Here is a 71,909-nt window from a genome sequence, read left to right on the forward strand (position 1 = left end):
AGAGAGCGAACAGCCTCTAAATTTGATATGGCTGTGGCCCTGATTAGCAGGGCCACAGCCATATCAAAGTCGAAAAACCAGTGAAGAACAGCAAAAGTGGGGGTAACCATAGGAAGCAGAACCTACACTCCTACACCCCCCCCCCCCCCAAACACAGGGACATTAGACTAACCTTGACCAGTTGAGTCTTCATGTTCTAAGTCGAAATATCTGGAGAGTCCATCTGGATTGACATGGTTACTCCCAGGTCTATGTTCCACTGTATAGTCCATCCCCTGTAGGGAAATGGACCACCGGAGTAGTTTGGAATTTTCACCCTTCATCTGTTTTAGCCATAAGAGGGGCTTATGGTCTGTCTGTACTGTGAAGTGAATACCAAACAAGTATGGCCTCAGCTTCTTCAGAGCCCAAATCATAGCAAAGGCCTCCCTCTCAATAGCTGATCAACGTTTCTCTCTAGGGGTCAGCATTCTGCTAATAAAAGCAACTGGCTGGTCCTGACTTTCTTCATTCAATTGTGATAGCACAGCCCCTACCCACAACTCAGAAGCATCTGTTTGAACAATTAATTCTTTGGAGTAGTTAGGACATTGCAGAATTGGTGTAGTACACATGGCCTGCTTCAGGTCATCAAATGCCTTTTGACAGCTGGCTGTCCACTGAACTTTCTTAGGCATTGTTTTTTAAGTTAAGTCATTCAGGGGTGTCACAATGGAACCAAACCCGGTGACAAATCTCCTATAGTACCCAGTCAGACCCCAGAAAGCTCTAACCTGAGTCTGGATGGTTGCAGAAACCCAGTCCATTATGGTCTGGATTTTGCTCTGCAATGGTTGAACCTGGCCTCCACCTACAAGGTGGCCCAGGTACACAATCTGCCTCTGCCCTATCTGGCACTTGGTAACCTTGATAGTTAGGCCTGCTTTCTGCAGGGCCTCCAAAACATTTTTCTGGTGGATCAGGTAATCTTCCCAGGTGGAACTAAAGATAGCAATATCGTCAAGATAAGCTGCACAGTAGTCTTCCAGGCCTGTGAGGACTTTATTCACAGACATTTGAAATGTGGCATGGGCATTTTTCAGACCAAAGGGCATCACCGCAAAACTGACAATGCCCACTTGGGGTTGAAAATGCTGTTTTTGGCTTTGCATCATCAGCCAGTAGCCAGCTGTTAGATCAAGTGTGCTCAGAAATTTGGCAGATGCCAACTTATCTATGACCTCATCTGCTCTGGGTATTGGATGGGCATCTGTCTTAGTGACAGCATTGAGACCTCTGCAGTATACACAAAACCTCATCTCTCTCTTACTACCCTGGGTGGGTGGTACTGGACTAGCCCAAGGGCTATCTGAAGTTTCAATTAGTCCCAAATCCAACATTTTCTGGACTTCAGTCCTGATACAGTCCCTGACAAGTCAGGTTGCCTGTAAATCTTATTTTTAACAGGCAGACTGTCCCCAGCGTCCACATCATGAGTGCACCAGGTAGTCTGATTTGGAGTCAGTGAAAACATATGTCTGTATTCTTGCAGAACTTGTCTGCAGTCAGTTTGCTGCTGGTCAGTAAGGCTGCCTGCCAAGGCTACACCATCCACGGACCCCTCATCAGGGTTCTGAGAGAGCAGGTATGAAAGAGGGTCACTCTCTTCCTACTGTCCTTCATCAGTAGCCAGGAGCAAGCCCATGTCGGCCCTGTCAACATATGGTTTCAGTCTATTGGCATGAAGCACCCTATGCGGCTCCTGGGATCCTGGGCGTTCTAAGATATACCAAATAGGTAACCTCTCCCTTCTGTTCAACAATAGTATGGGGTCCACTCCACTTGTCTTGGAGAGCTGCTGGGGCCACAGTCTCCAACACCCACACTTTCTGTCCTGGCTGGTCATGCCAGGCCTTCTGTAATTCCTGGCTTACCTCAAGGTGTTTGGTTGCCTTTTTCATGTACTCTGCCATCCTGGAGCGGAGACCAAGTACATAGTCCACAATGCCATGTTTAGGGGGTTTGAGAGGTACCTCCCATTCTTCCTTCACTAGACAAAGTGGGCCTCTGTCAGGGTGCCCAAACAGTAGTTCAAATGGGCTGTAGCCAACACCCTTCTGAGGAACCTCCCTGTATGAAAACAAAAGGCAGGGTAGCAGGATATCCCATCTCTGCCTGAGCTTTTCTGGGAGACCCTTAATCATACCCTTTAGGTCTTGTTAAATCTTTCAACTAGACCATTGTACTGTGGGTGATAGGGTGTGGTGAACTTGTAGTTCACTCCACACTCCTTCCACATTGCAGCTAAGTAACTAGACATAAAGTTTGCACCTCTGTCTGATACCACCTCCTTAGGGAAACCCACCCTTGAGAAAACTCCCAAGAGGGATCTTGCCACAACAGGTGCTGTAGTGGTCCTAAGAGGTATAGCTTCTGGGTATCTGGTGGCATGATCCACTACTACCAGGATAAACCCGTTCCCAGGGGCTGTCTGAGAATCCATTGGTCCAACAATATCAATCCCCACTCTTTCAAAGGGAACCCCCGCCACAGGTAGTGGTATAAGGGGGGCCTTTGTAGTGCCACCTGCTTTGTCACTGGCTTGGCAGGTTTCACAGGAGCAACAAAACTCCTTTGTGTCTTCTGACATGTGGGGCCAGTGAAAATGAGGGACAAGTCTGTCCCAAGTCTTGTTCTGGCCAAGATGTCATGCAAGAGGAATATCATGGGCTGGTGTCAAAAGAAAGCCCCTGAATGACAAAAGGTATGACCAACTGCCTGGAAGCACCAGGCTTAGGGTCTCTACTCTCTCATCCCACTCTGCCCTTCATCCCAATAAACTTTACGGGTGCCACTAGCATTCCCTGCAGCCTCAGCAGCAGCTTGCTGTCTGAGGGGTTCAACAGAAGGGCAGTCCAACTGTGCCTGCCTCAGATCTGCCCTGGAAGGGCTCCCTATCCCAAGAAACTCAACCTGATCAGGTTCAAGTTCTTCTAGGACAGTCCCTTCATCAGGCTCACAATCAGCTTCCTCAGAAGGCTGATCCTCACTCTGAGGCGGGGGGAAGGAACTGCCTTAACCCTACTGCTCCTTTTTTGGGATGCAACGGGTCCATTATTCCAGAATCCAGTGCCTGTTCAGTGTTAGGCTTTTTGACTTGTGACCTAGTCACTGCAAGGACATGTGCTGAGATTCCCAACATTTCTGCATGAGTCCTAAACTCCACTTCAGACCAAGCTGAAGTCTGTAGGTCATTGCCAAACAAACATTCTACAGGGAGGTCTGAACTAACAACAACCTTCTTAAGGCCAGTTACCCCTCTCCAGGAGAACTTAACAACTGCCATACTATATGTGGTAGTGACATTGCTAGCATTGGTTACCTGGTAGGTTTCACCAAGTATGCACTGTCCAGGGTCCATAAATTCAGTTATCACCATTGTGACACTGGCACCTGTGCCCCTGTGCTCCTGTAGGCCTGAGCCTTTTTCTCATTGACTAAAGGAGTGTGTCTGTACTTGCCCAAGTTACTGGGACTCACAGAGGAGGACATATACATGCCTCCATCACAGATCAAAACAGCTTGAGTTGGTATTCTGACTCGGCCAGAATCTATCTCAGTTCCCAGGTTTAACCCTACTACACCCTTCTGTTGAGAACCACCACTTGGAGCTGAACTAGGGGGAATAGTTGCCTTAGGGGCAATGGTGGCTGGATCTGTCTCCTTTTTGGTGCACTCACTGGTCCAGTGAGTATTATTTTCTACAAACTTTGCACCATGGTTTTCTAGGACCTTCTTTCTTTTTGGATTAGGGACCCCCACCAGTAGAAGCTTTTTGGGGACCTTGTGAAGACTTCTGGTGTTTAGCTTTCTCCCCACCGTTTTGGTCTTGCTTCTTCTGGTCTCCACCTTGATTCTGTACCGTCTGCTTCACCCTGGTTCTGATCCATTTGCCTGCCTTCCTATCCAATTATTGGGGAGAGGTCAGATCAGAGTCAACCAAGTGATGATGCAACAACTGGTTCTGACAATTATTAAGAATTTGTTCTCTCATGAGTAGATTATACAATCCTGTATAGTCACACACTTTACTGCCTAGTAACCAGCCCTCCAGAGCCTTCTACAAAGTCAGTCCAGTCCTGAGTCTGTGTCTTCTGGGTATCTCTGAACTGTAACCTATACTGTTCAGTGGTTAGGCCAAACCCATCTATTAGAGCACCCTTGGGGACTTTGTAATCATCAGCATCCTCCTCTCAGACAGTGTAGAGCTTATCTCTACCTTTGTCTTCATGCAGAGCCACAAGGTTGCTGCCCACTGCTCCTGGGGTACCTTCTGTACTTTGCAGGCCCTTTCCAGTGCAGTGATCCATTTGTGGATGTCATCCCCAGTCTGATAGGGAGGGACAATCTTGTTTAGGTTTCTATGGTCATAAGAACTATCCCTACCACTAGGGATATTGCTGCCACCAGGGGATTCTATCCCCATCTTCTTTTTCTCTCCTTCAAGAGCTAAGGTCTCTTTCTCCAAGGCAATCTCTTGCCTTTTGATCCTGAGATTGACTTCTCTAATTCTAGCTTCATGCTCCCTCTTCTCAGAAGAGGTTCTTCTCCTATGAGATGAGTCAAAGGACCCTATTGATGACCCAGAATGGTTAGATTCCACTGAAGATGATCTTGGCCTTCTAGGTGCACCATTAGGCCTACGTGGGGGGATGGAGGGAGGCCCATTTTGGCCCACTTCATCTCCAGGTAGCCCTGTTTCTCCCAGGTTGGGTCCATTGACACCCTCCTGGTCTGCATCCTCATCTTCCTCAGAGTCCTGGTGGGGTATTCCACTGGGACCCTCTTCAGTTGATTCATTTTTTTATTTTGTGTTTTATAGAGTACAAACTTGACCCGTTAGGGTATCAGAGCGCTTTACATAGTCACCTGCACAACAACAATCCTCTGAGACATTTTCTTCTATCTATGTGTGCTGCAGAATGCAGCACACATGGAAAGAGGAAAAAATAAGAGAAATAAAGATAGGGGCATATTTATAATTGAGTTGCTTCGCCCTTGTGCCACACAAGGGATACGCAACTACTAAGTCGGATTTATCAATACACTCAAGGCCACCTGGTGTGGCCCTGAGTGGCGTTATAAATCTTGAGTAATGCAATGCCTCGCAAAACACTGTGTTGCGTTACTCTGCCCCAGGGAGGCGTTTCATGGGTGGAACATTGGTGTTCCCAAACATCCACCAGGTGCAGCTGGTTCAGGTCAGAGCGATGGGGCAGTGAGGAATGGTCGGAGCCGACAGACACCGAAATGGGGAAAATAAAAAATAAATAAAACCATTTTTTAATTTTATTTTCCCCATTCTGTAGTCTGTTGATTCCCCCGCCTCTCCCCACTGGCCCACCGCTCTTACCTGAAGCAGCCACACCTGACATTCACCCATGGATTCTGGCGCATTCCCAGATTTACCTTTTCTGGTAGACCTGGGAATGCGTTAAAATGCTATGCCTCCACAGGTGAGGCATCAGAAGGAAAAATATTTTAATTTCTCCTAGTTTTTTCCTCTTTATATGTGTGCTGTATTCTATAGCACACGTAGAAATAGGAAAATGCCTCAGAGGATTGTTTTTGTTCCGATAGGTGTCCCTTCCTGCACAACAATTCTGCATAAAATGCAGGCACTCTTGCACCATGGTACAAGGGTGCCTGCATTGGCTCTAGCCAGACCAGTGTGTGCCACCACAAGGAAAGGACAGTAATGTGCGGTATAGTGTTAAATATGGTGCATTCCTGCTCTTTTTCTTTCACGCAGTGCAATGCTGCAAGGTGAATAATCTCTTTATGAAAAAGTGTCAGGAAAAGTTTGGGAGTGATTTAGAATCTGAAATTAAAACTGATGGCCCGATTACGATATTGGTGGATGGCATACGCCATCACAAAAGTGACGGATATCCCGTCCACCTTATTACAAGTTCTATAGGATACAGTGGAATTGTAATAGATCAGTTAGGGTATTGGTCTTGTTTGGGACAGAGTAACCCTGTCCGGCAAGATTGCAATCAGGCCCAAAGTAACTAAGGACCATCTTAAAAAACTCTGAGTTAGGACAAAAAAAACGAAGCTGAAATAGAAAGAAGATTTTTTTTTGTTCGAATCTTTGTTGGAAAGATTAGATAGAACACACATGCTATACAACGGCACCAGAATTCCAGCATCAATGAATGATAAAGGGTTTAGCATTACAATATTCTTGCCATTCCCATCATTATTCTCCTCCATGTCTCAGCAATGCAAAGGGGGTTAAGGACACAGGTCATGCTAAACATTGCAGTCATATGCCAGGTCTCTGGAAAGCACACATGAACGAAAAGCAATAGAGAAACAAAAAGAGATCCAAGCCACAAATAGTCAGCGAAACAACATTTCCTACATAGTACAGAAGCGTTTAGGTGACATAGCATATCTGTGAGGTTCTGCCACATGTTGTGAGGTGGCACAGCCCAAGATCATGATGTGGGGGTGGTGTCACATTGTGTCAAGGTCACCCAATATCCACAGGAGCCGATGATGGTCCCAACGCCACTCCACCTCAAACGCCACCCGAAATAAGAAATTAAGGGGTGCGTCTCAAGCAGAGGGGAAAGGGGAATTAGAAGTAAAGAGAGACACAGCCTTATTCTTCTGGTGTGATGTAAATCTTAGTTTTTGGTTAAGCGGTTCCTTCACTGGAATTAAACCTGCATCGGGAATAAGATTAACAGGCATGCAATTCACCACTTTTACATTTATAAATCACCACTATTGCATGTACCACAATTAGTCTTACCCAGTTGACCCTAGGCTGTCACTTCTCTCTTGTTGTGTGGTTTTGATAGAATATTAACTTCTCTGCATAGGAATAAGCATATTCATTAATACTGTTCTAATACTTCTGCTACACAGCAGTACTAGCTTATGTAGTTTATTTACCTAGTCGTTTTTTCTTATACTGCGTTTTAATATTTTGCCGGTAAATGAATTCTGAATGCTGTAAGCAAGTCCATAAATTACAAAAGTCTCTTGTCTGTGTATAGCTAATTCCTCAGATGATTCTAGTTTAATTCAAGCAGTTAAACTAAATGTTGGTTGGTAGACATACCCCCATAACTGCTCTAGAATATATCGAAAATAGAATACTAATGCTCAGCAAATATTCTCTAAGATTTCTATTCAAACCTCGGTGGAGTTTCCTGTGAGGCTTCTTCCGAAAACGGCAAATTTGACTTTTTCTTCTGCTCTCTGACAGGTCCCTCGTTGTGCATGCGTTGATGAAGCCGCTAGGAACAAATTGCGATGACTGACTGATAATTGTTTGACTAAAACCCATGCGCGAACGGAAGACACTTCTTCCTCGCGTTAGGCTACATTTGAATTGCGCACTTCGTAATTGGTGCCGGTGTTCTGAGAATCATTGGGTCCCCGTGAGTGGCTGCCTCCCCTACGTCACAGGGTACAATGATTCTCAGAACCAAGCTATTATCCGTCGCTCCCCCATGGCGGTTTGCCCCCCCTACGTCACGGGGGCGGAGCCGTCTGTGGAAGGCTCGGTGCACGAGGCTTCATGGCGGAGCCAGACAAGTCCAGGCGTGAGTCCTCATATTTCACTCACGCTTCAATAGCTCAGTTGGGAGAGCGTTTGACTGCAGAGTTGGAGGACCCGGGTTCAATCCCGGGTTCGGCATAGTTACAATTTCGGCTTTTATTTTTATTTTATTTATGTATGTATTTATTTATTTATGCGATTTTATATAGCGCGGACTTTACCCGAAGGTGTCAGAGCGCTTCACTTTAGGACCAGTAATGATACAAGAGGAAACAATTGCAAATTAACAAATTACAAAAGCAAACGTTAAGTTACATGATAAAAAATGACAATAGTGAGCAACCAAAATACATGAGGTAGCAATCGGTACATTACAGGAGAAACAAGCACTGGCGTTGCCAATAGGTTTCGCCTTTGGAAAGTTGGAGCTATTGGTTTTGTAAATGACATTTTATATTTATATATTGTTATTGACCATGCCAATAACGATATATAAATATAAAATGTCATTTACAAAACCAATAGTTCCAAATGCGAAACCTATTGGCAACGCCAGCGCTTGTTTTAAATGACGCGGCATGGCACAGCTAAATTGGCCGCAACACCCCGCTGCGCCATTTCCTTGTAATTATAGCCCCCTGTTCCTTCCTTCCCTCCCAGGTGATGGTCGTCCCCTGCTGATCCTGGCGAGTGCGCGGGGTCAAAGGTTGCGTTTCACTCAGTGAAAGGCAGTAAATAAACTGAAACAGCCTCTAAATCAGCTCCCACCAAGAGGTGAGTGACGGGGGGAGGGGCTCAGAAGGAGGGGGCCAGCCCCGGCAGGGGGCCCACGGAGCGCTGCAGGACAGGCCTTCCGGATGGAGGCCGGAGCCAGGTGAGCAGGGCGAAGATCGTGGTGTCAAGGTGCATTATGGTATATTTAGTGGATTGCATTGTTTGGTTCATATTTTGTAAACGGCCCGTGAGATCCCCGGGGCCAGTGTGGCGGGAGGAAGCCAGGCAGGACTTGCAGTTAAAGTTCACCATCAGGCATCCGATCTCTAAACAGAAACAGCAGGAAAGCCCGTCGGCATAGCTCAGTGGGTTAATGCGCCTGAAAGTGAGATGTATCTGCAACCTGCAGCTTACACGCTGGAGGAGCCACTTGGGCCTTTCATCCTTCTGAGGCTAATAAAATGCTGCGCTCCAAGTTTGTATTATAAGATGACTCGCTCTTTGCAGCATTTCAAAGATAAAACTTGTAGCTGCGAGCACTACATACAAAACCTTCCATGCTGCACCCAATTACCCCACAGAGGCCAATGTACAAGCAACAGGCTACGAATCCTGCACCACGAAAAGCGCCCAGGGGGTCAGTGAAAACGGTAGCGCTTCCGTGACCAGGACAGGGCCAGGAAGCGCTAGACATACACAGAGTAGCCACTTAAGAAGTGAGGAAGCGCTTCAGGCCACAAGGGGGTACGGGTAGCGCTATGTAAATAATATTAAAAATGCATCTGATGCTCTGACGAACGGGGCAGACTTGGGGGGCAGGTGGGGGATGACTCCGCCTCCTTAACGTGGCACTGGGGGCAGTCGGTAGGTAGGCGCCAAGGGATGTGCTGAGAGCCTCCCGGGCACTGTGGCCCTCACGTGGGCACCGGCTGCTGCATGGTGTTCGGGCACAACAGAACGGAAGCCATGCCAGTGCAGAGTCGACTCTAGTCTATTGTAGGCAGAAGGGGAGACTGGCCCTGCAGAGGGGGAGTGGGGGTACAGACAGGAGGATGCTCATGTACCAGCATGATGGGGGCGGGGTAAGAAGAGGGGTGACGGGCACGAGAGATGCAGGATAATCAAAATCAAAAGGAGCACCGCCAGCTGAACACAGGAGGAGAGGGTGACAACACCCGCAGACAGACAGCGGGACAGCCAGAGATAGGTGGGGTGAGAAGGGCACAGAGTAAAGCAGAGGGGTGAGAGGCACGGGCGCCCTCAGGGACCCAATCACTCACCACGTAGGAGGACCCGCCCTCCCCGCTGTGGGTCTCGGTCTCTGGGATGGAGAAGTGCATGTCCCCCGGTCTCGCGCACCATGCTCCTCTCTCCAGGCACGGCATGCGCCGTCTCGCGCCTGCCCCTCCCACACACCTTCCCCTCTCCTCACAGCATCACAGACAGTGGGTGGGAGGGCGGGAGGTGGCACGGAGAGTGGGTGGGCGGGGGGTGGCACGGACAGCGGGCGGGAGGGAGAAGGCAGGACAACGGGAGGGAGGGGGATTTTATTTATGAAGGCATCGGAAACGGACAGTGGGCGGGCGGGAGGGAGGAGGCACGGACAGTGGGCGGGCGGGAGGGAGAAGGCAGGACAACGGGAGGGAGGGGGATTTTATTTATTTCTTTTATTTATGAAGGCATCGAACACGGACAGTGGGCGGGCGGGAGGGAGGAGGCACGGACAGTGGGCGGGCGGGAGAGAGACGGCTAAAAAAACAAGGCCAAGGGAGAGAGGAAAATCCCTGAACATCGTGAAAGAAACAGGAGCCAGTAGTTGATGTATCTAGGATGTTTCTGTTTTGCATGTACTACACTAAGGGGATACTCTCATCCATCACTCTGCCAGGTTTGTAGGAGGATATTGGGTGGTGGTGTATAAAACAACTGAGAGGGATAGGGAAGGTTCAAGGTTCTATAGATGAGTTATAGGGCCGAAGGGAATGGGATAATATGACTGGGAAACTACACAAAAAGTGCCTTTGAAAAATCATGTGCTGACTGGCTCAAAGTAGCGGGCAGAGCGGAGCAACAACGTGAGTGTGTACAGGAAACAATTCTCCAAAACGTAGTGTGCTGGCCGGCTCAGCTTGAGTACGTGAGCGGAGCAGCAAAACATACGATAAAAAGAAATGATGGGAACTCTGAGGAGTGACACCTATGACACGGCGTGCTGACCGGCTCAGGAATTAGGAGCGTAGCAGCAATGCGCGTGCAGGCAGAGCTCACGAGCAAAGAAATATGAGGCTGGGGGGGGGTCGCGTGCTGGCCGGCTCCAAGTTCACAGGAGCGGAGCAGCAACTCGAATAGGGAGATGCCAAAATTAAAGGTGTGGTGCACTGACCGGCTTAGAAGCGGGCGGAGCGGAACAGCGACGTGCACGCCAACAGGAATGTACCTCTCTTGAAAGGGGGCCAAGGAGGTCCGCAGGAGTCCGGGGCCAAGGCTGGATAAACCCATAATTAAAGACGGGACGGAGAGCTGGACAATACACCAAACGCGCAGCAACCAGGAACCAAAATGAAACAAGGGGGGCGTGGTCACGTGTCAAGAACAGTAAGCCAAGCAATGGCTTACGTAGGAGATGGCCTGTTACGAGCCTCAGGGACCATCTCAAAAGTACTCGCATCAGTGGATTTCACAATCCCTGGCCATGCATTAATGTTCTACCAGTTTGTAGTCCTCTGGAGGCATGGCGCTAAACCTAGTTCCTAACACACTAGAGATGTGTCATAAGTGTAAGGTGGTCCTGCTTTGGTGAGGGGGCGAGATAATAAAACAAGTCAGGTCCCGGGCCGTGCTGTGATTGGCTGACGTCACGGGGGTGTCCCGGACCGGCAGCCAATCACAGCGCGGCCCGTGAAATGACGTCACGGGGGTGTACCGGGCCGGCAGCCAATCACAGCGCGGCCCGGGACAAGGGGCGGGACTTAAAAAAAGCCCGAGAAACGCCCCCGAATCGCGTTTTCCCGAGAAAGCGTGATTGACAGCCTCTGTCTCCCAATGGCTAGCCTCCATTTATGGAGCTAGCCAATGGGAAACAGAGGCGGTCCGAACATCCCTACTGTACTGTACTGTAGACAAAAGTTTTCGATCTGGGAGGGGCACTGTGTGCCCCTCGCCAGGTCGAAACCTAAAAAGTGATATGTGTGCAGGCTACAAAAGCATACAAAGTACAAGTAGAGATATAATACTGCAATAAATGGCAGACACTCCAGCACAAGAACAAACGTTACGTAGGCAATGGTGGCACTTGTGCAAGTATCTAAAGCAAACAAAATGTGAGAGGTAGCAAACAGTGTGTTACAAGAGAAAAGTGACATGTGCAAGTTACAAAAGGGTACCATACACCGGTACAAGGATAATACTGGAAAAAATGGTAAACATTCAAACTACCAGAACACACTCGGAAGGAACTTCCATAGTCCAGGACAATAGACTTTTCGATAATGGGAGGTCTTCCTTCAGAAGATAGCGAGGGTGTGAATTAGATTTGGAGGTGTCTTTGGAGGAGCAGTCAGTCTTAAGTCAAAATCAAAATCAAATTAAGATCAAAATACGGCGGTCTATCCTCAACGCGGGTGGCCTTATTAGACTTAGTTTTTATACCCGTTTTACACCCCTTTTACAATAAAGGCCTGACGGATCTCTGTTATATGTGTTCATATGTATTTCCACCTGTAATAGAAGGGACCTTGCAGCTTTTCTGTGTTATTTACTGTCCCTTGGTTTCTCACGCTTACTAAGTGTTCCCGACAGGAATTGTTTTCGCCCACGGGCGGGATACTTGAAATGTTCCTTGACCGGTGGAGTTTTACCAATGTGCGCTTCTAGTTGCAATGCCTGTGCAATTTGCATTATAAGCTTCATGCCTCAACTGCCTAGACGATGTCTTTGTGTCATAACACGAAATGGTTAACACTTCCAGTCACGCAGCCTTAAGACGCTCACGTTGGTGTGGAGATGGCGTGCTCTCATGTTATAGATTGACTCTACATACGATGGCCCAACTGGACGCTAAATCCAGATGGGGCTGGGAGAGCTTGGCCCCGCTCTGGGGTTCCAGCGTTACTACTACACCACTGTCGGGTGATGGTAAGGTATCTTACTAATGCCAAGGGTTACGTATTCAGTGCAGGTAGGTACTATATATTGTCCCAAACTAGTACCTTCACAATGTACTTCCATGAGTACATCGGGGACTACTTCCTATCATGGCGCAGTTTCTCGCGTATCCGCGACAGGCCTTCCCAAGTGGCTGAGTGCGGATTAGAGACGATTACGAGCCGGGGGGCGTAACCCAATCAGGTTCCACTTATACCAGTTTGGATTACGCCCTTCGCTCGTGTTCCCAAATTGCTCCTAGGCTCCTAATGCTTCAAGTTCAGACGGAGCAATTTTTTGACTTACGCCTTACCGGCTGTAACAACAGGAGGGCCCTCGGAGTGCGCACACGCTCCTTATAACTAGACATGGCTCTTACGCCCTTGTGGGCTGCAATGATTTCGACTACAGCTCTGCTGAGGAGCCGGTTATATTATTAATTTCACTTCTGGTGTGCAAAGGGTTGGCTCCCCCTCTTACTCCTCCGTGATCGGTGCCTTGCACTACAATATTACATTCTGACACCCTTACACGGGCGTGATTGGTGCTTGGCACTACAATATTACATTCGGACACCCTTACAAGGCTGGGTGAGTTACAAGGAGGATGAAACGTACATTAAAGGAGCATTCGCCCCAGAATGCACTTGGTGCCAATCGGGATTTTTCCATCCCAGTGTCGGTCACCAGGGCCCCAGGTATACAGTCCTCAACACGGTGTGGTAAGCCCTATGACCGCCCATCATTATTATTTACGCATATCCTTTGGGCGTTGTTGTTTTGTCTTGTTTCTTATCCTTTTTCTTTTTTCCTATTTCATTTCTCCTACCGCCAAGGTCGGTCTTCTTCCTACCATTGACATCCACTCCCGCCTGATTCTAGATCTTAAATACGATGGATTTATCCAGCACTGTCGTACTAGATAGTTCGGTCTCTCTGGGGACTCCGCGGGTTGCAGGGTCCACGATACGGTTTTGGGTACGTTTTTCACCCCTTCTCCTCCAAGAGATGTAAATCCCTTTTCTGGGAAATGGATGATTTATCCATGCCACATGGGGGGTCGTTCACCATTAACTTTGTGGCAAGGTATCTGGAGTTTTTGGGGCAAGTTTAGCCTTCCCCTAGACCCCCGGGGATACGTCATAATAACGGTCCTTTACGTTTGCACCTTCTTATCGCCATTTTCGCCTATAACCCCTTATGCTTCAGGGTTTCTGCTTCCGGTCCCTTTTCGGGAATACACAATATCAGGGCCGGTTCCAGCTGCACTTCCGTTCCCCTATGCCTCAGGGGGTTCATCCATTATCTCGTTCTCTGGCATTGTCTGAGGGTGCAATTTTTCACATACTTCCCCTTGAAGCTCACTCTGGAGCTCTCCGTGCAAGGGTTCCTTCAGGCGCTTTGGTGTGCTGGTATTATTACCTTCGTTCCCATTAGCCTCTTTGGCTCTTTCCAATATATTGTAAACGGAGCTACCGCCAACTTAGGAGGTTCCTGTTCCTCCTACTAAAGGAGGGGTTGACTCCTTTTCCCTTAGACACCCTTCTAAGGCCTTATATTGGAAAGGGGTGTGGCGTTAAGGCGACTGACGCTGGAATCTGGGGATCACGGTTCGATCCTCGGCGCCAGATTAGCCTGGCACCATGTGACTCTGGCAATAGCTTGCTTAATCTTCCTGACGACCCCTACAGTGGAGGGGTGGAGTGGAGAAGCGTGGCTCAGTGGTTAGAGGCGGCAGACCCAGAAGCTGAGATCAGCCGTGGACCAGGGTTCGATTCCCCGCCTCGGCGGGTCTCGGGCTCAAAAAAAAAAATTCCACGGGGTCGACAATTCTCGCTCTGGTGCCTACTCGACTCACGGGGTCACACTCTGCGACTCTGGGCAATAGCTTGCTTAATCTCCACTACGGCCCCTCGCGGCGGGATGCCTGGCTTTCACCTTGTGGATACCCGGCTGGGGTATCTCACAGGGGAATACCAGGACGGGTTCCCTAAGCAAGCGCCTTGAGGCCCCTGGGTTAAAGTGCGCTATATAAATCGAAACACATTTACATTTACAGCTCGAGACCCTTACGGGTGATCGTTTGTGCTTTGCCAATGTGAATTATTATTACACCTTCACTGTCAGCAGAAACAGATCCTATAATTTCTGATGTATGAAGACCTCCATGCCGACTTCAACACCCATGGCCAAGGGTTGTGTCCTGATTACCAAGGTTTCTTGCATGTCCGCCGTCAAGTAAGCAATCACCTTTTTTGGGTTCAGGGTTTCCGATAAAAACTGAAAATTGTCAGGCGCTCAACTGCGTGCTGGCGCTCCCCTATAACTCCAGGTTCTTCAGTCCCTTGCGATTCATTCAACGTGGGAGTGCCAGGTTAGCTGGTGGATATATGACACGGGACTCTGCTGTGGGGTTAATTTTCCCCACATGGCGGGCGCTCTTATACCAAATGTGTGCATATTGATTTTTCGCTCGGTTTTTCCAATGGACCGGGTTTTAGACTATTATTTTCCAACAGAGGGTGAATGTATAGGCTTGAGCCAATATTTCTCGTTAGGTATTCCGTTCACTCCCTCCCAAATCAGAATATTCCTCAGGGGAAGGGTTTTTCTCTACTTTCCCTTATTGATAATGGCCTTTTCATACATACTATCCAGTGATGATAGGCCTAATCTACTTTGCCAGTGTGCGTTGTGTACGGTTTGGCTGGTGTGGATGGGGAGCAGGTAGTATTTCTGCTCCCCGTGGTTTTGTGTACCCCCTAACTCAAAAGGGAGCTTATACAGGCCTAATCTACTTTGCCAGTGTGTGTTGTCTAGGGTTTGGCTGGCGTAGTATTTCTGCTCACTGTTGTTTCCTGTACCCCCTAACTCAAAAGGGAGCTTATACAGGCCTGTTCTAGTTTGCCAGTGTGCGTTGACTAGGGTTTTGCTGGCGTTGATGGGTAGCAGGTAGTATTTCTGCTCCCCGTTGTTTTGTGTACTCCCTAAGTCAAAAGGGAACTTATACAGGCCTAATCTTGGTTGACAGTGTGTTTTGACTAGGGTGATGGTGTCTGTATACCCTCTTTGCAGCTCCTTAATCATTCTAACATATAATTTCTGCACTATCTTTTCAGTTTTGGACAAAAGAGTGTTACCCCAGTGTCTTCTCATCAGGTACGATATCTTTTTCACCTTTTTAGGGCTTGCAAGCGAAGCGAGCGAAAAGCACTTTTACTAGGGTTTCAAAAATGGACCTTGAAATTCCACATAGGTCGTGCATGTGCATTTCAAGGTCCATTGTGATTGGGCTTTGCATGCGTGCTGTTATATAACAAAACACGCAATAGGCCATAGGCGGTCGCTTAACTCCGCCTACGGCCTATTGGTGTTTGTTATGCGCACCAAAGCCCATGTGTCTTCAATTATGGCAGCCAGACACGGCGCCACTCAGGAGCTTATTTTTTTTGTTTGGGATCCATTTCACTGTCGAAGCAACTAAACGCTGGATGGTGCCTGGTTGCCCAGGGTGGTCACTCCTTGGCCACAAGGGAGATTCTTCAGTCTTCAGCTCAGGTGAATGTCGAAGGGCAAGGGACTGTGGGAAGTAGTGCTGTCAGAACCATTCGGGAACATGAAATGCCCGTGTAGATAATCCAACCCTCTACAGTGCGTGGGCACAAGATAACATTTTACCTGGTAGTACTCATGCCCACGCTCTGATACCCACAGATCAGCCTGATCCGTTTTCAATATCTTCTGCCTCACATAATCAGGAACTAACACAATCACAAGGCTCCTCTGTTGCGCAAGTGGTCACTCATCACGCTAAAATTAGGTCATTGGCCTCCAAATCTAAAACTCTACTCGTAATTTTGAAGGTTCTGTCCTGGAACGTTGCGGGCATTGCCAACAAAATATATACTGATGACTGGGATGTCCTAGTAGCTAATAGTGATGTTTGTCTCTTTCAAGAGACTTGGGCTAGGGAACCCCTGTACAGAATGGGATATGCTACCTTTGAAATCAAGGCCAGTTGGAGTGGCAAGGGGAGACCCTCGGGCGTCTTGGCGGTGTGGGTAGCCAGCCACATTGGATGCACTGTGGAGAATGCAGTTACGTCCTCCCAGGACATACAGTGTGTCTTGCTCGAATGGCCCAATGCCCCTAAGTTAGCAATCATAAATGTGTACTTTCGTCCAGTTGGTCCCACCATGGAGTCACCTACACTTGATGATCTCTCGTCCTTTCTGGGCCAACTACCCAAAGACTGTAAGATACTGATGGGTGGAGACTTCAATAGTCACTTCGAACCACTGGAAGGGTTGAGGGAAGGCGCACTCACAGCAGAAGATGACTTTTGGGGTGTTCCGGTGTGTCAATCTCCACATCCCAAATCTTGGTCTCCTCTTGCAGTGTAAATTATGTCTTTGACACTTAATTTTGCTCTAAGGGCTTGCAATGGGCGAGCAATCTCAGACACCCCTTCAATATGTACTTTTAACAGGAAGGATCAGGAATCGCGGCTGGACTACATTTTCGTAGATATTAGCCTGTGGTCCAAGGTTAAAGATTTTAAAGTAGTTGCACGAACGGACAGTGACCACAATTCACTTTTATTAGACATGGTGTATCCTGTAGCTGCAGTGGGACCGCAGCCCGCTGAGACCAGGGAGGACCTAAGTAACCTGGTTCTCACCTTCAACAGGCGTAGGGTAAAATGGGAGAAACTGGTAAATTTGCAAGAAAGCATTAGGAAATTGTATGAGCTAGCACTCCCTAAGTTAGAGGACTTGGATAATTTAATTAACCAACCCAGACTTCAAAACTTTAATAATAAATTAGCTTTAATCCACGAAGAGTTAGTGGGCGTTCTGGGTGAGGTTCTTTTCCCGGAAGTAGTGCAGCGCAAGCAAAAGACTCGAACCTCTACCTGGTATAACTCAGACTGTAAAAAGTCCAAGTCTGAGTTAATAACAGCAATAAAAGCTGGAACAGACAGGGGCAAGGTCGCTGAGCTTAGGCGGGAATATAAGGACATGATGGCGCAGGCAAGGTCAGAGTGGGACTGGGACAGATGGCAGGATCTCTCTCTCGCCCTAGAGACGAGGGATTCTAGGAGATTCTGGTCTTTGGTAAACATTGGTACCGGCGAACCAAAAACTGCAGTGGAGCCCAACATTGCAGCCTCTGTGTGGGAAGACCACTTTGGTAAGCTCTACGAAGATATCTTCGAAGGTTCCAATGATGTGGCTTCTGCCGTCCTATCCCAATCTGGCGACGGATTGGAATTTAGCCTTGGGGAGGTGGTCAGCGCAATAGAGAGACTGGCACTGGGTAAAGCACTGGGGCTGGATAGATTGCCTGGTGACCTCTTTAGGTCCCATCCTGAGATCTGGGCCCCGTATCTTTGGAGGGGTGTTTGTGGTGCTACAGCCCCCTAATAAATGCTTTTTCTGGTAAATAGTTGGGTACAGATGCTTTAAGTCGGGTATGGTGAGGTGTCGGTCGGATTTCACCAGGAATGTTTGCATACATGCAGACAAAAAATACACTGTCTCCTCTCTGTTTTAAAAGTCTTCATAAATGTTGGTTATTTTACAAAATATTGTGTTTTCTCTCACTTAGTACCGCTACCCATCCTCATTTGTCTCCCTTTCCACTGCCACTTTAGCCCCTCTCATGCACCCTGCTTGTTGTATAATGTATTATAACATTAAATGCCAGCGCAATTGTTGGGAAATCTGAAGCTCACACCCCCAATCTTACTGACCAAACGACACCTCTGTGACTGCAAACCCGTATCCCCTGTGCTTCAGCAGCATGCTGTCTCACAGCTTCAAGGAACTATAAACAGCCAGGTTTGAAGGCTTTCACAATTTGAGGTGGATGTCAATTCTTCTTGCAAGAATTGAGTTTCAGAGGTGCCGCCCTGGACTGAGGAGCTTGCAGCAGTGCAGGACATCCTGAAGGAAGTCATCCTGTGTGAAGTTTATACATTTGTGGGTGGGGGGGCGCGAACTAGACCTGAAGGCATCAGAGCGCTTTACATGAGCACCAGTTGTGTTAGAGACGAACACATTAATTGTTAGGTCTCGCTAAACCAATGCGTAAGCATTGTTCGGCGAGATTATAGTAAGGCTTCCGAAAAGTCTCCCCAAACTGCGGATTCAATTCAGTTCATGTGAGCCAGGCGCGTGCACATCGCCAGCCACATCCCACACCATGCCTCGGCATCAGACTTGAAAGGAAGCCGCTCCCCCGCCCCACTCCGCGCAATGCCAGAGCTAGTTTTTCTCGCTTTTTTTTGGTGCTTCATTCCACCTACCACTTTACACTGACTTGTTCACTTTCCTCCCATTTCTATCTCCTTCTCTCAGTCTCCTCCTTCATGTATTTCTCTGTCAATCTCCCTGTCTCCCATTCTTCATCTTCGATGCATCTTTTATTTTCTTACATGCTTTGGTGTACTTTCTCCTTTCTTCCCCTTCCTCCATATTTTCTACAACTTCATCACCTGTATTCTCATATCTTCTTTGTTACTGCCTTCCTTATTTGATTTCCTCTTCTTCATTCCACCTTCCTTGTTCTCGCTCCGGTTTTCTCTTTCTTACCTCATTCCTCGTTCTTTCCAACATTGCCGCATCCTCTTCAGTCTCTTTCTCTGTCCGTCTGCCTTTCTCCGTCTCTACTTCTGCTCATTATTTCTTCTGTCCCCAATGTGCAGCTTCCAGTCTTTATTCCTTCCATTCTCTTCTTTCTATCCTGTTGATCTTTCCCCTCTACTCCTTCCACCCTGCATGCCCGCCTCTACTGCTTCCTTCCTTTTCGCGCTTTACTTCCGTAGTCTTTATTCTGTAATCCACTTCTGTTCTCCTCCCTCATAACCAATGTTCCCTCTAATTTTTTTCCTCTGTGTGCGGCAGTGGAGGGTCTCTGTGCGCTGCAACCATGGCTATGTGCGCCAGGAACCGAACCTCGCTTGTCTGCGGCGCCAAATGCCACTTATTTTTGGTGCTCTCCTGCCCTCTGTCCCACTCTTTTTTGGTGCCCTCCTGCCCTCTGCCCCACTCGTTTTTGGTGCCCTTCTGCCCTCTGTCCCACTCGTTTTTTGTGGCCTAATGCCCTCTGTCCCACTCGTTTTTTGTGCCCTTCTGCCCTCTGTCCCATCGTTTTTGGTGCCCTTCTGCCCTCTGCCCCACTCGTTTTTAGTGCCCTTCTGACCTCTGTCCCACTCGTTTTTGGTGCCCTTCTGCCCTCTGTCCCACTCGTTGTTGTGCCTTTATGACCTCTTGCCCTCTGTCCTATCGTTTTTGGTTCCCTTCTGCCCTCTGCCCCTCGTTTTTGGTGCCTTTCTGCTCCCTGCTCCCTGGTGTCCGTCCCTCCTCCCTAGTGTCCGTCCCTGCTCCACTGTGTCTGTCCCTGCTCCATGGTGTCTGTCCCTGCTCCCTGGTGTCTGTCCCTGCTCCCTGGTGTCTGTCCCTGCTCCCTGGTGTCTGTCCCTGCTCGCTGGTGTCTGTCCCTGCTCCCTGGTGTCTGTCCCTGCTCCCTGGTGTCTGTCCCTGCTCGCTGGTGTCTGTCCCTGCTCGCTGGTGTCTGTCCCTGCTCGCTGGTGTCTGTCCCTGCTCCCCGTTGTCTGTCCCTGCTCCCCGGTGTCTGTCCCTGCTCCCCGGTGTCTGTCCCTGCTCCCCGGTGTCTGTCCCTGCTCCCCGGTGTCTGTCCCTGCTCCCCGGTGTCTGTCCCTGCTCCCCGGTGTCTGTCCCTGCTCCCCGGTGTCTGTCCCTGCTTCCTGGTGTCTGTCCCTGTTCCCTGATATCTGTTCCTGCTCCCTGATGTCTGTTCCCGCCCTGGTGTCTCTCCCTGCTCCCTGGTGTCCGTCCCTGGTGTCTGTCCCTACTCCCCGGTGTCTGTCCCTGCTCCCTGGTGTCCGTCCCTGGTGTCTGTCCCTACTCCCTGGTGTCTGTCCCTGCTCCCTGGTGTCTGTCCCTGCTCCCTGGTGTCTGTCCCTGTCCCTGGTGTCTGTCCCTGCTCCCTGGTGTCTGTCCCTGCTCCCTGGTGTCTGTTCCTGTGTCTGGTGTCTGGTGTCTGTCCCTGATCCCTGGTGTCTGTCCCTGCTCCACTGTGTCTGTCCCTGCTCCCTGGTGTCCGTCCCTCCTCCCTGGTGTCCGTCCCTGCTCCACTGTGTCTGTCCCTGCTCCATGGTGTCTGTCCCTGCTCCAGGGTGTCCGTCCCTGCTCCCCGGTGTCTTTCCCTGCTCCCTGATGTCTGTCCCTGCTCGCTGGTGTCTGTCCCTGCTCCCTGGTGTCTGTTCCTGTGTCTGGTGTCTGTCCCTGCTCCCTGGTGTCTGTTCCTGTGTCTGGTGTCTGTCCCTGATCCCTGGTGTCTGTCCCTGCTGCACTGTGTCTGTCCCTGCTCCCTGGTGTCCGTCCCTCCTCCCTGGTGTCCGTCCCTGCTCCACTGTGTCCGTCCCTGCTCCATGGTGTCTGTCCCTGCTCCCTGATGTCTGTTCCTGCTCCCCGGTGTCTGTCCCTGCTCCCTGGTGTCTGTCCCTGTCCCTGGTGTCTGTCCCTGCTCCACAGTGTCTGTTCCTGCTCCCTGATGTCTGTTCCTGCCCTGGTGTCTGTCCCTGCTCCCTGGTGTCCGTCCCTGGTGTCTGACCCTACTCCCCGGTGTCTGTCCCTGCTTCCCGGTGTCCGTCCCTGGTGTCTGTCCCTACTCCCTGGTGTCTGTCCCTGCTCCCCGGTGTCTGTCCCTGCTCCCTGGTGTCTGTCCCTGTCCCTGGTGTCTGTCCCTGCTCCACAGTGTCTGTTCCTGCTCCCTGATGTCTGTTCCTGCCCTGGTGTCTGTCCCTGCTCCCTGGTGTCCGTCCCTGGTGTCTGTCCCTACTCCCCGGTGTCTGTCCCTGCTTCCCGGTGTCCGTCCCTGGTGTCTGTCCCTACTCCCTGGTGTCTGTCCCTGCTCCCCGGTGTCTGTCCCTGCTCCCTGGTGTCTGTCCCTGTCCCTGGTGTCTGTCCCTGCTCCACAGTGTCTGTTCCTGCTCCCTGATGTCTGTTCCTGCCCTGGTGTCTGTCCCTGCTCCCTGGTGTCCGTCCCTGGTGTCTGTCCCTACTCCCCGGTGTCTGTCCCTGCTTCCCGGTGTCCGTCCCTGGTGTCTGTCCCTACTCCCTGGTGTCTGTCCCTGCTCCCCGGTGTCTGTCCCTGCTCCCCGGTGTCTGTCCCTGCTTCCCGGTGTCTGTCCCTGCTTCCCGGTGTCTGTCCCTGCTTCCCGGTGTCTGTCCCTGCTCCCTGGTGTCTGTCCCTGCTCCCTGATGTCTGTTCCTGCTCCCTGATTTCTGTCCCTGCTCCCTGGTGTCCGTCCCTGGTGTCCGTCCCTGCCCACTGGTGTCCGTCCCTGCCCACTGGTGTCTGTCCCTGCTCCCCGATGTCTGTTCCTGCTCCCCGGTGTCTGTCCCTGCTCCCTGGTGTCCGTCCCTGGTGTCTGTCCCTACTCCCCGGTGTCTGTCCCTGCTCCCCGGTGTCTGTCCCTGCTTCCCGGTGTCTGTCCCTGCTTCCCGGTGTCTGTCCCTGCTCCCTGGTGTCTGTCCCTGCTCCCTGGTGTCTGTCCCTGCTCCCTGATGTCTGTTCCTGCTCCCTGATTTCTGTCCCTGCTCCCTGGTGTCCGTCCCTGGTGTCCGTCCCTGCTCACTGGTGTCTGTCCCTGCTCCCTGATGTCTGTTCCTGCTCCCCGGTGTCTGTCCCTGCTCCCTGGTGTCTGTCCCTGTCCCTGGTGTCTGTCCCTGTCCCTGGTGTCTGTCCCTGCTCCACAGTGTCTGTTCCTGCTCCCTGATGTCTGTTCCTGCCCTGGTGTCTGTCCCTGCTTCCCGGTGTCTGTCCCTGCTCCCTGGTGTCTGTCCCTGCTCCCTGATGTCTGTTCCTGCTCCCTGATTTCTGTCCCTGCTCCCTGGTGTCCGTCCCTGGTGTCCGTCCCTGCTCACTGGTGTCTGTCCCTGCTCCCTGATGTCTGTTCCTGCTCCCCGGTGTCTGTCCCTGCTCCCTGGTGTCCGTCCCTGCTCCACTGTGTCTGTCCCTGCTCCATGGTGTCTGTCCCTGCTCCAGGGTGTCCGTCCCTGCTCCCCGGTGTCTTTCCCTGCTCCCTGATGTCTGTCCCTGCTCCCTGATGTCTGTCCCTGCTCCCTGATGTCTGTTCCTGCTCCCCGGTGTCTGTCCCTGCTCCCTGGTGTCTGTCCCTGCTCCCTGGTGTCTGTCCCTGTCCCTGGTGTCTGTCCCTGCTCCCTGGTGTCTGTTCCTGTGTCTGGTGTCTGTCCCTGCTCCCTGGTGTCTGTTCCTGTGTCTGGTGTCTGTCCCTGCTCCCTGGTGTCTGTCCCTGGTTTTAGTTCGGTTGTTAACCGAGGCCTTTCCATTTTTACTAAAACGATATATATATATATATATATATATATATATATATACTATTTTTATAAGGACTTTCAACCTGCTCTCTTCACAATGGCCTGTTATGTTTGTCATTCGCATTTTATTACGCACACTATCCTGTAAAACATGGATCAATGTGGGTCAGCACGTTTTACCATTTCAAAAATATTTTTGAAGGCCCAGGTGTTTCTCCAGCAATAACTTTTTCAAAAATCTTGTTAATTTTTACTGTCCGTGTGAGTTACATTCAGTCGTCTGTGTTTTCGTCTATACTAATGGTCTTGATGATCGTTCCTCTCCCTTACAGGACAGGAGAGCTGGAGGAAGGCAACGCAACAAAAAGGATCACAAACAGCCCCTCAGTAGTGCACAATGACGATTCTTACAAGGCACAGCTGCGGGGCTGATTGTAGGTCCTTTGCATTTGTATTTGTGTTAATTGCAGCGCACGGGGGGGGGGGCCTACAATTAACATTAATACAAAAGGTTCACAATCAGCACGCAGCTGTGCAGTGTTAGAAAAGGAATGCAGAGGAATGGTGAGTGTCAAACACAGCGTGTGCTAAAGCACACGCTGTGTTTGAGACTGCTTTTTTTTTTTTCAAACTCCCGCAACGAGGAAATGGCACTTTTTCGCGCCGCTCGCATTTTAAAAGCGGCGCCGCTAACGGTGTTGCTGGAGTGCGCGGTAAATTCAGCAACCTGCGCGCTCAGGGTGACTTCTCTGCGCGCGCGCTCACCCGCGCAGCTTGTTGGGAACAGTGCTCATAACCCCCTCCTCCGTTTATCCCTGTCTTCGCCCCTCTTCCTTCTTCCTTATCATATTATTTTCTTCCTCCTCTCCTTTCCTCCCTCGTCTTCCCCGCTCTTTCTTGCTTCCTTGGTTCCTCCGTTCCTGTGTGTCCAGCCCCCTCTCCCTGGCACCTCTGACCTTTCCTGCTGCTTCCCGACCACCCTGACAGTCGGGAGCTGGTGCCTGTGGGTGCAGAGTCTGGCTCGGCGTGATTTATGCCATTGGTATAACAGCAGACACACTGCAGTCCATCACTGCAGTCCCCCCCTGATTAAAATTCAGCTCCGGCCCCGACTGCAGCACTCCACAAATGGAATATTCTACATAATTTCCGAAAATGCTTGTTTTTCTTGTTTAAAAAGTGACCTTGTGTGATGTAACTAGTGTTTATTTAAAGCGCTGCAATACCTTCCGATAGAGTTCGCGCTAAATAAAAGTGCAGAAAAAACACAAAACAAATCGAACGCTTTAAAGCAAGAAAGGAACACCTCGGTGGGTGAATCACCCAGCTGGTGTCACAAGGCCCCCATAGGCAGAGCGGATGTTTCTTTCCATCCTCACCTCTGCTGATTATGTAGAGGCTACCAGGCCTTACAGTGACACCTCGTCACCCAGAATACCCTCGGCACCCTCTCCAATCTCACACCTCAGCAAAGAGCCTTTGATCAGCATTAAACACGCGAGTGCTCCCCCCTGGGGCGCTACCTCCGGGCATAAAACACCACCTTGAGTGTACCCCTTCTTTGAGGTAGACAGTACCACATAGGAGAGGTGCAAAATAAGTGTATAATCTTGTTGTAAGCCTTTATTACTGCAAGACATAATCAGGGTTTCTTTGCTACAACAGCTTGAATTATATACAACACTACATTGGGCGCTAAAAACTGGAAAAATTCACATTGGAATGTTTAGAACTCCAACTGCTCAAAATTACTCAAAACATAACCATGAACAAATCAATTTACACTGGAAGAATACTGAAGCATTTGCTGTGTGTAATATACTAAAAAAACAAAACATAAAACCGGTTTGCCCATAGGCAATTAAAACAGAAGTGGAATGCATGCAGGGTGAACGAACTGCTCAACTTTGCGGAAAATTGTTCTTTAAGTCCACCAATGCAGTGTGCTAAAGTGTTTGGTCTTTCAGGGCAGTTTCTCAACTAGTTTTCATCAGTGGTGGTTAAGTCCCCAGAGTAATCATTTGGGTCAGCAGCATCATCCGCATCTACACTTTCTGCCTCCACATTATCTGCTCCTCATTTTCATCGTTTTCACCATCAATGTCCTCCTTTTCGTTTTGCTCATTGTCTTCATCATTCGCATCAGTTGTTTCCTCAACTACCGATTCTCCTGTTTGTTCAACGATTTCAAAGGGATTCTCACCCTAAAAGTAAACACAAGTTTTAAACCATCTTTAGCAAAATTTTGCAGAACAAATGCACACTAACTAGTACAAAAGTAACAGCAAAAGTCTTGTGTACAGTGCAAGTAAAGAACTCAGATTTCAGATCACAAAAAAGCAGAAAGAATGTATTATTAGAAAAGGCATCTTACAACGGGGAGAACATATGCAGGACTTCTAAATTTTAGAGTATGTCCAGACAGGCCATAGGATGGAAAAATCCATGCCATGTCTATGAACGCCCATGAGCTCTGAGGAGTCCTTGTACAGAGGGGGCGGTGACTGGAATATTGAGGGTGGGCATCACATTTCCAAGAAATTAATTTCCTGCGAAACTACAATTTTTTTTGGGTGAAACTCAGTACGGAAGAAGTGTTATTTGCAAAGCTGAGGAAGGAGTAAACAGATCTGAACATTCAATATGCAGTGTGAGCCCTGGAGGCAGGAAGGGTGGAAGTGCATCCACAGCATTACAGGCTGCAAGCTAATTGTTGATGGTCATTAACTTATCAGTTTGCAGCATGTGTACCTGTTTGATTTAATTAATGATTTTATTTAATTTGTATAGCTCTTGAATCACCCCCAGGGGGGTATCTCAGCGCTTGGAAGCACAGCATAGGTCATGGGTACTCACAAACGTTCTCTCAGGGGCCAAATTTACACTGTGGTTTGTGTCCGAGGGCCGCACCAGTGGGGGCGGGGTCAGTGGGGGAGGTGGCAGGGCTAGAGCAACAAAAAAATACACAACTGACCATGAGGTTCATCACTGGTCCCTGCAGCGGACACCTTCGTCCACTGAGCCACCAGACCCGGGATACACACATCTCTTGCTCTCTCTTTGTCTCCCTCCCTCACTCTCCCTACCTCTCCCATACTCTGTTCCCCTCCCTCTGTCTGTCTTCCTCCCCCTGTCTCCCTTTCCCTCTCTCACTCCCTCCCCCCTTTCCCTCTCACTCCCTCACTGTCCCTTTCCCTCTCTCACTCCCTCACTCGGTCTCCCTTTCCCTCACTCACTCCCTTTCCCTCCCTTCCTTTCCCTCTCACTGTCTCCCTTTCCCCCTGTCACTCCCTCACTCGGTCACTCCTTTTCCCTCCTTTCCCACTCTCACTCCCTCACTCTGTCAGGGCAGTTTTCAGGAGTCTTCTGAATTTAAGATGGTCCAAACACTGTCTTAGGGCCAGCTGTAGTTGATTCCAGATGAAGGGTGCGAGAAGGACTTGCCTCCGGGTCTAGCCTTTTTTATGTTGGGGCTTTTGAGGAGCGATTGGGAGCTGGCGCGCAGAGTCCGAGCCGGGTAATAGCGGCGAAGTTTCTCTACTACATCGGGAGGGCCATTGCCCCAGATAGCTTTGTGTGTGAGACAGCAGATCTAGAATTTCACGCGCTGTCGTATTGGCAGCCAGTGTAGCTGATGAGGGAGGGGAGAGGAAGCTGATCTGGGGGGAGCATTCAGAACCGTGCAGGCGGCTGTGTTCAGTATCATTTGCAATTGGTTTAAGGAGGACTCATTTGCGGCGATCAATAGGGCGTTGCAATAGTCCAGCTTGCTTGGTATCAGGGCCTGTGTTAGGGTTTTCCTTGTTGTGTCGGGGAGATAAGTAAAATCTTTCCTTAGTAAGCCATGGGTGTGGAAGCAGGATTAGACTGTGTGAGTAACGTGTTTCTTCATGTTTAGGGACTGTTGAAGGTGAACACAGAGGTTTTTGACTGTGGTTGCCGGGGTCGGGGGTGTGCCTAGTTCTGGGGGCCACCAGGAAGGTGACCAGAGGAGGGGGCATCTCCAAAGAGCAGAACCTCAGTTTTTGCAGCGTTCAGCTGAAGGAAATTGCTTTCCATCCAGTGAGATTTCCAGCATTCCGAAAGAGAAGGTAGATTGGGCAGATTGAGAAGTTTTATTGAAAGAGAACGTAAGCTGTTGATGCTTTTATGCCTGTGGCTGAAAGGTTACCCATGTGTGGTGTGAAATTCGCTTTTAAGTAGAACTGCAGAATGGCCATATTTCTGGTTGAATACAAGACTGCAACAGAAATATACTTACTAGAAATACCAATAAAGAATTTGCTGGATTACATTTATATTTAAAGCAGACATCTCCAACGGATAGCTCTGAATCTACTGGCAGCTCACCAATACCCTGGAAGATTGGGGGTTTGACAGTGTGAAAACACGAGTCAGGATACAGGTATCCTGAACCTATAGGACACATGGGGGGACCCCCTCATGGGCAATTGCTTTTTTTAAAAAACCTATTAAAATTATAAGTGCTAACTTTTCTATGGTTGTGTGGGTAAAAATGAAACTAACGTCCCTGGAACCTTTGGCATTTTCAGTGGGTTGTAAAACGTTTTTTTTTTTTTTTGGTGTAAGACATTTATTCTGTATTAAAGAGACAAATGATGTACACTGCGTCACGCCAACAACCCGGAGGCAGGCCGCTATCAGGTATACAATGCACAAGGGTCAGTAAAACAGTCCGAGGGCTATCGTCCAGCCGGAGCTGGCACTCCCAGTGATATATATAAAACAGTAGTAACGTGGTCGTGAGCAGTACAACACCTGCGCATAAGTGATCTTACTTTTCTCTCAGTGTCGCAGACATGCAGATGTATCAGGAAGCAACCAGGTCGCCTTGGAGCGAACAGCGGTCAATAACCCGCCGCGGCGGCCAGTAGGAAGGATACGTCCAGCAGCACTGTTTTCTCCCAACATACCCCCCCAACAGTCAAAAAAACTAAAACAGCAAACTGCGGTGCAAGTACATAGAATTGCTATGCAACATATCATCCGTCCTTAGGGCTGCGCGGACCTGTGCTGGAGTGTCATGAGTAAAGGCGAGTCGCGATAAGGGTGATGGTGTGGCGATTGCCACCTCCTCCACATGTAGGCGAGAGAATAAAAAAAAGGGGGGGGGGAGGGAGGAAGGGGGGGGGGGAGAGGAGGAGGATAAGTGGGGCTATTCGCCGAGGTCTGGGGCCGCAGGAGGGTCTGAGGGGATAGGGTCAGCGGCATATGCAGGGCCAATGGGGTTGCATGGCTAGTGCGTGTGACAATACAGGGCAGGTCCGCACTACCTCAGGGCTGACAAGCAACAAGCATTCAATCACGTAATGAACACAGTCAGCCCATATCATCTGAAACACCTGAATCCGGTGATCTCCCCAGGGTGTCCGAGCCCTCACGTTCTCTAGCCCACTGTATGAACGGGTCCCAGATATCAATAGGTCTGGAAGCGGTGGGCATAGTCTCCCAGTAGTGTGTCAGTTGTGTATGGCCATATGTTACATCTCTAATCCACCCCGTGAATGAGGGGAGAGCCCTCCTACCCCAATGTAGCGCGATCTGTCGTTTGGCATAGAGAAGGAGTAGGGCATGTAGCTTCCTGTCGCAGGGTTCAGTGTCTTTAACATAACCTAGCAAACCCAGGAGAGGAGTTGGTGTATCATTCCTATGCGTAATTTGATTTATGGCTGTAAAAACCTCCGACCAGTATGAATCCAGTTTGGGGCAGCTCCACGCCACGTGGAGAAAGGACGCATCTTCCCCTCCGCATTTCCAGCAGGAGGCATCTGCGCGGATGCCCATTCGGTGTAACAATGTCGGCGTGCGGTAATAGCGGTGTAGGAACTTGAAATGTATGAGCCGCAGTCGATAGTTCGGAGACAGTGCCGTGAGTTGCTTACAGCAGTACTCCCAGATGTCATCCGTTAGCTGATCAGTCAGATCCGCGGCCCATGCCTGTTTGGCCATGGCCTCAGTGATCGGTGCCTGCTCCTGCATGCAGTTATATAGTCTTGATACCAGCTTTTTGGGGGAAGGCCGTGAAAGCAGATTCTGGAGGGCGTCTAGTGTGCATGGCTCCTCTGGGAAGTGGGGTCCTATCTTTTTGCAGGATTCACGGAGGGAATGGTACAGTAGCGTGTCCGCGAAAGATTCTGGCAGGACATCCTCGTTCGTGTCCATCTCGATGAAGGTACCATCCGGATATAAATCAGCGAATGTGTGCAGCCCTTTTCCCCGGATCGTGAGGACGTCTCCCCTGGCGGTGAGACAAGGCAGCATCGGGTTACCCCGAAGGGGGATGGCCGGAGCATAAAGCAAAGAGAGACCCGCTCTCTTCTGCAGTTCACGCCAAGCCCAGCGGATCATCTCCACGGTATCCACTTCTCGCGACGGGCAGGAGACCTTACCGTATAGAGCCACTCGCAGCGGCAAAGGGGCGACCACGGCCAGTTCAACCGCCACATGCGGTTGATAGGGAGTAGGGAAGGCCCAGAAGTGCAGAAATTGCGCTTGGGCGCAGAGGGAGTAAAGCCTCAGATCAGGAGCACCGAGACCTCCTTGTCGGAGCGGTAGTGTGAGTAGGTCCCAGGAGACTCGCTTGCCCACCAGCCCACACCAATTTCAGCAATAGTGAGCGAACACGAGCGTGAAAGTGTGCTGTCATTGGTAGCGGTACGTTCACAAACAAATATAAGAATTTGGGGAGAACCACCATTTTTGCTAAGGCTATCCTTGCGACTAGGGAAAGGGGCAGTTTGTTCCAGACCTCAATTTTCCCCTCCAGCCAGTCTACCGCCCTCCCGAAATTTAGTGTCCACAACTCCTGCACATCCCGACTGACCCAGACTCCCAAATACTTAACAGCGTCCGTCTCCCACCTCAAAGGGTAGTCCGGAGCCGGGCGATTAGTCTCGTCCGTCAAGGGGAAGGCAACCGATTTAGACCAGTTAATGGACACTCCTGCTAGGCCCTCAAATCTCACGAATTCCCGAAGTAGTGGATTCATGTTGTCCTTGGGATTGATGATGTATAGGGTGACATCATCCGCTTATAACGAGATTAGTAAGCTCCGAGAGCTAAATCCGATGCCCCTTGCAGTGTGGTGTTGTCTTATCCGAGCCACAAGCGGCTCCATTGCAATGGCAAAGAGGAGGGGTGACAGAGGGCATCCCTGCCTTGTCCCCCTGGAGACTCGGAAGGGCTTAGACACGAGACCGTTGACACTCACCCTAGCTCTAGGTTCCGTGTACAGTAGTTTAATCAAGGTCATGAAGTTTTGGCTAAAGCCCATCCGTTCCAAAACTTTAAACAGATAAGGCCACTCTAAGGAGTCAAATGCCTTGGTGGCGTCAAGGAACACCACCGCCGCCTGTACAGATGGATGCAAGTAGTGGAGAACAGAAAAAATGGTTCTGAGGTTATGTGATGTTGCGCGGCCCGGGATAAACCCCGACTGATCAGGGAGTGCAATCATAGGCAGCATAGGCTGCAATCGATCCGCAATTACCTTAGCGTAGATTTTAGCATCGATGTTTATCAGAGAAAGGGGCCTATAGGAATCTAGGTGTAGCTCGTCTTTATCAGGTTTAAGGAGTGTAATTATTAGGGCTTCCCGCATGGAGTCTGGTAGGGAATTCAATTCGAGGGCCTCAACAAACACTGTATGCAGTTTCGGCGCCAACTCATCCACATAGGTTTTATAGAAGGCTGTTGTCAGGCCATCTGGGCCAGGGGCTTTGTTGGCCGGCATGCTTTTTATCACCTGGGGTATGTCCTGGACCGTGACAGTGAGGTCCATGTATTGTCGGTGGTTATTGTTAAACCATACGAGAGCTATGGAATCCAAAAAGGCTTGCAAAGTGGGCGGTATCGTGGGCTGCCTGGAGGTGTAGAGGGAGGCATAGAAATCCGCGAAGGCGCCTAGTACTGCCTCTTGGCCCATCGCGAGGTTCCCGGCCTTGTCATATATGGTGTGGATGTAATTGGATTGTGTGCAAGGAGTTATCAACCTAGCTAGTGTTCTGCTCGGCCTGTCCCCCTCCCCATATCTCCCCATATCTGCGTGCTTCTGCCCGTTTTCCCAGGAACCGTACTTCCCTCTCCGCTTCCTCATTAAAAGCGAGCAGCTTGGTTTTCAGAGCCCCAGCTATCTCCAATGATGGGTCAGCACTAAAGGCAGCGTCTAGGTCTCTCAGTTCCCCCTCCAGCTTAGCTAACGTGTCCCTTATGGCACGCAGGACTCCCGCCTTCCGTGCTATGCACTGACCTCTGATCACAGCCTTAAAGGCGTCCCATTCCATGGCCTCAGATGAGACTGATCCAGTATTTTCGGCAAAATAATGGACTATGTCGTCTCTAATTTCTTCTACAAATACTGGGTCCGTGAGCGCGTGTGGTGGGAGGCGCCATGTGAATGGCCTGTAAATAGCGTTTGGGGGTCGCAGCTCCAATCCGCATGGGGCGTGATCTGACAGCGACCTGGCCAGTATATCAACCTTTGTCACCCACGTTGCAACCTCCGGAGACACCAGCCAGAAGTCTAATCTGGACCAGGTAGCCTTGTGGCAAGTGTAGCAAGTACCCACTTTGGCATCTGGGTGCCTGGCTCTCCACACATCAGAAAGCATACCCTCCTTCATCACATCTAAGACTGCCTGTCGCGCTCTAATATGTGTCGGCCTGCTTACGCCTCTACGGTCCATTTCATCATGCAGTACAATATTGAAATCACCTCCCAACACAACTGACCCACAGTCCAGTAATGTAATTTCGCCCAAACCCCTCTGAAGAAATCTGTGTCGTCCACATTTGGACCATACACTGCAGCTAGTACAATAGGCCGCCCCTGCAAGGAACCGTGTAATAAGACATATCTCCCCTCCACATCAAGCACGCGAGAATGTTCCCGCCAATCCAACCCCCTGCGTATGAGTACAGCAACACCCCTCGCATAATTTGAATAGATAGCAGAGTAAACATGAGCCCATCTGGAATTCTTCAACCTGGGCGAGGGGGTCGAGTTAAGATGAGTCTCCTGTAGGAAGCAAATGTCTACATTATGCCTTGACAATATGCCATGCATTAAACGAGCTTTCTTGTAATCTCCTAGGCCTCTAATGTTCCAAGTCCAAAGTTTAATCCCTCCCATCGAGCAGGTGTAGAAGAGACTGTTTTATCTCCGATCGCCCCCACCCCCCATAGCAGGAAGGTCGCCCACACATCATTACAATCAACACAATGCGCAAACAGGTAGTCCAAATTAGCCGTACATTGCACCAGATAATAACTAGAACTTGTAACGTCAAAACCCCCCCCCCCACCACCCACCACCCTCATCAACCCCCCAATCAGGTCGTGAAAGAACCCAAAAGAAAGCACGCAGGGCGTGCGAAACCCCCAACATCAGCGATAGTGGGAAGCACCCCATGAGGCGTGGTGCGCCCAGCGTACACCCCCGTATGCACGGGGTGGCTACTAACAAATGTTTGACCTCCTGGTGACCAGCGGAACTCCCATCCCAGGGTCCACGAAACACGTCAGTTAACCACAGCCACAAAGAGAGCATGGAGCCAGCAGCCTCAGTTTGACGCCCAAGGGCGCCTCAGCGACTTACCACCATTTACTCAGTTCAGACGCAATACCTGCGCGCCCAAGGGAAACCAGGCGTCCCCTCGAGACTCGAAGGGGGGCGAAGGTGCAGCTGTGCAGTTCAAGTCTCCGGCCAAGTGTAGAGATCAAATGGCGAGACTGCCCAGTTTTGCTGTGTAGCTGCAGCGTGAAAGGCAAGACAGCACCAAGGCACAAAATGGCGGGCACCGGAGTTCAAGTAGTGAGGCAGTGCGGTAGTGTGCCGACTAATTAGGCTGCAGGGCCAGTAGTGCAATGGAGACCCGGGGACCCGGGCAGCAGGGAGCAGCAGCGTTCAACCGGCACACAGTTCACAACAACGGTCGGCAGCCGATATGTCAGGAGTAATGGCTTTGCGGGCGGGTTCAGGCCGGACTTCGCCCCTCCTCAGCTCCGCATTGCTTCTGCCCTATCCCTCATGTGCCGCTCACCAATGGTGTCCCTGTCTCCCAGCGAAGTCCCCGGTTCCCGGATCGCTTACCACAGCTCCGGGTGCAGACTCACGTTTAGCGCGGCGCCCCTTCTGGAGTCCCGGTCGGAGCAGGGGCGGTCTTCTTTCACCGCGGTGCCCAGGATCACAGCAGTCAGTCCCCAACAACTGCGCGATCGGGACTCACCAGTGCCTCGGACGGTCACAGCTTCCTCCCCGACACAGTTATCTGCTACAGCACGGCGGGTCCCCGGGTCTCTGGAGGCCCACTCAGCCGGGTCTGGCTCCTCTGGAATGCGGCTCCACCGGCGCAGCCTCGGCCCAGGCCTCGGGGGGGATGGATGCGGGCGGGCCACGGGCGCCTGCTCTGGGGACCAGGTTCAGGCAGAAAAGGGAAAGGCTGGTTCCGTCTGAACTCAACAGGAGGCAGTTCAGAGAGCAGCCGCTGGGCGGCGCGCCTGGCGTTTACAAGAGAGCGCCAACCTGCCAACCACTCCCAAAAGACAATGAGGCATTGCCCTGGCTGCCGTAGCCTGCCAGGGAGAAGAGCGCAGAAGAGCATGGCAGGCAGGGGGTGCACAATAATCGAGTGAAAGCCACAGACGTATGCCAGCTGCACCCTGGCCATCAGACCCCATCTCTGCCCGCCAGCGACATAATCTTCGAACTTCGCCCTCTGGTAGCAGCGCACACACCCAGTCTACCCAGCCCGTCATCATCCCAGGCTGTGCGCCTCACCCATCGGTGCCAGCTAAACGAAAACTGTTTAACCGGACCACACATACCCTGTCGTCGGACCTACCCTCTGGTGCCAGCCACACAGTGGCGGCTGAATGGCACCGGCTAGACTTGGAACCGCATTCTCCCTTACGAGCCAATCTCTAGAGATAGATAGAGGTAGGGCGATAGATAGAGGGAGGGAGGGAGATAGATAGATAGGAGGGCGATAGATAGAAGGAGGGCAATAACAGACAGATGTCCCTTCCAATGGCTAGCCTCCATTTATGGAGCTAGCCAATGGAAGAGCAGGCGGGACAAAGCACCCATACTGCTAAACAAAAGGTTTCGCCTGCGCGATCGCTGCTGCGCAGCAGATCGCCAGGCGAAACCTAAAAACCAGAAGCTGTCTATCTAGAAACATACCTTTTTTTGACCGCATTGCCATTTGATCCAGGTTTTCTCAATTTAGGTTTTTTGCCGACAAACGCCCCTCCAACAGGTTTATTAAGCGATTGCATCATCTTTCTTTTCATCCATCTTCCAGCAGGCCCACCAAATACCGCCATAATCCTGCAAATTGATAACATAAAATTAGCAGAGAGTATGCAGATAAGGCAAGTTACATGGTGTGCAAAAATGTGTTAACAGTTTCATAATAATGGCAGGCATAATCCAAGAACCAATGTTGGGTGGTCAAGGAATTCGTAGGCTAAGCAGCAGTTGTTGCCATTCTGGTAGGTGTAGATACTTCTTGGCTACAATTATGAAAACTGCAGTAAGGACACTGCTGTACAGGTTTTCATTTGCATTAGTGAGTTGAGAAATAAAGAAGATAAAATGCTTATAAATATGTGTGTGGTTGGGTCTGGTAGCGCGTGCGGTTTGGTTGTGTGTGGTGTGGTTGTGTGTGAGAGAACAGGGAGTTAGAGAAGAAGGCGGGGTGAAAGAACAGCAGATCAGCACAGTAAAAGAACAGGGAGTTAAAGAAGGAGGTAGGGTGGAAGAGAGCAGCAGATCAGCACGTGAGAAGACAAGAGAACAGGGAGTTAGAGGAGGAGGTAGGGTGGAAGAGAGCAGCAGATCAGCACGTGAGAAGACAAGAGAACAGGGAGTTAGAGGAGGAGGCGGGGTGGAAGAGAGCAGCAGTTCAGCACGTGAGAAGACAAGAGAACAGGGAGTTAGAGAAGGAGGCAGGGTGGAAGAGAGCAGCAGATCAGCACGTGAGAAGAGAAGAGAACAGGGCGATAAATAGAGGGAGGGCGATAGATAGAGGGAGGGAGGGCGATAGATAGAGGGAGGGAGGGCGATAGATAGAGTAAGGGAGGGGCGATAGAGTAAGGGAGGGGCGATAGAGTAAGGGAGGGGCGATAGAGTAAGGGAGGGGCGATAGAGTAAGGGAGGGGCGATAGAGTAAGGGAGGGCAATAGAGTAAGGGAGGGCAATAGAGTAAGGGAGGGCAATAGAGTAAGGGAGGGCAATAGATAGACAGATAGATAGAGGGAGGGTGATAGATAGAGAGGGAGGGCGATAGATAGAGAGAGGGAGGGCGAGAGATAGAGAGAGGGAGGGCGATAGATAGAGAGAGGGAGGGCGATAGATAGAGAGAGGGAGGGCGATAGATAGAGAGAGGGAGGGCGATAGATAGAGAGAGGGAGGGCGATAGATAGAGAGAGGGAGGGCGATAGATAGAGAGAGGGAGGGCGATAGATAGAGAGAGGGAGGGCGATAGATAGAGAGAGGGAGGGCGATAGATAGATGGAGGGAGGGTGATAGATAGAGGGAGGGCGATAGATAGAGGGAGGGCGATAGATAGATAGAGGGAGGGCGATAGATAGAGGGAGGGAAGGTGATAGATAGAGAGAGGGAAGGCGATAGATAGAGAGAGGGAAGGCGATAGATAGAGAGAGGGAAGGCGATAGATAGAGAGAGGGAAGGCGATAGATAGAGGGAGGGAGGTCGATAGATAGAGAGAGGGAAGGCGATAGATAGAGAGAGGGAGGGCGATAGGTAGAGGGAGTGCGATAGATAGAGGGAGTGCGATAGATAGAGGGAGTGCGATAGAGGGAGTGCGATAGATAGAGAGAGGGAGGGCGATAGATAGAGAGAGGGAGTGCGATAGATAGATTGAGGGAGGGAGTGCGAGAGATTGAGGGAGTGCGATAGATAGATTGAGGGAGGGAGTGCGAGAGATTGAGGGAGGGAGTGCGAGAGATTGAGGGAGGGAGTGCGAGAGATAGAGGGAGGGAGTGCGAGAGATAGAGGGAGGGAGTGCGAGAGATAGAGGGAGGGAGTGCGAGAGATAGAGGGAGGGAAGGCGAGAGATAGAGGGAGGGAAGGCGATAGATAGAGGGAGGGCGATAGATAGAGGGAGGGAAAGCGATAGATAGAGGGAGGGAAGGCGATAGATAGAGGGAGGGAAGGCGATAGATAGAGGGAGGGAGTGCGATAGATAGACGGAGTGCGATAGATAGATTGAGGGAGGGAGTGCGATAGATAGATTGAGGGAGGGAGTGCGATAGATAGATTGAGGGAGGGAGTGCGATAGATAGATTGAGGGAGGGAGTGCGAGAGATTGAGGGAGTGCGATAGATTGAGGGAGGGAGTGCGAGAGATTGAGGGAGGGAGTGCGAGAGATTGAGGGAGGGAGTGCGATAGATTGAGGGAGGGAGGGCGATAGATAGAGAGAGGGAGGGCGATAGAGAGAGGGAGGGAAGGCGATAGATAGAGGGAGGGAGTGCGATAGATAGACGGAGTGCGATAGATAGATTGAGGGAGGGAGTGCGATAGATAGATTGAGGGAGGGAGTGCGATAGATAGATTGAGGGAGGGAGTGCGATAGATAAATTGAGGGAGGGAGTGCGAGAGATTGAGGGAGTGCGATAGATTGAGGGAGGGAGTGCGAGAGATTGAGGGAGGGAGTGCGAGAGATTGAGGGAGGGAGTGCGAGAGATTGAGGGAGGGAGTGCGAGAGATAGAGAGAGGGAAGGCGATAGATTGAGGGAGGGAGTGCGATAGATAGAGGGAGGGAGTGCGATAGATAGATTGAGGGAGGGAGTGCGAGAGATTGAGGGAGTGCGATAGATTGAGGGAGGGAGTGCGAGAGATTGAGGGAGGGAGTGCGAGAGATTGAGGGAGGGAGTGCGAGAGATTGAGGGAGGGAGTGCGAGAGATAGAGAGAGGGAAGGCGATAGATAGAGAGAGGGAGGGCGATAGATAGAGAGAGGGAGGGCGATAGAGAGAGGGAGTGCGAGAGATAGAGGGAGGGAAGGCGAGAGATAGAGGGAGGGAAGGCGATAGATAGAGGGAGGGAAGGCGATAGATAGAGAGAGGGAAGGCGATAGATAGAGAGAGGGAAGGCGATAGATAGAGAGAGGGAAGGCGATAGATAGAGAGAGGGAAGGCGATAGATAGAGAGAGGGAGGGCGATAGATAGAGAGAGGGAGGGCGATAGATAGAGGGAGGGAGGGCGATAGATAGAGTAAGGGAGGGGCGATAGAGTAAGGGAGGGGCGATAGAGTAAGGGAGGGGCGATAGAGTAAGGGAGGGGCGATAGAGTAAGGGAGGGGCGATAGAGTAAGGGAGGGGCGATAGAGTAAGGGAGGGGCGATAGAGTAAGGGAGGGGCGATAGAGTAAGGGAGGGCAATAGAGTAAGGGAGGGCAATAGAGTACGGGAGGGCAATAGAGTAAGGAAGGGCAATAGAGTAAGGGAGGGCAATAGAGTAAGGGAGGGCAATAGATAGACAGATAGATAGATAGAGGGAGGGTGATAGATAGAGGGAGGGTGATAGATAGATGGAGGGAGGGTGATAGATAGATGGAGGGAGGGTGATAGATAGAGGGAGGGAGGGTGATAGATAGAGGGAGGGAAGGCGAGAGATAGAGGGAGGGAAGGCGAGAGATAGAGGGAGGGAAGGCGATAGATAGAGGGAGGGAAGGCGATAGATAGAGGGAGGGCGATAGATAGAGAGAGGGAGGGCGATAGATAGATAGAGGGAGGGCGATAGATAGAGGGAGGGAAGGTGATAGATAGAGAGAGGGAAGGCGATAGATAGAGAGAGGGAAGGCGATAGATAGAGAGAGGGAGGGCGATAGATAGAGGGAGGGAAGGTGATAGATAGAGAGAGGGAAGGCGATAGATAGAGAGAGGGAAGGCGATAGATAGAGAGAGGGAGGGCGATAGATAGAGGGAGGGAAGGCGATAGATAGAGGGAGGGAGGTCGATAGATAGAGAGAGGGAAGGCGATAGATAGAGAGAGGGAGGGCGATAGGTAGAGGGAGTGCGATAGATAGAGGGAGTGCGATAGAGGGAGTGCGATAGATAGAGAGAGGGAGGGCGATAGATAGAGAGAGGGAGTGCGATAGATAGAGAGAGGGAGGGCGATAGATAGATAGAGGGAGGGCGATAGATAGAGAGAGGGAGGGCGATAGATAGATGGAGGGAGGGTGATAGATAGAGGGAGGGCGATAGATAGAGGGAGGGCGATAGATAGAGGGAGGGAAGGTGATAGATAGAGAGAGGGAAGGCGATAGATAGAGAGAGGGAAGGCGATAGATAGAGAGAGGGAGGGCGATAGATAGAGGGAGGGAAGGCGATAGATAGAGGGAGGGAGGTCGATAGATAGAGAGAGGGAAGGCGATAGATAGAGAGAGGGAGGGCGATAGGTAGAGGGAGTGCGATAGATAGAGGGAGTGCGATAGAGGGAGTGCGATAGATAGAGAGAGGGAGGGCGATAGATAGAGAGAGGGAGTGCGATAGATAGATTGAGGGAGGGAGTGCGAGAGATTGAGGGAGTGCGATAGATAGATTGAGGGAGGGAGTGCGAGAGATTGAGGGAGGGAGTGCGAGAGATTGAGGGAGGGAGTGCGAGAGATAGAGGGAGGGAGTGCGAGAGATAGAGGGAGGGAGTGCGAGAGATAGAGGGAGGGAGTGCGAGAGATAGAGGGAGGGAAGGCGAGAGATAGAGGGAGGGAAGGCGATAGATAGAGGGAGGGCGATAGATAGAGGGAGGGAAAGCGATAGATAGAGGGAGGGAAGGCGATAGATAGAGGGAGGGAAGGCGATAGATAGAGGGAGGGAGTGCGATAGATAGACGGAGTGCGATAGATAGATTGAGGGAGGGAGTGCGATAGATAGATTGAGGGAGGGAGTGCGATAGATAGATTGAGGGAGGGAGTGCGATAGATAGATTGAGGGAGGGAGTGCGAGAGATTGAGGGAGTGCGATAGATTGAGGGAGGGAGTGCGAGAGATTGAGGGAGGGAGTGCGAGAGATTGAGGGAGGGAGTGCGATAGATTGAGGGAGGGAGGGCGATAGATAGAGAGAGGGAGGGCGATAGAGAGAGGGAGGGAAGGCGATAGATAGAGGGAGGGAGTGCGATAGATAGACGGAGTGCGATAGATAGATTGAGGGAGGGAGTGCGATAGATAGATTGAGGGAGGGAGTGCGATAGATAGATTGAGGGAGGGAGTGCGATAGATAAATTGAGGGAGGGAGTGCGAGAGATTGAGGGAGTGCGATAGATTGAGGGAGGGAGTGCGAGAGATTGAGGGAGGGAGTGCGAGAGATTGAGGGAGGGAGTGCGAGAGATTGAGGGAGGGAGTGCGAGAGATAGAGAGAGGGAAGGCGATAGATTGAGGGAGGGAGTGCGATAGATAGAGGGAGGGAGTGCGATAGATAGATTGAGGGAGGGAGTGCGAGAGATTGAGGGAGTGCGATAGATTGAGGGAGGGAGTGCGAGAGATTGAGGGAGGGAGTGCGAGAGATTGAGGGAGGGAGTGCGAGAGATTGAGGGAGGGAGTGCGAGAGATAGAGAGAGGGAAGGCGATAGATAGAGAGAGGGAGGGCGATAGATAGAGAGAGGGAGGGCGATAGAGAGAGGGAGTGCGAGAGATAGAGGGAGGGAAGGCGAGAGATAGAGGGAGGGAAGGCGATAGATAGAGGGAGGGAAGGCGATAGATAGAGAGAGGGAAGGCGATAGATAGAGAGAGGGAAGGCGATAGATAGAGAGAGGGAAGGCGATAGATAGAGAGAGGGAAGGCGATAGATAGAGAGAGGGAGGGCGATAGATAGAGAGAGGGAGGGCGATAGATAGAGGGAGGGAGGGCGATAGATAGAGTAAGGGAGGGGCGATAGAGTAAGGGAGGGGCGATAGAGTAAGGGAGGGGCGATAGAGTAAGGGAGGGGCGATAGAGTAAGGGAGGGGCGATAGAGTAAGGGAGGGGCGATAGAGTAAGGGAGGGGCGATAGAGTAAGGGAGGGGCGATAGAGTAAGGGAGGGCAATAGAGTAAGGGAGGGCAATAGAGTACGGGAGGGCAATAGAGTAAGGAAGGGCAATAGAGTAAGGGAGGGCAATAGAGTAAGGGAGGGCAATAGATAGACAGATAGATAGATAGAGGGAGGGTGATAGATAGAGGGAGGGTGATAGATAGATGGAGGGAGGGTGATAGATAGATGGAGGGAGGGTGATAGATAGAGGGAGGGAGGGTGATAGATAGAGGGAGGGAAGGCGAGAGATAGAGGGAGGGAAGGCGAGAGATAGAGGGAGGGAAGGCGATAGATAGAGGGAGGGAAGGCGATAGATAGAGGGAGGGCGATAGATAGAGAGAGGGAGGGCGATAGATAGATAGAGGGAGGGCGATAGATAGAGGGAGGGAAGGTGATAGATAGAGAGAGGGAAGGCGATAGATAGAGAGAGGGAAGGCGATAGATAGAGAGAGGGAGGGCGATAGATAGAGGGAGGGAAGGTGATAGATAGAGAGAGGGAAGGCGATAGATAGAGAGAGGGAAGGCGATAGATAGAGAGAGGGAGGGCGATAGATAGAGGGAGGGAAGGCGATAGATAGAGGGAGGGAGGTCGATAGATAGAGAGAGGGAAGGCGATAGATAGAGAGAGGGAGGGCGATAGGTAGAGGGAGTGCGATAGATAGAGGGAGTGCGATAGAGGGAGTGCGATAGATAGAGAGAGGGAGGGCGATAGATAGAGAGAGGGAGTGCGATAGATAGAGAGAGGGAGGGCGATAGATAGATAGAGGGAGGGCGATAGATAGAGGGAGGGAAGGTGATAGATAGAGAGAGGGAAGGCGATAGATAGAGAGAGGGAAGGCGATAGATAGAGAGAGGGAGGGCGATAGATAGAGGGAGGGAAGGTGATAGATAGAGAGAGGGAAGGCGATAGATAGAGAGAGGGAAGGCGATAGATAGAGAGAGGGAGGGCGATAGATAGAGGGAGGGAAGGCGATAGATAGAGGGAGGGAGGTCGATAGATAGAGAGAGGGAAGGCGATAGATAGAGAGAGGGAGGGCGATAGGTAGAGGGAGTGCGATAGATAGAGGGAGTGCGATAGAGGGAGTGCGATAGATAGAGAGAGGGAGGGCGATAGATAGAGAGAGGGAGTGCGATAGATAGATTGAGGGAGGGAGTGCGAGAGATTGAGGGAGTGCGATAGATAGATTGAGGGAGGGAGTGCGAGAGATTGAGGGAGGGAGTGCGAGAGATTGAGGGAGGGAGTGCGAGAGATAGAGGGAGGGAGTGCGAGAGATAGAGGGAGGGAGTGCGAGAGATAGAGGGAGGGAGTGCGAGAGATAGAGGGAGGGAGTGCGAGAGATAGAGGGAGGGAGTGCGAGAGATAGAGGGAGGGAAGGCGAGAGATAGAGGGAGGGAAGGCGATAGATAGAGGGAGGGAAGGCGATAGATAGAGAGAGGGAAGGCGATAGATAGAGAGAGGGAAGGCGATAGATAGAGAGAGGGAAGGCGATAGATAGAGAGAGGGAAGGCGATAGATAGAGAGAGGGAGGGCGATAGATAGAGAGAGGGAGGGCGATAGATAGAGGGAGGGAGGGCGATAGATAGAGTAAGGGAGGGGCGATAGAGTAAGGGAGGGGCGATAGAGTAAGGGAGGGGCGATAGAGTAAGGGAGGGGCGATAGAGTAAGGGAGGGGCGATAGAGTAAGGGAGGGGCGATAGAGTAAGGGAGGGGCGATAGAGTAAGGGAGGGGCGATAGAGTAAGGGAGGGCAATAGAGTAAGGGAGGGCAATAGAGTACGGGAGGGCAATAGAGTAAGGGAGGGCAATAGAGTAAGGGAGGGCAATAGAGTAAGGGAGGGCAATAGATAGACAGATAGATAGATAGAGGGAGGGTGATAGATAGAGGGAGGGTGATAGATAGATGGAGGGAGGGTGATAGATAGATGGAGGGAGGGTGATAGATAGAGGGAGGGAGGGTGATAGATAGAGGGAGGGAAGGCGAGAGATAGAGGGAGGGAAGGCGAGAGATAGAGGGAGGGAAGGCGATAGATAGAGGGAGGGAAGGCGATAGATAGAGGGAGGGCGATAGATAGAGAGAGGGAGGGCGATAGATAGATAGAGGGAGGGCGATAGATAGAGGGAGGGAAGGTGATAGATAGAGAGAGGGAAGGCGATAGATAGAGAGAGGGAAGGCGATAGATAGAGAGAGGGAGGGCGATAGATAGAGGGAGGGAAGGTGATAGATAGAGAGAGGGAAGGCGATAGATAGAGAGAGGGAAGGCGATAGATAGAGAGAGGGAGGGCGATAGATAGAGGGAGGGAAGGCGATAGATAGAGGGAGGGAGGTCGATAGATAGAGAGAGGGAAGGCGATAGATAGAGAGAGGGAGGGCGATAGGTAGAGGGAGTGCGATAGATAGAGGGAGTGCGATAGAGGGAGTGCGATAGATAGAGAGAGGGAGGGCGATAGATAGAGAGAGGGAGTGCGATAGATAGATTGAGGGAGGGAGTGCGAGAGATTGAGGGAGTGCGATAGATAGATTGAGGGAGGGAGTGCGAGAGATTGAGGGAGGGAGTGCGAGAGATTGAGGGAGGGAGTGCGAGAGATAGAGGGAGGGAGTGCGAGAGATAGAGGGAGGGAGTGCGAGAGATAGAGGGAGGGAGTGCGAGAGATAGAGGGAGGGAGTGCGAGAGATAGAGGGAGGGAGTGCGAGAGATAGAGGGAGGGAAGGCGATAGATAGAGGGAGGGAGAGGGAGGGAGTGCGAGAGATAGAGGGAGGGAGTGCGAGAGATAGAGGGAGGGAGTGCGAGAGATAGAGGGAGGGAGTGCGAGAGATAGAGGGAGGGAGTGCGAGAGATAGAGGGAGGGAGTGCGAGAGATAGAGGGAGGGCGATAGATAGAGGGAGGGAAAGCGATAGATAGAGGGAGGGAAGGCGATAGATAGAGGGAGGGAGTGCGATAGATAGACGGAGTGCGATAGATAGAGGGAGGGAGTGCGATAGATAGATAGAGGGAGGGAGTGCGATAGATAGACGGAGTGCGATAGATAGAGGGAGGGAGTGCGATAGATAGATAGAGGGAGGGAGTGCGATAGATAGACGGAGTGCGATAGATAGATTGAGGGAGGGAGTGCGAGAGATTGAGGGAGTGCGATAGATTGAGGGAGGGAGTGCGAGAGATTGAGGGAGGGAGTGCGAGAGATTGAGGGAGGGAGTGCGAGAGATAGAGAGAGGGAAGGCGATAGATAGAGAGAGGGAGGGCGATAGATAGAGAGAGGGAGGGCGATAGATAGAGAGAGGGAGGGCGATAGATAGAGAGAGGGAGGGCGAGAGATTGAGAGAGGGAGTGCGAGAGATAGAGAGAGGGAAGGCGATAGATAGAGAGAGGGAGGGCGATAGATAGAGAGAGGGAGGGCGATAGATAGAGAGAGGGAGGGCGATAGATAGAGAGAGGGAGGGCGATAGATAGAGAGAGGGAGGGCGATAGAGAGAGGGAGTGCGAGAGATAGAGGGAGGGAAGGCGATAGATAGAGGGAGGGAAAGCGATAGATAGAGAGAGGGAAGGCGATAGATAGAGAGAGGGAAGGCGATAGATAGAGAGAGGGAAGGCGATGGATAGAGAGAGGGAGGGCGATAGATAGAGGGAGGGAAGGCGATAGATAGAGAGAGGGAGTGCGATAGATAGAGAGAGGGAGGGCGATAGATAGAGAGAGGGAGGGCGATAGATAGAGAGAGGGAGGGCGATAGATAGATAGAGGGAAGGCGATAGATAGAGGGAGGGAAGGCGATAGATAGAGGGAGGGCGATAGATAGATAGAGGGAGGGCGATAGATAGATAGAGGGAGGGCGATAGATAGAGGGAGGGAAGGCGATAGATAGAGGGAGGGAGTGCGATAGATAGACGGAGTGCGATAGATAGAGGGAGGGCGATAGATAGAGAGAGGGAGTGCGATAGATAGAGAGAGGGAGGGCGATAGATAGAGAGAGGGAGGGCGATAGATAGAGAGAGGGAGGGCGATAGATAGAGAGAGGGAGGGCGATAGATAGAGAGAGGGAGGGCGATAGATAGAGAGAGGGAGGGCGATAGATAGAGAGAGGGAGGGCGATAGATAGAGAGAGGGAGGGCGATAGAGAGAGGGAGGGCGATAGAGAGAGGGAGGGCGATAGATAGAGAGAGGGAGGGCGATAGATAGAGAGAGGGGCGATAGATTAGAGGGAGGGAAGGCGATAGATAGAGGGAGGGAAGGCGATAGATAGAGGGAGGGCGATAGATAGATAGAGGGAGGGAGTGCGAGAGATTGAGGGAGGGAGTGCGAGAGATAGAGGGAGGGAGTGCGAGAGATAGAGGGAGGGAGTGCGAGAGATAGAGGGAGGGAGTGCGAGAGATAGAGGGAGGGAGTGCGAGAGATAGAGGGAGGGAGTGCGAGAGATAGAGGGAGGGAGTGCGAGAGATAGAGGGAGGGCGATAGATAGATAGAGGGAGGGAGTGCGAGAGATTGAGGGAGGGAGTGCGAGAGATAGATTGAGGGAAGGCGATAGATAGAGGGAGGGAGTGCGATAGATAGATTGAGGGAGGGAGTGCGATAGATAGATTGAGGGAGTGCGATAGATAGAGGGAGGGAGGGAGTGCGAGAGATTGAGGGAGGGAGTGCGAGAGATAGACGGAGGGAGTGCGAGAGATAGACGGAGGGAGTGCGAGAGATAGACGGAGGGAGTGCGAGAGATAGAGGGAGGGAAGGCGATAGATAGAGGGAGGGAAGGCGATAGATAGAGGTAGGGAAGGCGATAGATAGAGGGAGGGCGATAGATAGATAGAGGGAGGGCGATAGATAGATAGAGGGAGGGCGATAGATAGAGGGAGGGAAGGCGATAGATAGAGGGAGGGAGTGCGATAGATAGACGGAGTGCGATAGATAGAGGGAGGGCGATAGATAGAGAGAGGGAGTGCGATAGATAGAGAGAGGGAGGGCGATAGATAGAGAGAGGGAGGGCGATAGATAGAGGGAGGGAGGGCGATAGATAGAGGGAGGGAGGGCGATAGATAGAGGGAGGGCGATAGATAGAGGGAGGGCGATAGATAGATTGAGGGAGTGCGAGAGATAGATTGAGGGAGTGCGAGAGATAGATTGAGGGAGTGCGAGAGATAGAGGGAGGGAGTGCGAGAGATAGATTGGAGGGCAATAACAGACAGATGTCCCTTTCAATGGCTAGCCTCCATTTATGGAGCTAGCCAATGGAAGAGCAGGCGGGACAAAGCACCCATACTGCTAAACAAAAGTTTTCGCCTGCGCGAACACTGCTATGCAGCGGATCGCCAGGCGAAACCTAAAAAACAGAAGCTGTCTATCTAGAAACATACCTTCTTTGACCGCATTGCCATTTGATCCAGGTTTTCTCAATTTAGGTTTTTTGCCAACAAACGCCCCTCCAATGGGTTTATTAAGCGATTGCATCATCTTTCTTTTCATCCACCTTCCAGCAGGCCCACCAAATACCAGACTTTTCTGGTAGTCGACAACAATTCCAGGTCTCTGAATACCGCCATAATCCTGCAAATTGATAACATAAAATTAGCAGAGAGTATGCAGATAAGGCAAGTTACATGGTGTCCAAAAATGTGTTAACAGTTTTATAATAATGGCAGGCATAATCCAAGAACCAATGTTGGGTGGTCAAGGAATTCGTAGGCTAAGCAGCAGTTGTTGCCATTCTGGTAGGTGTAGATACTTCTTGGGTACAATTATGAAAACTGCAGCAAGGACACTGCTGTACAGGTTTTCATTTGCATTAGTGAGTTGAGAAATAAAGAAGATAAAATGCTTATAAACATGTGTGTGGTTGGGTCTGGTTGTGCGTGTGGTTTGGTTGTGTGTGGTGTGGTTGTGTGTGAGAGAACAGGGAGTTAGAGAAGGAGGCGGGGTGAAAGAACAGCAGATCAGCACAGTAAAAGAACAGGGAGTTAAAGAAGGAGGTGGGGTGGAAGAGAGCAGCAGATCAGCACGTGAGAAGAGAAGAGAACAGGGCGATAGATAGAGTGAGGGCGATAGAGTAAGGGAGGACTTTATTTTTCTGACACCGAATCCGACATTGAATTTCCTGCCACCCCTGGGGACGGGAGCGATTAAGGTACACATGAAAACACCCAGCGAGCGGACCGTTCTGTTCCTTCATCCAGACCTGCAGGCGCAAGGCGCAGACTACCTGTCGTTCCAACCCATGACGGGGCGAGACCGGTGGACATTAGCAGGACCGGCAGACTGTTAGGACCGCCAGCTAAACTTAAGGACTACATTTGTGGATAGTGGAACCTTATGTTCTCTATCTGTTTCTACTGTTCCCATCACCCCCAAAGGAGGGGGATGTGTTGTGTTTATAATACTTGTGTCCCTCCTAGGACACCTTACTAGACGTGCTTCCCAGTGTCCCTGCGAGGACACCGTTTAGCAGTGAGGTCACCAGCTGATAACTGTCACATATGACAGTTACCAGCTGATCGCCGAGCTGACTGCCGCTTCGCTCCATGTTAGGAGCAAACGTGTTGGTCGGAATAAAGAAGTTAAGAACACTCAATAGTTTTGTATTCTTAACACACTTTGCCAGGGCCGGTTCTGGTTCCCAGTCCGGCCCTGCAAGAGCATCGCCAATACCTGCTTAAAATATGCACTAGATGCAGTGGAAACATCAGACCGACATTATGATAGGAATCACTGAGAGAGCTATGCCTCGTTAAGAATTTCAGGTTTTAAGTTCTTAGGCGCTAGGTGGTACACTGGTGAATGGCCGCTATTAAGTTAGGCTCTCACCGTCCGGAGATCTAAATCCAGCATTTATCCTTTCAAATCGGAGTATGCTTGCTTTGTCATGGGCAGGAGAGCATCAGAGCAGTACCACCGTTGAGGAGTATGTATCCTCCTGGGAGCGAGAATGTCTGGGCAATAGTACTATCGAAGAGTATGCAGCCTGCTAGTGGGAGAACATCTGGTACTACTGCTATTGACGAGTGTGCAATTTAATGGGCAGGGGCATGTTCTCGCAGTACCACCATTGAAGAGTATACATCTGTTAAGGTGGGACAGCATCTGAGCAGTATAAATCCTCATGGACACGAGAGCAGTAACAGGGTACCACGGGTGGTTATGCGTGTGTCCCTCCCCAATCCCACTTGCATCGCTACTATTTTCTTGAATGTCTCCCCAATTCCTAGGTATTATAAGTTGAGAGCAGTAGAGGTGGGATCAAATGCCTCCTTTAAAAAACAGAGCAAATGCTCATTAACCACATCAGATGAGACTTGCCTTTTTAATACGCAAATCTTTACCCATGTGGACAGCAGACTCCTTAATCCAAGTATATGCAGGGACAGATGGACAGTGACCTGGGCATGACCTGGGCAGCCCTCTGGGCCTGGTAGATGGACCAAGGGCTGAGTGGAGCATTATCGGGGAGTGTTTATATCAGGGAGGGATGTAAGAAATGGCGACAGGCTCAGTGGTTCTCGCAAGGTACTAAAATGGACGGCCTTGCAACCGACCGAGCAAAGAGACTTATGATTGACTGAGGAGCAGAGTGTGGACCCTAATACCCTGGTCTTCATTGCTTGAATTTGCTCGCGAGAAAGAGTGGCCGAATCGTGTCACTCATAATTACACTGAAATTAAAAAAAATTCACACATAAGCATTCTGAAACTTGGCATCTATCTGATGTAAATATTATTTCTCTCTGGTCTCACAGTCGTCCCTGGCATCCCAAATTCGAAGGCGAATTGCGACGCGATATCACAGAGAAGAAGGTGGTGGCCTCTGTCTGATGTCGTCGTGGGTATTGTGTTTCACCACTGCGGCGCACGCACGGTCTCCGCGACCTCAGTCCACTCCCTGGAGGGCGCGTGACCGCGCTGTGATGAGTCAGAGAGCAGGTGCCTTTCTCTTGAGCTTCAATTGCAACACCGTTCACCGCTCAGATTCCATATCATTTACCGCCCGCCTTGTAGCAGTAGCTCTTCGTTTATAGAAGATCTCAAAGACTTCATCAGCGACCAATACTCTCAAAGTGACAATCAGACCATCGTGGGTGACTTCAATCTCCACTGGGGCGCACCACAAGACTCCTCTGCGAACTCACTGGCCACCTTCCTCTCGGCAAATGATCTTATCCAACACTGCACTGAACCAACCCACTCTAAGGGCGCAATCCTGGACCTTGTTATTTCTAAAGCAGGCATGCTTTCTACTACTACCCCTATTCATGTAGATTGGTCTGACCACCACCTCATCCCATTCTCTCTTCAACTTTCACACTCTATAACTCTTGGCCAACCCAAGAGGGCCATCTCCTGGTTCTGTGATGCCAAAAACATTGATGTCGGTCCCCTCTGTGAATCAGCTTTGCTTTCACTTCCAAGGCTAGACCCGAACATAGCTGTTGACGATCTCACCTCCCAATGCCTCACAGTTCTTGAAGCTGAAATTAATAACGTCGCTCCACTCAAAAGCAAAAGGATAAGGATAAGGCCCACTCCCTCAGCACCTTGGTTCAACAAATCCCTTTATGAGGAAAGGAAGCAGCTAAGATTCCTGGAGAAGCAATGGAGGCAATTGCCTTCCACTGACAATTTAGCCTTGCTTCGCACAGCAAGATCCAAATACCACAAGCACATCTTCCTTGAGAAAGCGACGCACTTCAAAACCCTCCTTGATTCCGCCAAAAATAGACCCAAAAAACTATTCGATCTCATCAAGACTCCGAGCTGCTCTCCCCCAACCTCCAAGGTGGAGGATTCTACAAAGAGAGCAGCGGATTTCGCTACTTTCTTCGATGGAAAGGTGAAATCACTTGTGGATCAGGTTGCTCATCCTACACCTCCAGAGGAGCGCAAATCCTTAGCCATTTGGCAGAGCTTTGACCCCATATCTGAAGATGCCCTTCTCAAATGCATACGCGAAACAAAGCCCTCCAACCACTCGCTTGACCCTATCCCCAGTGCCATTGCCTTTGACTTCTATGCCCATTCCCTCCCCTGTTGGACCACTCTGATCAACCTCTCCCTCTGGCAAGGCTCCCTTCCTGTCCCCTTCAAAACTGGGCAGGTCACCCCTCTGCTGAAAAAGCCCACTGCTGATGCGAATGACCTCAATAACTACCGCCCCATCACTAACCTTCCCTTTCTTGCAAAGATAGCGGAAAGATGTGTAGCCAAACAACTCTCTCGTCATATCAAGGACAATGATCTTCTTGACAATTGTCAGTCCGGCTTCATCCAAAACTGCAGCACTGAAACAGCCCTACTGCAAGTGGTTGATGATGCGCTGAGGATACTCGACTCAGGGGGGTCCTGTCTGCTAATTCTCCTTGACCTCTCCGCAGCCTTCGACACTGTTAATCACAACACCCTCCTCAATATTCTTCAACAGAGAATGGGCATGGAGGGCACTGTGCTTAAATGGTTTGCATCCTTCCTCTCTGACAGATCTCAAATGATCAAAATAGCGAACAGTCTTTCGTCTCCTGTGGCGGTGGGTCAAGGTGTTCCCCAAGGCTCTATACTTGCACCCACACTGTTCAATCTCTACTTAGAACCACTGGGAAACCTCCTAAGCAAATCCGGGATTCACTATCATCTCTATGCAGATGACACTCAACTCTACCTCAAGGTTGCCTCCACTCATGATCTCTCCATCCTAAAATCTACTCTTGACTCCATTCAAAACTGGATGTCATCTCATCAATTAATTCTGAATCCCTCCAAAACTGAATTCCTCCTCTTCTCCTCCTCACTCTCTCCTCCCCCGGTTCAATCATGGATGGATCAGATGAATCTACTAAACAACAAACCCATCATTGTCGACAGCGCAAAATCTCTTGGTGTCATTCTAGACAAAAAACTCAATCTAACTCCCCACATCAATTCTATTGCAAAATGTGCTCGCTACCAACTGCGCCTTCTTTGGGGAATCCGTCGCTTCTTCCCGGAGCAGGACCTTATAACCCTGGTGCAATCGCTGGTCCTCTCCAGACTAGACTACTGCAATTCTCTTGTTACTGGCCTCCCCAAATCTCACCTGTCCCCACTTAAGTCTGTCTTCCATTCAGCAGCTCGTTTCATCTATGGGGCCAAAAGAAGCGATCACATCACACCGTTGTTATCCACCCTCCGCTGGCTTCCCTTCGAGGCTAGAGCTATCTACAAGACCGCTTGTATCACCCACAAAGCCTTGCACTCCTCCTCTCCCCGCTACCTGGTGAATAAACTGAAACTCTCTGGAGGCTGTAGACCTTCACGCAATGCCGAGAATCTACTGCTTGAACCTCCCACTTTCAAGAAGGAAAGAACAATGGCCCAATCCTTTTCAGGCAACGCAGTGAGAATCTGGAACTCGTTTCCGCCTGAGCTCCGGACCACCGCCTCCTCCCAGGCCTTCAAAAGGGACCTCAAAGTTCTCCTCCTCCAGAGACACCTCCAAAAGTAATTCACGTCCTCTTGCTATTCGGAGGAAGACTTCCCACTACTGATATTTTTTACTTTCCATGACCATGGGAGTGCCTTCCCAGTGTTTTCCTGTGGTGGGAGTGTCTGCCTTTTTGCAGTATTCTCCATGTACTTGTGTTCGGTGCCCTTTTGTAACATGCACACAACACTTTGCCCTTGTAACCCACGGTTGCTACCTCTCACATGTTTTTACCTTTGATACTTGCACAAGTGCCACCTTGCCTACGTAACGCCTGTTCTTGTGGCTAGCACTTATTGCAGTATTATACCTCAAATTATACTCTGTTTTCACTTATAACTGCCCACTTGTCACTTTTCCTCTTGTGCACTTTTGACTACCTCATGTATTTTTGGTTGCTCACAATTTTTACTACCTCAAGTATTTTGTTTGCTCACAATTGTCACTATTACCTTTACTACCTCATGTATTTTTGGTTGCTCACAATTTTTACTACCTCAAGTATTTTGTTTGCTCACAATTGTCATTATTACCTTTACTACCTCATGTATTTTTGGTTGCTCACAATTTTTACTACCTCAAGTATTTTGTTTGCTCACAATTGTCATTATTACCTTTACTACCTCATGTATTTGTGGTTGCTCACAATTTTTACTACCTCATGTTTTTTGTTTGCTCACAATTGTCACTATTACCTTATGTAAGTAACGTATGTTTTAGTAATCTGCTCTTCTGTAATGTTTCTCATTATGTTTCATTTCTGTTCCCAATGTGAAGCGCTCTGACGCCTCCGGGTAAAGTCCGACAGAGCACTGCACCAATCAGCCTCCAGCATGGCTCTGTGCAAATCCCCCTGTAGGCATCCCGGAGACACTGCTGAATGAAACTTTTTTTGGCGCCAACTGTAGATTATATGGTGCCGGTCGCTGCAGGCTCTGGAGTTTGAAACCGTAGTTTGCTCGTATACCATCATATGGGGATTAGTACTTAAACTATAAGTTTAGCAGGGTTCGTGTTCTTCTATAGAACACAAACACTAAACTTTAAAAGAGAGCTAAACCATGTACCGAACAGCCCGAAATTGGAAACGACTTAAAAGTGCAATGCCGCGGACTGACTATTGACTGACTGAACTCACTTGTCTTCTAACATTTTACACGAATATACGGCATACATACAACACCTCGGAGCCGAGGAATGTACATAAGGTGTTCAAGGGCAGGAGAACAACCACAGGCTATGTTCGCGAGCTGCATTTAGATTTTTTGATATGTAAATGTATCTATGTGGATATTCAAGGACCTCATTCACAGAAAATCCAGAAATGTTCATCCACTGGGTTCCACGTCACTTGGGTGTAGATTTTCGGTGTTTCAAATTAACGAACGTTTTCGAGATTATGCCTTAAAACATCTGGCTGTCAGAGACTTCCAGGTGCACACCTGCAAAACTTTCCTAAATATGATTTTCTCCTGAAAAAGTACACAGGCCTCAATCAATTTAAGTGAAATACTTTGTGTATGAACATCCAGGATTATCATAGCAACAGGAGCAGTAAGTAGTAAGCGTGTGGCGGGACCTGACAAAATCACAGAGCCACTCGACACCCACAGAATGGCCGGATTTAGATTGCTCGTCCTTAATAACCTGAACGCCCAAATCTGTGGCATATTATCTGTTCACAAATTTGACTGGCGCTTGGAAATGTCATGAATAGCCCAGCCAAGAGGAACATATGACGTTACAACAAATGCAATTACAACGCATGCTTTTTCGGTTGCCTCGTGTTTTTTGTTTGCTCACAATTGTCACTATTACCTTATGTAAGTAACGTATGTTTTAGTAATCTGCTCTTCTGTAATGTTTCTCATTATGTTTCATTTCTGTTCCCAATGTGAAGCACTCTGACGCCTCCGGGTAAAGTCCGCGCTATGTAAAAATGCATAAATAAATGTAGGACATCTAAGTAACTAGCTCCGCACCCCCGCACCACCCTAGTGACGCCCTGTGGCGTCTTCCCACGGAGCGCGACCTGCGAGCCTGTCGGATCTGCCACCCACGAGAGGCACCCCCGCACCACCCTAGTGACGCCACTGTGGCGTCTTCCCACGGAGCGCGACCTGCGAGCCTGTTGGATCTGCCACCCACGAGAGGCCGCGGCACTGCCTAGGGAAACGGGCCGCATAAGTACAAGGCCTGGAGGGGAGACCATCCTTACCTAGGCTGCCGCATTCACGGAGGAGCGTCCACCTCCTGGCAACGTAGAAAATGAATGTGCGCATGCGCATGTGCGCACAAACCTTAATGTGCGCATGCGCATGTGCGCACAAACCGGGGGTGCAGTCCCTGATGGGCGGGGTATTGAAACGTCATAAAAATTAATGTGCGCATGCGCACCATTGGTGCGCATGCGCACAATGACAGGGGGGGCGCTCAATCATGGGAGCAGCGGATTATAGAACACCGGTGTTGTGTAATATCAGGTATCCCCTCGGGATCGTGTATCCCCTTCGCTTCGGCAGATTCCGGACGACCTGCCTATTGGACAGCTCAGCCGAGCCCCCAGTAGCCCCGCCCACCCCAGGAGAGAAGAACCTCGGCTCAGGCAGGCCAGGCAGAACGAGCAGCGCGCCGAGCAGAGCTGCAGATAGAAATGCACGCATTGCATACGGGTGATTCTTACACAGCCATAAATCCTTCACGGCGCTGAAATTAGCTCAAAATACAATTATTTTCTGGACAAACTCCAACTGCTGGCTAAAGTATTACGATCTCGGATAAAGAGTTATTTTAGGAAGCACGCATAAATGTGTGACATTTTAATAATTTCAGTGAAATGTGTGACATTTTAATAATTTCAGTGAAATTATTAGTGACATTTCAACGAATATGAGTGACACTTTTCGCAAGCAAAAATAAAGCAATTAAACATACAGGGAAACATAAATATCTGAAATTGCACCCATTTGAGCACCAACAAACTCTAAGAAGTAATTGAAGTAAACTGCACTAACGGGGGTGAGGGGTGCAAAAAGTGACGGCAAGCTACTCTGCAAATCAATGCGCCCTTGCTGAGTGGTGGCCTGAGTAAAAGCATCCATAAAAACTAAAAGTAAGTCAAACATAAGCAAATGCTCGACTTACGATATGTGTAGAGAGAAGAGCCAGTGTGGAAATCAGCATATTCAGGACAATGTCTGCAATTTAGCCGCCCATGATACCATCCCTAATACAAACAAAGTTATAACAAAGTGATAGCCAGCAAACTCGCCATAAACAACACAGGTGGAAACAATCGTTTTAAACATGCAGTGGATTCAATCCAGAAACATGTGACTGCAGGCTGAGCCAAGGAATTTAAGAAATACGTGACTCTCTTCAGTTATACTATGTCCATTCACCATGTTTACTACATGAAAATGAGACCAAGCACAATGCAAAGGAAAAGTGATATTCACAATTGTAGAAAGCCCAAAATACAGCGATTGCTGCCTAAATTATTAATAAATGATGACCTTAAACCTGATGGTGGAGAACCCTCACAATCTCAATTCAAAATATAAATGATGAAAATACTTCGGTAGTGCGTCAGACACAAATGTTTAAATGCACCCTTTCGTTGAAAACAAAACGAAAAAGAAAAATGAAACAATGCCCCATGCATAATTATTCACCATTTGCTGTTGTATTAAGATGACTCCTGCTTATGCACAGAATACAACTCGATTTTTCCAGGAGGCCTCTGATGTTTCATAATATATGTACTGCGATTTCAAATGTTCAGGGTCATAACCAGGCGGGACAGAATACGAATGAATGATGGTTGAATACGCTAAATTCTTTTCTTACATGCTCAAAGGCACGAATTTCAGGAACTAGACCCCAGCATGACTGTCGGCATGACTTGTAGTGCGCCCCCTGAGCCTCCAACAAATGAGCAGATGAATTATAATGTTCATGAACCTGCGAGGGGCAGTTAAGTGTGTCCCCCTGTGCAAACATGCGAAGGGCTGGATAGGTGAATGTTGAGAGTGTGGCTGGGACGCGATACATGTGTCGACTCCAAAATGAAAACGAAAACCCGCCTCCTACCTCATAGTCGACTTGTCCCACGGAAGTCTGACAGAGGCGGGCAAGCTAAGAAAATAAAACCTTGCGCCCGCCTCCTAGGAGGCCTACTACCCTGCATGCAGTAATTACAAGGGAAGAGCGCCTTGAATACAACAACGGCGATAAGCTGCAATAGACAACTTGGAAGTGCTGTTGATTGTTGTTTCATCAGGCTTCGCTGTGCTCCAGTTCACCATCTATTTAAGTTCCTGACACAGTCAGACACAGGCAAGCTTTCTATAGCACAGTAAGTTCGCTGCTGAAGCTCCTTGTTACAGCATGCCTGGTGGTGTTTGGGGTCCCTAATTTGTATATGCTGTCCACTATTCTAGTGGGCACCTTGCACCAGTCCAAACAACCCTTATTGATGGTAGGTTTAAAGACAGTCTATTTAGAAATCTATCCTAATGGTAGCTGTGGAGAGTAGTCTTCAGGCTAAGTCTTGAAGGAATGTAAAGCAGCTTGTTTTACCAGTCTATAATCTCATGAATGACCAAATGAAAGGAGGACCACACCAGGTATATATATATATAAAATATATGTATTTTTTCTAAACACATCACCCTAGTCTCTTTATGAGGGTAGAGGTAAAAGTACATTCAGTAAACTTATTTTGTACACAGTAAATTAGCACAATATACATTGAGCCCTAGGGGCGTACCAAACCATATACTTAGAAGGTGGTATAAGAATCACGACTGACATAGATACAAGGCCTAGCGCCTTTAGAATCGCAGGGGCCACTATGAACCACCCAAGGTAGTGACACAGGGGACCCACGGGGGACGTGCGCCATGTCTAAACACTGCCGCGAATCACCAATAAATTCTAGGACGGAAAGTCGCGATTTTAAAATTACAGATTAAGGACACTTAGAAGAGGACTTGGAGCAAACCCCTTTAGAACTAGGAGGTTCTAGAGTCAACACCCATGGGAGCACTGGAGTACTCGAGTTACCTCACCCAGGGAAGCTGGGTGCATAGGTGACTTTTCGTGTCTGGTTTCATCGTCGATTTCAATGGCAAGCTGCTGAAGAATGCTGCAGGCGACCAAGTGGAATGTGTCCGGGTGGATCCAAGGGTGGATCGGAGATCTGAAGAACCTGAAAGCAGAGGGGACATCGTTTGGGTCACTAGCCAGTGACCAGGAAGGTGATGAACAGATGCCCACCGATGTCGGGTGATTTCAGGTGAAGAAGGTGAAGCTTTACTGTTCAACCACGAGGACCAGGAGGTGTCGAGGATGACCAGTAACTGGATTCGAGCTGTCCCACTAAGGATGTCTAGTACTGCGGTGTCGGTTTCCGGATCAGACCCAACAAGCCTTGGCAACAACAACCCACGCAGAAAGCAAAGATTGGCTTTGGTGAAGACCAGCAAGGTCTGAGGGAGTCACCCTTTGAAGGGGAGTCAGGGCATGTCTGGTGCAACCAGGGAAGCCAAAGAAACAGGAGAGTTACATTCGTGGGGACCCACCAGTCGACAGACCAGGGATCGCGAAGGGTCCTCGAGCGGAAATGCTAGAAGCAGGCTTGTGGAACACTCGTGGAGTGTAGACCCACAATCTTTGGTGCAAATGGTGCTCAGGCGTGGACTACAAGCAGCCCAATGCACAGCTTCTGGAAGCCCGGGAAGTCGATGCACTTGCAAATATGACGTGTCCAAGAGTTCCGGTCCCACGTCACTCGTGAGGGCAGAGGGTCTAAGCTTTGCTGGGATCTTGTGTTGGCCTGGAGAAGTCTGGAAATCTGTGTCCTGAGTCCCAAATCCATCGGGTTCCAGTGGGAGCCTTGGAAATGCAGACAGGCAAGATGCTTCTTTGGTGCCTGTTTGAACAGGGGAGTTGCTCCTTGACCCCAAGGGAGATTCTTCTGTCTGCTAGTCGATGTAGAATGTCGAAGTTCCAGGATATATGTTGCAGAGTTTCGTCCAGGTGTAATTTGAAGTCCTAAGGACTGGGATCCCATATTTATAACTAAGTTAGGGGGTTGAACATACTCTAGGGACCCACCTATGGGAGGTTCCAGGGAGGTGGGTGGTTATACCCCTTTCAATTTGTCCAGTTTCACGCCAGAGCAGGGGCTGAGTGCCCCTGCAACTGGTTTGAACTGGGGTATGCACAAGGACACCAAGTGTGCCCCCAGCACTGACAGAAAAGCATTCTATGAAGGCACCAACCCAGCCCCAATACACTAAAGCCTGTCTGGGAGGTGGTTACTGTAGGAGAGTAGGGTCTGCTATCCTTTGGTCACCCACATTTTTGCTTTTTGCTTCACTGGTTTATGACTTAATGTGGCTCTGGGCCTGCTAATCAGACCCACAGCCTGCTGTTCTCTCTCTAAATTATTGCCCATGCACTCTAGGTGCATTACGAATTGGAACTGGTTCACCTTATTGGCCCCTGTAACAGTGTACCCTAGGTACCCAGGGCATAGGTGTTTCCAAGGCCTACCAGGGGCTGCAGCATGTATGGTGCCACCCCTGGCCTGGCCTCCATATTTGACACAACTGGCTGATCACTCAGCTGGGGCAAGTTGGTGTAATTACCTCTTGCTTAGGTGTAGTATATCTATACCTAACCTAAACTGAACACATATGTTCCTATCAGCCACTCCTATGGAAGGCCTCATCAATCCTGGAGGCAGAGTGCTTGGAAATATGTGAGATGGTGCTCTAGCATGAGCTGAGCCTGTCTGCAGCTGTCAGGAACAACTCCCTTAGCTGTTCCGGGATATTGCCATACCATATACTCTTAAGTGCATTATAATCCTCGCGGTTATATGCTAACGTTGGTTTGGCTTTATCAAAACATGTCGAGTAAGGTGTCATACGATTTGGAATACTATCCCCTCGACAGTTCTGTCGACGGGAATAGCATTCCCCCCTTCTAGAGGGACATGACATGTACATAACCTTAACCCCGGTTAAAGTTAACCAGAGCCTCAGCATCACAAAATGAATGCTGCCACCACAGACACAAGTCTGACCTCCTGCTGCTGGGAGTCCTTCCAGCGAGGGAGGCTTGGACAAAGGGTTTCCTGCCTTGGGAGGTGCGAGCACCACCCCAGACAGGATTTTGTGTATTGGGTAGGACAGGGCTGAATAGAATCAGACATACCCGGGGCACACAAGGTGTCCCCGTGCATAAGCCAGTCCAAACCGGTCCTGGGACTTTCCAGACCCAGGCCTGGCGAGGAGCTGGACAAAGGAAAGGGGGTGTAACCGCCCCCCTTCCTGGTCCCACCCAGAGGAGGGACCTAGCAGGTGATCCACCCCTCAGATTGGGAATAAGAGTGGGAGCAGTGCCATAGCACCTCAGATCATCCTGAATCAACTTGAAACTAAGAAGACGACTGGACTTCGCCATTCTGCTGCACAGAAGACTGAAGAGCATCTCCCTTGCGGCCTAGGAGTGGCCACCCTGTGAACACAGGCACCATCCAGCAACTCGACATCTGCTTTGCTGCCGCCTCCCGCCGGAACCCGAGCCCAGAGCCTGACAAGACCCAGACTCCCAGACTTCTCACAGCCCGATCCACAGTCCCTGCAAAAAAGGGACCCGTGGAGGCACTGAGAGACGTGGAACCGGACCTCTTGAAAGACCCCAGAGAAGCTGACTGCGCAGCACCCGAGGCACCTCGACGCTGTGCTTTGGGGATTGAAAACCCCTACAACCAAGCAGCCCTTGCAGTGAAGATCAGCCCCCCCCAGCATCTCCACGATCTGCGTGGGGCCCTTTTGCATTGTGCCACTTGACGCGCCATCCCGGCCACTTGTCACGTGGTCATCGGCCATCTTGGCGATGAAACCTACAATCTACACTGCGGGTCTGGTTGCTCTAGACTTGCCCTCGCTCCTGTAAAAGGGAGCACCCGCTCTGACCTTGCTGGTCTGAGTGATAAGCCTTTTTCGATTCCTGTGTGGCTTGCATTAGCCAAGGCCTGTTTGCTCCGATCAAGTTTCCAACACTGCCATCAGCTAGAGCCTTTGTGGGACAGCTCGTGACCGACGCCTGGACGTCCTCGACCTCCTCGTGTCCACGTGGCTGCAGAGAGAAGCTACACCTCATCGCCTGTTTGCACCCGACATCGCCTGGTTCCAATCTGGTTCCACGGTAGTCACTGGCTAGTGACTCTGAACATTGTCCCCTTCACCACCTCAGATCCACCCTTGGATCCACCGGAACTCTTCACATCGATCCGCCTGCAGCATCTTCAGCTCCAAGCACCATCGACCTGCGTGACGAAACCTGACACTACTTCGCACCTGTGCACCCGCTTCCTGTGGGTGAGGTAACTCAACAATGCCGGTGTTCCTACACTGGTACACATCTATAGTGTCTGTGTCTAAAGTTTCACTCCTCTAGGTCACTCGGAAGGTTCCTAAAACACTAACTTTGTAACTTTTACGCACCATAGACAATGCATTGGTGAATGCGTGCATTTTAAACACTGCACCCGAGTCCCGCGGGCCTTTTCCGACTTAGTCACTGCTAGTCCCGATCAGCTCCAGCGATTCCCAAGGCCCTAGGCCTATTTCCTTTTCGATTGGTATCTCTTATACCACTTTCTTAGTATATGGTTTAGGTGGCCCCTAGGGCTCATCCATATTGTGCAACTTTTGTGTATTTTAACTGTGTTTTGTTTTAACGCTTGTGCTTCTGTGCTCATAAAGAGTATAGGGGATATTTGTAGTTAATAAATATATATATATATTTTCAATATATATCTGTGTGGTGTCCTTTCATTGGTATTCAAGGGGGTTGAATATGGTAAAACAGCTTGCTTCACATGCCTTTCAGAGTTTAGCCTAAGACTGCTTTGCCCAAGCTACCACTAGGTTAGCTGGTCTATAAGTTTGACTTACAACCAATCATCATAAGGGTTGCTTGGCATGGTACAAGGTGATCACTAGAACTAGTGAGCATCACATACCAGGCCAACTTCTCACATTAGTGAGCAGCGGATTGGGATCTGAGCTTGCTGTTTGTTTTACCATTACAATCTTTGAGAGGATCATTTGAAAGATCATACAGGTACCTGCTAGGTACATATAAAACAAGACTAGTATACTTAAGTTCTATCAAACTTAGTTGTTGTAGAGGATAGGGAGTGGCACACCCTGACTACAACTACTAGATAGGTTTAGTAGGTAAACACCAGTGTAGGTAGATTGCAACATATCCACCCACACTAGAGCAATGTCTGGAGCAGAGGGTTCCACTGGGAATGTCTCTGTTGAGAGTGACCCTCCAAGGGCACCATCCAAATTTGCTATATTCTCCTTTAAGGAACTAAGGCAGCTTTGTGCCTTAAGAGGTCTTAGGACAGGGCCTTCCCCTACTACAGACCACCTTAGAGAGCTCTTAGACCAGTCTGAGACTCTAAAGACCTCTAAAGCAAACCCCACAGGGAATGCTGAGGGAGGCTCTCCCACTGAAGATGACAATACTGATACCCCTGTCCCTGTAGTCCAGTTAGATGAGGATTACCAAGTCACTAGAGATACTCAGCCGGAGGAGGAGGAGGAAGAAGAGGAGACAGAAGGGGAGAACAGTGATTCTCCCGTAGTGCCTTAAAGACACCGAGCCATCAATGGAGTTGTTTACTTTTCCCTTCTCTGTGTCAACTGGTGCAGAAGCGGTACCCCAAGGTCGGTGAAGTCTTTGTAGTCACTGAGACTTCAGAACAGAAGGCAAGCTCTACTTCAAGCCCTTGGAGATACTCAGCACAAGTAAAGAAAGTTCAGTCCGGTCCTTTCACTGCCCAAGGCAGAGGCAGCAACTGAAGGCCAACCGAACAAAGCAACAACACTGCAAAGAGGCAGTACTCCTCCTGGCAGCTCTTCCAGCTCTTCTTCTTGGCAGGCTCCTTGATTCCAGTGAGTTCTAAAGTCTGGGCCCCAGTATTTGTACTCGAAATTCCTTTGCTCTCTCAGGCAGAGAGTATCTGCCTAAGTCTAAACCAGTTTGGTCCTCTCTGGCCCTGGTTCCCAGCAGGAGGCGGAGATGGCATTGTCTAAAGCAGACCAGACCCACTGAGGTGCAATGGAATCTCTTCCCACCTCTTTAAATGCAGCCCAGGTCTATTCAGCCCAGCCCAGACTCATCCAGGGACAGCGGGAGACACCTTGACTCCCCAGTAGCTGTCTGAAGAGAATGCACATCCCCAGCAACTGTCACTCCAAAGCCAGACAGTCAATCCACTAACATAGCAAAGGCACTAAGCTAAGCAAGAAAATACCTACTTTTCTAAAAGTGGTATTTTCAAACAAAGAACATAAAAATCTTTACTAAAAGATGTGTTTTTAGTGGTGTGGTCAAGATGGCGACCTAAGAGGATGCTGATTCCAGTGGCTCCCCGTTCCGTGCTCCCCTCGCCAGCCACATTCTACTTCAAACTCCCCCATCAGCACACGGGGTTAGCGGGCAGACGAGCACATACCTGGCACCTGGTCTGCTGGTGCTTTTAAAGGTCGGGAGCGGCGGTGGCGATCTTGAAAGGTTCAACTCCAGACATCACGAATTTGAACCCTGACTGGGAGAGCGCCGGTACACTCGAGAGTGGGGTCAGAGAAGGAGCCTCTGAACTTGTGGAGTCTGGGGAGCCAGCCAGCGTAGGGTTGCCCGCACCTGAGAGCTCCTTGATCACAGCTGTAGAGACCTCATGGAGCAGCGAGTACCCGATCGCTGCCCCTGCGACAGCGAGCGGGAGGAGGGCCGCGAAAATTGAGACAGGGATAGAGGGGCCTACACCTCAGGAGCTGAGGTCCGGGTGCTGCCCCTGAAGTTCACCCGCGGTACACCATCATCCAGTGTGCTGGAGGGGAGCGGCACCTGTAGCTGGAGTGAGCAGAGAGGAAGCACTTTGGGCGCCCGATCTTCAGATGATCTGGGGGCTCAGGATCAACAGTGGGGCCCTAAAGAGCCCGACCCCACGCAAGCAAACTCAGGGCGCGGGTTCAGAGGTCTAAGATCACCACTATCCAGGACAACAAAGGGCGGGAGCTCCAAGAGGACGTTAGAATTGTGGAAGCCTTTCGGGCCTTCTATGCCGAGTTATACAGCGCAGATCTCTCACTAGATAAAGGCGAGGCAGATTATTTGAACGAGGCGGCGGTAACAGCGTTAAATGAAGCCGGTGCTACTTCATTTGATGCACCTATCAGGATAGAGGAAGTGTTAGCAGGGATTTTACACCTAAAGCCCCTGAAAGCGCCGGGGCCGGACGGCTTCACAGCCAGCTTTTATCAAGCATTTTGTCCCGTACCTGGTGCCCCTCTTGAATAGGTTATTTAATACCTTCCAAGGGCCGGGCTCCACATCCAGACATGCTTGGGGCCGATGTCATAGTACTGCAGAAGCCGGGTGAAGCTGGGTTTCAATGCGCCAATCTCCAGGCCCATATATCTGCTCAATCTCGATCTCAAACTCTTTACGGGGATCTTAGCAGCTAGATTAGGACCATGCTTACCTGGCATAATAGAGCCAGACCAATCGGGATTTATCCCAAATAGGCAATGCAGCGACAACACCAAACGACTTCTACATGTCATAGACAAAGACCACTACAATGACTCTGATGTGGTGCTCCTCTCTGTCGACTCTGAAAAAGCGTTTGACAGAGTGGACTGGGGCTTCCTGGACAAGACGCTCATACGATTCGGTATAGGTGATCGCTTCAGAGCCTGGGTTGCCAGCTGCTATGATGCTCCCCGGGCATCTGTCCGATTCAACGGCATCGGTTCACAACCGTTTGACATCAGACTGGGAACTAGGCAGGGGTGCCCCCTCTCACCTTTACTGTTTGCGCTATACATAGAGCCGCTTGCACAAAGAATCAGGGACAACCCGGATATAACTGGCATCACATTCGGGGGCGTACCGCAAACCATAAGCCTTTACGCCGATGATATCTTGGCGGCCCTGGATAACCCCAAACAGTCTGTGTCAGCCTTCCTGAAAGGAATGGAGGTTTTTGGGAAGGTATCGGGGTTCAAAATGAACGTGGGTAAGTCCATGATCCTTTCTTTGGACCGCAATGCTCTCAGGTCCACTAGCGGAACATTGACGTACGGGGGATTGGCTTCTCGCACCTCAATCACTTACCTGGGAATCACCCTGACACCAAGTACAAAGTAGACTGTTGACCGAAACTACTCAGCTCTCTACTCCCAAATCCAGGGAGATCTAAGAAAATGGAGACAACAACCACTTTGACTGCTGGGTCTCGTAGGGGACAAAAAACGAAATACACTGTAATCCACCACCAGGACATGTCATACACACCAGTGCATGTCCGACCTTTAACATACACAGCACCCTGCTCACAGGGGTACCTTGAGCCTACCTTTGGGGGTGACCTACATGTATGAAAAGGGAAGATTAGGGCCTGGCAAGTGTGTGCACTTGCCATGTCGACATGGCAGTTGAAAACAGCGCACAGACACTTTAGCGGCAGGTCAGGGCTCCTTCGGTGGGTGGCACAATCAGTGCAGTAGACCCACTAGCAGCATTTGATATACAGGCCCTGGCACTCTTAGTACACTTTACTACGGACATACTAGTAAACAAAATATGCCAATCATGGAAACACCAATATGTAACACAATTTACAACAGGAGCACTTGCACTTTAACACTGAACAGAAGGGAGAAAGTGCACAGAGACATAAAACCAGCAAAAACAGAGTCACAACCGGGAGGTCAGAAAGCAAAAAGCCAGGGGAAACACGCCAAAAGATGCAAGGTCTAACAAAGTGACTTTTTGGATCTCTAGTTACCACAGCATCCAACCACAGTACGATATAATTATTAACCTACAGTGCACAATGCAAACTGAAGAATAGACTATCGACTGGTGTCTATGGACCTGATATCCTAGATTAGGCACCCTTGCATTCAACTCAGATCCTTATCAGACAACTCCCCAATAGTTCTGGTACAGGACTGTAAGCAAGGTACCTGACATACTGGAACTTGGAGATCTAAACCAGAATTTTAATTAGATGTCTCTTCCAAGGAATGAGCAGTGTGAAGCAATCACTGAACACTCAACCTCAACCTGGTCTCTGTGCTGCGGATAACTACATTTTGGCTGGCCTTTAAAGTGTATGTTGTAGGTAAGGGCATATTAAAGGAAGCAAAGACATTGACATTGCTGTGATAATGATTAACATGACTTAAAAATTATCTTAGGTAGCTGGAAAAAATTCAACGCAAGATCATAATTATGCCACACTTTCCTGAATGAATGAACCATTAAGCAATTACATGGAGGTTTCAGAGCACGAAAGGAGATTCTTGGCAAAGCAAGCTGAGGATTTGTGTATTAATAAAAAATTGTGCTTTATTAACAATCTGCATAATCTTAATCTGCACTCAAATTCCCACATTTATACTGACCTGATGCTATTTCATTTGAAACAATTTGATATGACCTGTGAAAATGTGGTATCCTGGCTAACTAGGCCTCAATTGATTTTCAATACCATCTTGTAAAAAATGTATGTCACATTCACTATTTATTTCTGCTGAACATAGTCAAGCAAGTCATGTTTGTTTATTTCTGAATGACGCTGTTCGTGAAGAAGACTCTTTGGCATGGACTTAGAATGAAAAATCTTTCCAAGGGTCTCACATGAGGTATTGCATTTATTCACAATGGTTTACTGTTGTTTCTGTAACTAGTTTGTTCTGACACCTCCGGATGACACTAGGCACGGCTAGGGAGTATTCATTATTCACATAGTAGGTTAGTGCTTAGGTAGTAAGGCTGTGCAATGGTTTTTAAAGTCTGTATTCTGATTTGCTGAACATGTTTTGTGTTCCTCGCACCATGATTCAGCAGTTTATATACTGTTCCATGAGGCGATTTCATACATAAATGCCCAATTTTGGGGGTGAGCTGTCTGAGTTCTTACTGACTTTTCTGCATATTTGGAATTTGTTCTTTTATGGATTTTGCCTATTACTATGTATTGTGCTATTAAAGAGAGCCTTCACTGCAATGACTTTAGGCTTATAAATGAGATTAGCTGCATTTGAACAGCATTTCCAATCCATGCAACCAGTGGGAGTGTTTTTGTAGTGTAAGGTTTTAGGATACAGCACACTCCCAAAACTCAGGTCAATAGACTGGAGAATTTAGAACACCCAGTTGAGTGCTGTCCAGTACACTTTGAAATATTGCATGCGTTCACACCACACTGGAATCGGTCTACAGTGCAGTAGAGACCATCTTATTGATATCACACATGGGCCATACTCCTATCCCCATCCTATTATATGTAGACAACGCAGTTCAAATAGACCAAAGTACAAATAGTCTCCGGCACCTCTTAGACTTGTTTTGTAATGTAAATGGAGGACCTATACCTCAAAGTTAATTTTTCAAAGTCCTACATCATAACCAATGGTAGCTCTGGCACCAAATTAAAGTCTTTTAAGATGAGCAAATTGGCCTTATCAACGGTTAAAAATGTTAGTCATCTAGGGATTTTGTTTAAGCACCTTTAAGCTGGTCATCACTCATAACATTGAGAGGCCAGATTTTTAGAGGACATATTGAATCCATTTTTAGATTTGCCAGCAAGCTTCAAAATAAACCAATTGAGGCAATGCTGAATATTTGCAAGAGTAAGTGTATGTCAGCATGCGTTTAAGGTACTTGCCTCTGGGGGCATAATAGCATAGAAAGTTTATAACGCATAGAGAATCAAATTATGCGTAGACTTTTATGAGTCCTGGGAAGCACTCCCTCTCTAATTTGTCACAAAGAGCTTGGCATGCTGTCTCTGAAAGATGATAGGGCTAGCACCCCTATTACTCTGGACAAAAATGTGGCCATCACAGGAGGCTGGAATAGCAAGATCTTGTATCTGCGCTTGCCTTCTATTAGATGGGGTAGAACCAATACCACCACTTAAGTACATGAGGTTTCTTTTGCATGCTTATGTCTGTCCGATTTTTACAGGTCCCCCTTTTTAATTGGCCCAAATTTTAAGCAACGTGTTAAGAAAGCATACTTTGAGCACTGCAAAAATACCTCTTAGATGCACTCCAAAACATGCAAAGTATTGTAAGTTAAGCTCAAGTAACAACAACCTCTGGTCTGGGGCCTTATCTGGGATGAATTATATACCCTACTTATCGTTATTGCCTTACCCTTTTTAAATTAAGGACTTTGCACTTTAAATTTGACTCTTCCACAATGGGCCCCTGGCATCAAGACCTACTCACCTGCAGGTGCGACAATATTGCAACTCGAACTATCAGCCACTTATTTTTGTTTTTCCACTTGTATCAGGAGCCAAGACTTTGATCCTTGGCATCCTTTTTACGGAAGGCCAATGTGAAACAGTACTAGGAAGGGCTACTGATTATGCAGGCACTAGGTTCTTCAAAGTTTGGTGTGCGAGACTCAATTGTATCAAATCAGCATTACACATTAGGGGGGCTTATGAACCTTAAAAGATGCAGTTTCTGTATAAATCAGTTATAGTCAACGCTTTTTAATCTTATGAAATGTTATAAATTGTACTGAATATCCTTGATTTTATGTGACTCAGTGATATGTTTTTATTTACCATATTTTTATAGCTATGTGATCTGCCTTTTGTGTGCTTTTATGGCCTCTCGCCGAATACCATTTATCTTGACTTGACTTGATATCGCAGTTTCATGATTGGAAAGGTTCACATGTCTGCCTTGAGGATTTACTAGAGGTAATAAAGTAGCTGCAGAGTGGTAAGGTATAGGATAGGATAGGATAGGATGGATAGGATAGGATGTTGATTTGTAAAGCGCGAATTGTTGCCCGAGGGCGTCCAAGCGCTGAAAACACCAAAACCGACCAGAGAAGAAAACACAACAGAGGGAGGAGGAAATTAGACTGGATGAAATAGGAAAGTTTTTAGTTGTTTGCGGAAAGTCGTGTGATTAGAGTTGGATCTTAGGTGCAATGGGAGGGAGTTCCAGGCCCTCGCCGCGTTATAGGCGAAAGACCTACCTCCAGATCTGGATCTCCTTACTCTCGGAGTGACTGCCAAGAAGGACTGGTTGGATCTTAGATTCTTATTGGGCCTATAGTGAAGGATTAGGTCCTGTGTGATCATGGGGCCAGAGTTCCAGAAGGACTGGTGGGATATGCACATGGCTTTGAACAAAACCCTTTGGCGTACTGGTAGCCAGTGAAGAGAGACCAGCCCAGACCTTACTGACTGTCTGCGAGGGATGTCAAGTAGCAGACGTGCGGCGCAGTTCTGCACAATCTGTAGCCTCCTCAAGGTGGATTCCGGGGCTCCGAGGTAAAGGACATTATTAAAATCGAGACGAGATTGAATCAGGCCTTGTACCGCTGCTTGCTTGGCTTCCATGGGAAGGAGGGGGAGAATTTTCCTAAGCATCTTCATGATGCCAAAGCAGGTAGCCGAAAGTTTGGTGGCTTGTACGCCAAAGGAGAGAGAGTTGTCCATCCATATTCCCAGACTTTTTATGCTGTTTTTGGGAGTAGGTGGGGGACCCATACTGGGTGGCCAAAGGGTGGGCGGGAGGCTGGGGACCGAGTTGCCGAGGACCATGAGCTCGGTTTTATCTCCGTTTAATTTTAAGGATGATTGGGACATCCAGGATTTTACCTCCTCTAGGCACTCTCTGAGGCCGCTCTGTACAGGGAGATTGGTCTCCTGTGTCAGGGAGACCACCAGCTGCGTGTCGTCCGCGTAGGAGATGATCTTAATCCCAAACGGACGGACGACATCAGCTAGTGGTCTCATGTACAGGTTAAAAAGTGCCGGGCTCAGAGAGGAACCTTGGGGGACGCCGCAATTCAAGGAGATGCTGGTGGAGACTGAATCACCATCAAACACTTGGAAAGATCTATCTTCCAGGAAGGACCGGAACCAGGTCCACGCTTTGCCCTTAATCCCGACCTGGGCCATACGGTCCAGCAGGGTGACATCGCTGACCGTATCGAAGGCCGCACTAAGATCAAGGAGGATCACTGCCACTGATCCTCCCTGATCTAAGATTTTCCTGGCCTCCTCGGTGACCATGAGGAGGGCGGTCTCGGTCCCATGTTTAGGTCTAAATCCGGTTTGGGTGGGATCCAGGAGCAGATGGGTTTCTAAAAAGTTGGTAAGCTGGAGGTTTATGTATTTCTCCAGGACCTTGCTCGCCCAGGGGAGCAGGGATATTGGGCGGTAGTTGCTCATATCTGTGGGGTCTAGGCTGGGCTTTTTCAGCAGGGCCTTCACCATGGCCTGCTTCCAGACTGTGGGAACTATGCCCGTGGAGATGGAGGTGTTTAGGACGTCCCTTAGTATGGGTAGAGTGGTTTGTGCAGCGGCCATAATTATCTCTGGAGGGGCAGGGTCATTAGGAGAGCCGGATTTGACTTTGCGTGCTAGAGACTCCAGCAAGACAGGTTCCAGTGGAGGAAAATGGGACAGCATGGGTGGTTGATGATTGAGAACAGGTTCAACGGGGTGTGAAAGTGTAGTGAACGGAGGTGGGTTGGTCGCGGGGAAGGCCCAGTAGATTGAACTAATTTTCTGATGGAAAAATTCGGCAACTTTGTTGCAGTGGGAAGTGGGTTTGTCCACTGGTAGGCTGGGAGGGGGTTTGGTTAGTTGTTTAATGATTTTGAAAATTTCCTTCGGTTTGGATTTTGCAAGGACAATTTTTTCCGAGAAGTAGGAGGTCTGGGCTTCCTTTATCTGGCTTTTGTAGTTGCTGATAGCTTCTCGGTAGAGAGTTTTATGTACCGATGAATAATCGGTTCGCCAGCGTCTTTCGAGTTTCCTACAGCATCATTTTTGGTTTCTCAAATTCTCCGTGTACCACGGGGCAGTTTTGTGGAGGCGTTTAAGAGTGATTACCTTTTTCGGGAGGGCAATGTCAAGAAATTGGGAGATCCAATTGACGTAGGCCTGATAAGCTGGCTCAGGGTTATCCGTGACCTGGGGTTGGGTCTCTGTAAGTGCATTGGTCCAATTATCAATCATAAGATGGGACCAGGCTCTCTTGAGTCTTGTAGTGGGGATAGGTTCGGGAGGTTTGAGAATGGTCCAATTGATGGGGATCAGAAAATGGTCCGTCCAGGGAAGGGGTATGGGAGGACAAGTTAGGAGGTTGGGGCAGTTGCTAAAAACTGGGTCGAGCAGATGGCCTTTTTCGTATCTGGGCCTGATGGGATTTTAGTATTAAATCTGTTTATTCAGAGCAAAATGTTTCCGACCTGTGCTCAAAGGCGCACCAGCCACTCCGTTACAATGCTTAGATGAAAACATAATGGGCACAGCGAACAGTCAGGATCATTAAACACAGCAAGCCGCCTACAATCCAGAAGGGCCGGCCGCGTCAAAAGGTAGTACAACGTGTCGGAAGCTGAAAGTAGCTAAGCCTCCAATTCAAGCCCCAAACAACCCCCCAAACAACCCCCCCAACCCATCCAAACTACCCCCCCCGTCCCATCCCCCACCCCCTTCTTGTCCGTCCAGTGATCCTCCCAAAACCCCAACCAGCCCAGCCCTCCGCAAGGGACAGTTCCTAAATTTGTCCATTCTGAGCTCTACGCCTGCAAGTCTTCTTCTTACGCTCTGGTAGCGGGGTGTCCGCGAGGTGCAACAGTCGCAGGTATCGGGGGCAACTCAGCTCCCTAAATTCCCCAGTGAGCAAAGACAAGAATGGCCTCCAGATATCCGCAAACTCCTCGCCCCGTCCTGCCGCTGTCAGGGACAGCTTCTCCATCCCCAAAACTGTCCAAAGTCTGTGTAGCCAGCCCAGATGAATAGGGGGCTAGGGGTCTCTCCATCGTGCTACAATGTTCTGTACCGCAGCACCCAGCGCTATAGCAATCAACCTCCCCCGCATGGATTTCAAGGGGTACATTAGTGCATTCGGCAGACCAAGGAGGATATAGGCCGGGAACCTAAAGAGTTGGGTGTCCAAGTGTGCATCTACAAGGTCTAGAATGGTGTCCCAGTAATGTCGCAGCTTCGCGCAGTCCCAAAGTAGGTGCACGAGTGTACCCCGTTCCCCACATCCCCTCCAACATCGATCGCTGGTCCTGGGATCCCAGCGATGGATACGCGCCGGAGTATGGTACCAGTACATGGCCACTTTAGTCAGGGTTTTGGTGAGGCCGGTGTGATTGGCCGAGTGTCTGGCCCTGTGGTAAATTCCCTCCCACTCCTTCCGCTTAAGTTGCCTTCCCAGGTCCTCCTCCCACCTGGCTTTCCCTGGATGGTAGGTGTATATGTGAGGGAGGAGCAAGTGTTGGTACAGGTTGGAAGGCAGTTTTTTCTCTGACTTGCGCGTGAGGAGACATTTCTCATAGGGGGTAATGAAACGCTGCGCCCCTGGCCGAACTGAAGGCTGAAGAACCCAGTGCCGTACCTGTAAATACTGGAGCCTGTCCGCCTCCTGGATCCTGTAGTCGTCTTTCACTTTCTGAAAAGAGAGGACGCCTTCCAAATTGAACATATGTCCCACCTCCATACAGGGAGTGGACCTCCACGCTTTATAACTCTGTGGGTCAAGGCCCGGGGTGAAGTCGGGATTCCCGAATATGGGCGTCAGCGGAGATGGAAACGAAGTGAGTTCACTCCGGACTGCCACTTGATCCCAGACCTTCATCACCGTGCTTGTGATGTAGGAAGCGTAGAGGTTGGGGGGCCTATGGCATCGTGGCAGGAAGGGTACACCCTGGAGCGGTTGACCAGCGACCGCCTGGTCCTGGAAGAGCCAGTGTTTGCTAGACTCCAGCTGGTACCATTCGACCAGGGTGCGCATCTGTGCCGCCTGAAAGTACAGTATGAGATCCGGCATACCCACTCCACCATGTGCAGGTGGGAGAGTCGCTATCCGCTGCTTGAAGCGGGGGCGTCGTCGATTCCAGATAAAGCGTGTCAGATCCGCTTGCGTCTTCTGGAAACAGCCCGTCGGGGGGCGCAGGGGCAGGGTCTGGAAGATGTATAAAATTTGTGGCAGAAGGGTCATCTTGACCACCGCGATACGTCCAAGCCAGGAGAGCGTAAGGCGGTTCCACTTCCTCAATGTCTCAGTTATTTGTGCGCTCAACTTGGTGTAATTGGCTTCCGTTGTTCCCCGCACCGTCGGCGCCAGTAGAACCCCCAAGTAGGGGACCGTGGAAGCGGACCACTGCAGAGCGAACTCAGCCTTGGCGTCTGCGAATACGTCAGGGGCAGAGACACGTTCAGGGCCACTGACTTCCCAACGTTGATTTTAAAGCCCGAGGCCTGCGCGAAGGAGTGTAATTCCACAAAAAGCGCTCACAAAGACTGCATAGGGTCCATCAGGGAGAGCAGGACATCATCAGCATACAGGCTGATCTTGTGCGTATCGCCCCCAAAGGGGATGCCCTTAAAGCGCTGGTGATGTCTAACTCTCTGCGCCAGTGGCTCCATATAGAGCACAAACAGGAGAGGGGAGAGTGGGCATCCCTGCCTGGTCCCCCTACCTATCGGGAAGCGCGGGGAGGTGTGGCCGTTGACCCGTACCGTCGCGTTGGGCTGACGATAGCAATTAAATATCCGATTCCGGGTAATCTCTCAGAGGCCGAATCTCTGGAGCGCCTGGTCAAGGTAGGGCCAGTGCACCCTGTCGAATGCTTTTTCAGCATCAATCGCCAGGAGCATGCATCCCGGTCTCGTGCGTGAGCCCGCCTCAATAAGATGGAGGACGCGTCTGGTGTTGTCACTCGTCTGCCGCTGAGGGATAAAGCCCGCCTGGTCGGGTTCGACAAGTTGTTGCATGTACGGCGCCAGACGGCTCACGAGAATACCTGTGTAGAGCTTAAGGTCTACATTCAGTAGCGAAATCGGTCTATAGGATCCGCACTGAGTGGGGTCGTTACCGGCCTTGGGAATCACTGATATCGCCGCCTCTAGAAGATCTGGGTTGATAGCATCGGCCTGATCAAAGGTGTTGAAGAGGTCCCTCAACAGGGGGGGCCACCTGTTGGCAGAAGGCCTTATAAAAGGCCGCCGTGAAACCATCGGGCCCGGGGATTTCCCCAGTTTGAGACGGGAAATCGCGGAAATGACCTCTTCCAGACCAATGGGTTTGTCGAGGAACTGGGACTGTGCTTCAGTCAACGACGGGAGAAGTGCCCCGTCTAAGTACTCACCGCTACACTGCACGCCTAGCCCGTCCGCTTCGTACATATCAGTGTAGAAGGACCCGAACGATGCTGCAATGGCAGCGTCCTCGGTCAGCATATCACCCTGGGCATTCCGGATGGAGTGGACATGCCTCTATTGCCACTGTTCTCGCAGCTTACATGCCAACAGCCTCCCGCATCGGTCCCCGCCGGTGTAGCAGGCATGCTTCAGGCGTATAGCCCGCGAATTCCGCGACATCCTGGTCGAGTGCGGCGAGCATCTTCCGTTCTACGCACAGCTGGCGCCACGCCCTCCTGATGGGATTTTAATTAGATTTTATGAAACTTTTGCTGATTTAAAAAGCCCCCTCCTACTTAAGGAGTATGAAGAAGCCATTCTAGAAGGGTGACTTCCCACA

General features: G+C 50.0%; 1 long non-coding RNA gene across 1 annotated transcript; it reads right to left on the bottom strand.

Annotated features, from left to right (window-relative positions):
- Nucleotides 1–24,392: 24,392 nt before the first annotated feature.
- Nucleotides 24,393–52,521, bottom strand: LOC147711803 (uncharacterized). Its single transcript, XR_015295960.1, has 4 exons — nt 52,478–52,521; nt 45,173–45,362; nt 33,991–34,137; nt 24,393–24,991 (listed from the first exon to the last, which is right to left on the bottom strand). It is a non-coding gene; the product is annotated as an uncharacterized LOC147711803 (long non-coding RNA).
- Between the last annotated feature and the right edge of the window lie 19,388 nt (nt 52,522–71,909).

Source organism: Lissotriton vulgaris, chromosome 5, assembly GCF_964263255.1.
Source record: "Lissotriton vulgaris chromosome 5, aLisVul1.2, whole genome shotgun sequence".
Lineage (NCBI taxonomy): Eukaryota > Metazoa > Chordata > Amphibia > Caudata > Salamandridae > Lissotriton > Lissotriton vulgaris.